At 46.7% G+C, this 72,089-nt stretch overlaps 2 protein-coding genes across 2 annotated transcripts; both read right to left on the bottom strand.

The window, feature by feature from the left end:
- Positions 1–21,632: 21,632 nt before the first annotated feature.
- Positions 21,633–26,724, bottom strand: snrpg (small nuclear ribonucleoprotein polypeptide G). Its single transcript, XM_078565405.1, has 4 exons — positions 26,582–26,724; positions 25,673–25,695; positions 22,817–22,941; positions 21,633–21,895 (listed from the first exon to the last, which is right to left on the bottom strand). The coding sequence occupies exons 1-4, from the start codon at positions 26,611–26,613 to the stop codon at positions 21,845–21,847; spliced, it is 231 nt and encodes a 76-aa protein (XP_078421531.1). The 5' UTR covers positions 26,614–26,724; the 3' UTR covers positions 21,633–21,844.
- A 6,243-nt stretch (positions 26,725–32,967) lies between these two features.
- LOC144694628 (prenylcysteine oxidase 1-like) lies at positions 32,968–46,264 on the bottom strand. Its single transcript, XM_078565223.1, has 6 exons — positions 46,159–46,264; positions 41,794–42,000; positions 40,428–40,602; positions 39,984–40,195; positions 36,078–36,230; positions 32,968–34,706 (listed from the first exon to the last, which is right to left on the bottom strand). The coding sequence occupies exons 1-6, from the start codon at positions 46,250–46,252 to the stop codon at positions 34,051–34,053; spliced, it is 1,497 nt and encodes a 498-aa protein (XP_078421349.1). The 5' UTR covers positions 46,253–46,264; the 3' UTR covers positions 32,968–34,050.
- Positions 46,265–72,089: the final 25,825 nt, after the last annotated feature.

Below are 72,089 nucleotides of genomic sequence, written 5' to 3'. Positions count from 1 at the left end.
GAAATAAAGGGTAATTAATAAAGGGGACCATGTGAGTGTGAGAGGGTGACAGCGTGTGTGTGTGTGTGTGGCTCACCCAGTCTCGGGGTGCTCACTCACTTACCCTTCCCCGCTGTGTCAGGAGGTGTGAGTATGTGTTGGTGTGTGGGCGTGAGGGTGAGTGATAACCCTGGGAGTGAGCACACAGTCTCTCTGCATGAAAACCTCTTTCCCCAGCAGCTAGCTCACCATTGCTGGCGTTTGCTGCTTCTCCAAACAGAGAGTGTTTCTCTCCCACTGTTGGCAGCTGATTGGCTCACTGTTGGGAGAGGAGCGGCCTGTGATTGGAGGAGCAGCTCCTTGTAGAACCCTCCACGCCACCTTGTCATTCTGAAGTGTGGCTCTGCGGGCCACAATAGAGGGACTTCGGAGGTCGTGGGTTGGATAAGCCTGCCCTACAGCACTGGAGCACAGGAGCCAGGGGAAGATCAGAAGAACAGGAGGAGGCCATTCAGCCCCTCAAGCCTATTCCATATCTGAACTCCATCTACCTGCCTTGGCTTCATAAACCTTAATGTTCGAACCTCGTAAAAATCTATCAATCTCGGTTTTGAAATTTTCAATTGCTCCGCCCTCCATATCCCCATAGCCTCCGCCTTTGTTGAGAGAGGAGGGTTTACCAGAGTTCCACTATGTGAAGAAATGCTTCCTAACATCATCTCGAACAGCCCAGCTCGACTATTAATTTCATGGCCCTCTCTTCTGAATTCCCCCAACCAGAGGAGAAAGTTTCTCTCCATCTTACCCCACAAACTCCTTCAATCGTCTCCATTAGATCACCCCCAGAATCCTCCAGACTCAAGAGAATACAAGCCCTCAGCCCCCAGCTCTCTCCCAGTCATGCGGTGTCTTGTAAATGCTCTGCTGCAGCTCATGTTTTGTGTGTTTACATATACCTGCAGTCTAAACCGAGGTGAAATCAGTGCTCGAGGGTCAATCCCACTAACAGTGTGAGCGATGGAGTCATAGCGATGGACTGACGAGGCTATCCTGCAACTTCACATGAAATGGAGGCCACAAGGGAGATGAGGGGCAGGGGGAAGAGACTGGAAATAGTTTGCACACTTATTTCATATAAGGTAGCACTGGGGTCCCTGGGTCACCATGGCAGTCTCCAAACTTTCTTCTTGCCTGTAGTCACCCTCCCACAATGGTCTGCTAAACCACTTCAACTAACTCACTTAACGACACAACCACAGAACACCCCAGGCCAGTCGACTGTACAAGCTGAGCTGACAAGTGCTGACCTTTCCATCTGGGAAACAAATCAAAGCATCTTCCTTCCAAGTGCTGCTGAAGCCCCTCACTTGCTCCAGCAGTGCAGGCAGATCCCACCCCACACCAGAAAGCTCGTGACAGGCCTGCTGAACCCCAGGAGCTGGTTAGAAACATATTTTATATGCGTGCCCATTGTGTTTGTAGCAGTGGCAGCATTCAGCCGATGAGATGGATGTAAAACCAGGCTGTGTGATCTGCGCTATAACAGGAAAATCCCCACCGCTATCTTTCCTGTCTGAGGCCAATTTGACATGAGGATTCCATTGATTGGTTCTATGGCAGCAGCCAGCACTGAGCCAGACTCCAAGAGTCAATGATCAATTTATCCAAGTCTCCAAGGTGCTAAGACAGAGGTGAATAAAAAAGATCAAATTGGCAAATGTGTTAAATGACTTCAATAAAATATGTAACAGGCTCGAGAGAATGTAAATAGGTTTTGACTCGAGCTAGCCCATGTCCATTGGATCTGCAGCCAGGGGGAAGACAGCGCATTAACAATACAAGAGAAAACCTGGCTCAACTTCGAGTTTTTGTTTGGAATCTGTTTCCGTTCTTTAATGTAGCACATCAAAGACCACAGAGTGAAGGCCGGCAACATGGGAGTTTGAGTTCATCAGTGCAGTGAATCTTAAATTTCCTTCAGTTCTGTCACAATCCTGGAACTCCCTCCCTAACAGCACTGTGGGTGTACCTACACCACACGGGACCACAGCGGTTCAAGAAGGCAGCTCACCCCCACCTTCTCAAGGGGCAATTAGGGATGGGCAATAAATGCTGGCCCGGCCAGCGAAGCCCACGTCCCGTGAATGAATAATAAAAAGAATATAATAATATTCAGGACTAGAAATGTATTGCAACTGGCCACGTACAGGACCCTGGGTTCAGCATCACGACTAAACTGTCCCCACTTGATTTCAAGACTAAAATGCCACAGACACTTCATCTTACAGTCATCAGCTTTTTCTAAGCAATAGAACTAAAGTTAATGAATCGAAGTGTCTTCTCATATTTATCACTGTGTCATCCTCTTGGACAGAGGCAGAAATGGAGGAATAAGCACAACTGCTTTTAAAGAGCTGGCACAGACATTGCGGGCAGAATGGCCTCTTTCTGTGCTATACATTTCTCTGATTCATGATCATAATCATCACTAAAAATGGCATGCTGTAAAACAAGACCTCAGAGGATTGTACAAAGAGGCAACATGAATTAATTTTTACATCTTGGGATATAAATTGTGTGAATGGTGCTGACAGCTGTAGTGTTCTCAGTAACATCTGTATTCTGAGTTGCCTGTGTTGAGTCTATGAGAGCCTACTCATACAGAAAATGACACAGCAGAAAGATTATCTTCTTCAAATCAAACAGAAATGGCTTTGTTTCCGTTTTGCTTAAATTATCCAGAAAGTGCCACATCGGAAGAAAGATTGACCCAAGGCTGTGAAATGTTGGAAACTATGGTGCTATTTACAATGCAGAAGAGTAACTTTAAAATAAATTGGTTGACAAACCTAAAGTCTTGTTTTTCCTTCTGTTACAGCGCCTTCACAATTTATTTTACCTCACTTTGTCCACAAGAAGATCACGATATATCCACAGACCTGAATCTAGCTGTGGTGTCCAACCCATCTGTGCAAACACAATTTGCATCTGCTGGAGACTTTGATCTCCCCTTCTTTCAGCTATTTGAACCACTACGAAATACACCGTCCACATCTCTGTCAGGGCTGGTCGCCTTAATACATAGTTATTCTGAGGCCTGGGGTGAAACCATGGACTTATTATTCAGCATTGCACCCATCCAGTTATTGCAATATCAATGTTTACAGCTTTTAAAATCATGTATTTTGTACAATTACACGATAAAATATACTGCACAGAAGTATTCAAACCAACTATGCAGATATTTATGCTCCCCCCACCCCCCCAAGCCTCCTCCCACCCCCTCTTCATCTCCCCCTGTCAAAATATCCGTCTTCCCTTTCTCCCTCATGTGTTTATCCAGCTTCCCCTTATATCCATCTATACTATTCACCTAAACCACTCCTTGTGGCAGTGAGTTCCACATCCTCCCCACTCTGTGCACAGTTTCTCTGGAATTCACTGTTTGCTCGCTTACTGGCTGTTTTATGCTGATGGTCTCCAGTTTTGCTGTTTCAAACAATCACTCTGTGTCTGCTCGATCAAAGCCTTTCACAATTTGCAAGATCTCGGTTTGGTCACCCCCTCAGCCTCCTTTTCAAGGGGACAGAGCCCCAGCCTGCTCGTCCTTTCCTGATAGGTACAACCTCACAGTTCTGGTATCGTTCATGTACAACTTTCACGCAACTCTCTCCCTATCTCAAACAAGAACAGAATTACCTGGAAAAACTCAGCAGGTCTGGCAGCATCGGCGGAGTTCTCCGCCGATGCTGCCAGACCTGCTGAGTTTTTCCAGGTAATTCTGTTTTTGTTTTGGATTTCCAGCATCCGCAGTAGCTTTTTGTTTTTACCTCTCCCTATCTTTTTTTTTCCACATATAGCGACCTGAACTGTACACTGTGATTGCGTTTATATAGGCATTTAATGTAGTAAAGGTCCCAAGATGTTTCATGACTGCATTAACAGTATACGGCTGCCCCCGATGTGTATACCTGAATGTAGTTACAATTTACCAGCTGAATCACTGGTTGACAGCAGGACAAAAGTCTTCATAACCCTGATAATGTGGCTGGGGGAATGGAGAGTGGTGCCCATTTAGCACCTTAGAGAAAACCTGCCTTCAAGCGAAGAGTATAAAATGTGGGCAGGAAATGCTGGGAAAACTCAGCAGCTCTGGCAGAACCCACAGAGAGAGAGAACCAGAGTTAGCGTTTCCAGTCTACATGACTTCCTCAGGTCAAATGGACTCGAAGCGTTAACTCGGTTTCTTCTCTCTCCACCGATGCTGCCAGACCTGCTGAGTTTTTCCAGCAATTTGCTGTTTTTTATTTCAGGTTTCCAGCATCTGCAGGATTTTGCTTTTCAGTCCAACATGTGGACATTGACATTCTAATCTGGGGGTCTAATCCAGGACTGTGGGCTACTGTGCCCAAAGGATCGAATAGTGGGAGTAAAGGTGAATGAAAAATAAAACAGACTAGATGCTACAATGGGTGGATGCTGGGCAGCGCTGGAAGAATTAAGATGGGTCCAAATGTCCTTTCTCATCCACAATGGCGGTGTGAACTGTTACCGGTGTGCTGACTGTCCATGAGCTCTCAGCTGCAGACAGCTACTGGGCACTCGAAGCAGCAGCAAGTTGGAGCATTGCCTGGTAACTCTCCTCCTTGTTTTCAAACCCTTCTGAGACCTCGCACCCTTCCCAACACCCTGTCCGCCCGCCTGTCCATCTCTGTAACCTCCCCCAGCTCCACAACCCTGATATCTTGCGCTCCTCCCAGTTTCAATCTCTTGCTGTTGGCGGCTGTGCCTTCGGCTGCCTGGGTCCTAAACTCTTCAATTCCTTCCCTCTCCCTCTCCCTCCTCCTCCATGACACTCCCCTTTGACCAAAATTTCAGTCTCTCTCCTCTTTTTACAGCTCAGTATCAGATTTTATTTGCTACAAGTCCTGTGAAGCACTTTGGGATATTTTAACCATGTTGGAGGTGCTAGATAAATGCACATTGAGTTGTTGCCCTTGTTCTGATGCAATGATATGATGTAGGTTTGATTGCCCTGCCCCTGTCGGCTCCTGAATGCAGCCAGACTGTTGAAGGGGAAAGACCAAAGCGATACATTAGCCCTGCAAAGATGACACAGGAACCATGAGAATGGACTTTCTCGTTCTCGTTTCTCCTCCTGCCCTGAAGGAATTAACCTCTGGCGAAGGGTCATACGGACTCGAAACGTTAACTGTGTTCCTCTCTGCAGATGCTGTCAGACCCGCTGAGTTTTTCCAGGTATTTTTGTTTTTGTTTCGAATTAACCCCTGGCTGTGGGACAGTTCAGACTTGCTGTGTCTTGCTGTGGTCCAGCCCCAGGGCTGAGAATTGTCCTCTCTCCCCTGTTCCTCACATGGTCATTCTCCTATTTGAGTCTCTAGTGCAGGAGACATCACACTGGGCCACACAATCACACACACACACCGCACCACCCCCCTCCTTCAGCAGGACAGGAATGAAGAATGACAAACCTGGTCCATTTCCCCCCTGCAGAGTGCAGGTGTACTGGAGAAAATTGCAACTGCTCCAAACAGTAATAAAGAGATAGTGCTTTGCCTTGTGTCTAGGTGGGAATCCTCGCTCACCAGCTGAATACAGCCACGCAGTTTGCACAGTGTGTTGCTTTGTGAACCATTACAGTGTTGTGCTTACAAATACCCTATTTATTTGCTATTTTCTGCACTTATTTATTTAGTTCGCAGTCTTGCTATTTTCTGAGACCAGATGACAAGCTCGTGTTGCCATGAATACGGCCCTGAAACGAGCCGGCGCTGGCAATCTCCAGCTATCTCTCAATGCTTCAATAAGGAGCTACTTACAGGTGCAAGCCACTCTCATTGTAACTCAGCGTGTTACTTTCAGCTCCAACACAAAAGCAAAACACTGCGGATGCTGGAAATCTGAAACTAAAACCAGAAAATGCTGGGGAAACTCAGCAGGTCCGGCAGTGACGGTGGACAGAGAAACAGAGCTGACCTTTCAGTTCGATCCCCTTCTCCCCCAGTTCTGATGGAAGGTCACAGACCTGAAACGTTAACTCTCGCTGCTCTCTCCAAAGATGCTGACAGGCCTGCTGAGTAAACCCAGCACGTTTTCTGTTTTCATTAGTTTAAGCTGTTCAATGTCAATTTTTACAGTGGAGGTTTATTTTAAAAAAAACATGCTGAATAGTTAGCTAACTAGGTAGCAGCCTATCCCTCCAGCCAGTCACAGTGCGGTTCAAGTCAAGAAGGCATCTCGCCCACCACCTTCTCAAGGGCAATGAGGGAATGGGCAATAAATGCTGGCCCAGCCAGTGATGCCCACATCCGAAGAATGAATGAAAGCAAAGCTGCTAAGAGCCCTCACAGAGCTGAGACCCAGTGAGAAGCGACAGGAGACTGCCTGCCAAGCAGGCAGGACACCCAAATGTTGGCCGGTCTGCATCCAGTCTGTCCAGCCCGTGACTCAGGCATGAGCAAACCACTGCTATCCGATTACCAGGGGGACACAGTAGGCTGGTAAAGGGGTTAAACACAGCCTTGGACCACAGAACAAGACAGACACTGCAAGCTTCAGTTCGCTCCTGCTGTGCAACCTATTTTTAAAATGCGAATGCCGTAATTGAATGGCACGGCCCATATCTGAGGTTAAGGCAGCGGCTTCCCGTGTGCTTTGTTTTGTCCTGGGAGGATGCTTATTAGGCCTATCAGCCATCTGTTAGTGCCAATCGGCAGCTCTGCAACACCCAAGGCTTAATCCAATCGATACTCAGTCCTTTTGAAGAGAATGTCAACTGGCATCTGGGTCCTTCCCCAACTAATGAGACATCAAATTCAATGTCCCTGTCAAGGGTGACCCCCCATTCCCTTTTGCTTCAGTTCGCTGCTGCGGTACCTCTTGTCCCTGAACGACACTAACTGCACACACGCGTGGAAACAGAAGAAATTTACTCAAATGTGAGCTAAAGAGAGATTGATTTTACAAAGAAAGAGAGAGAGAGAGAAAAACAAGTGCACATCACCAAAGAACATCTCTCAACACCACAGCAACGGAACAGTGAATTGCAGACATGTGCTCGTCGGTGGGCTGCAAGATCTTTTTCTGCGTTTGATATTTTGTTAAAAATCCCATTCACAATGTAAAATCTTCGGGCAGAATATCACCTTTCTGATTCTAACTTCAATTCGAAGAACAGAGGATAGAGTGGAACATCTTTTCAAGGGAGGTATTGCTGTCTAATCTTCCTTCTGCCAGTTTTACATCACAAGAATAATTTGTGAACATTATTTGGAAAGTGACAGCGAGACACATGATCAGGCTCCTGGTTACTGTAGATAAGTGACTGCAGCAATCATAATCTCTTAAGTACTGCCAATGTTTCATTATATTGGAGCCTGCTTTGAAACAAACAATTGCTTCAAAATGTTTCTGTAGTTCATCATTCTGCAATAGGTTCACTTAGGAAGGCATAAATGTTGCATTTTCTACTCAGTAAAACTTCCCAAGGCACTGGCAGGAGTTGGGTACTGGACTAACTTTGACACTGAGCCACGCACAGAGATATTAGTTTCAAATGCTTGGCCAGAGAGCTATCATTAAAGGAGCAGCTTAAACTAGGAGGAAGGGGTAGAGAAGTGGAGGGGTTTAGGGAGGGAATTCCAGAGCTTGGGCCCAGCAAGCTAAAGGCACAGCCAACAATGATTGGAGCAATGGAAACTGGTGCTGTGAAAGAGGGCAGAGCTGGAGGAGAGCAGAGATGGCGGAGGGGTGTTGGGCTGTAAGTCTTCACATGGAGAGGTGGCTCATCAGTCTGATGGTACTGCCACTGGATCTTGACAGAATGGGGGCGGTCTTTTGATCTGGTTTCCTTTTTGGAGGTGGAACCCGAGGATAAATGCAACTTGAGGCTGACTACCCTTCATTGGCTGTTCAGCGCTTTGGGACACCCTGAGGCCATCAAAAGGTGCTATGGAAATGCAAGTCTTTCAAAGTTGGATGCTGGCATCTGTCATCAGTGAGAGGGATATTCTGTGTGTGGCAGGCCATGTGACTTTCTAAGGGCTCAGTGTCAAACATGGATTCTTGAACAGGTACATCATTGTCTCATAGCTGCAGGAAAATGAACCCTTTTCATTTTAATAAAAGAAAGAGAGTCATTTGAACTTTACAAATTCAACTCCAAATGACTGAGGACAGACACTGTGTGCCAATTCTTCCTAACTGGAGAGTTCCTATTTGAATATGAGATGTGATAAACTGAGGCTATTTGACCAATAACTATAACCAATGGGTAATAATAAATAGATAGTGGTTCTAAACACAAAACTGCACTCAAATTACAATTGAAAGCCAGCTTGTTGCTATTAGCTTCACATATTTATTTAAGTTTATGGAATACACATCTGGAACAGGTATGCAGTCAGTAATTTGACCTCCCTCACCCACACTAAGAACTACTTAGCATGATCAGAATGATCAGCATGACTTCACAACTAATACATTGGGCACAATAAGTTGGAAATGTTCATTGCCAATTCAAGAGTTACGTGCTTTGACTCTTTTGCAAACATCTGGAATGTTAGGCACTGCCAGCTGTGGCTCAGTGGGTGACACTCCTGCCTCTATCTAAAGGGCGTGTGTCTGAGCCCCGCTCCAGAGGCCTGAACACAAAATCCATACTGACACACCTAGTGCACTACTGAGGAGTGCTGCACTGTCAGGGGTACCACCTTTCAGGTGGCAGTTAAACCGAGGCCCCGTCTACCCTGTCACGGGGCCGTACAAGGATCTGGTTACACCATTTTGAAGAGGAGAACGGACAGTGTTACAAGCGTTTCGGCTGCCGCCTTTCCTACATCACAACAATGACGTCATTTTGAAAGTACCCCATTGGTTGTAAAGCACTTTGGGAAGTCCTGTCATGGAAATTTGATATATAAAACACAGAGAGACAGAGAGAAACACAGCAGTAAGCAGAAACTCTCCTGGTGTGTCATTGATGATATACATATCACGACATTGTAACATGTACAGTTTTGAATCATATGATTCATCCCATGTCACGACATGGCTGTAATGTAGTGCATTACATTGAGGATCTTGTATATAGAATAATGGTTGGCTCGGTTCCTTGCAATTCATATTGGATCTTACCCATCGTACACCACATCACCTAAAATCCATTATTTCCTCCTGTAGACAGTAATACTAAAGCATTAATCATTCTGTGGCAGCTGGATTTGTAACCAGCACACATTTATGCTGTTAACATGAGCCACGGATGGTATAATCAAATACTCATCCTTCAACCATAAAGATAAAGAGGCTGTACATTATACTCCAGGAGGTACATAATCTTTCAGAAGCCAGGCACTGGGGGAAATGGGAGCTTTGAATTTGCTGCTGTCAGTAACTCAGCACCATGATCAGACTGAGAAGACGCAATCTGATTTCATCTATCCTCAAGGCCAGCTTTTCTTGTCTTCAGGTTAGAGTTTTGTCAGAACGCAAGTACAATAACCATCTTCTCAGTGCATTGGAAAACAGAAAATAAAAGGTACAATAGACTCCTGGTATACCATGGCAACTGGTGACTGTAGATAAGAATGGATTCCATCATTTATACAGTGCATAATGCTTCAAAAATAATCCAGGGGGCTGACACTAAGACAGGAACGTCAGTTGAAGATTCATGATACATGTTATCAACCATGCAGCAGGTGAGATATCATTTTAGATTGTTCAATGGTATGAGTATTCATTTACATGTAACCACATTCTGTTTACTATACACACCACCTCAATTGGGAAGGAATTCTGTTGTATCAGAGGTGCCAACATTTACATGAGATACGAACAGTGAGGTGATTTCCTTCTTCAGACGCCTGTTAAAGTCTCTCAGTATTCTCCTGGAGAAAATCCAAGAAGTGCATTGGTCAGCATTTTCCCATCAATCAGCCACCTCACTCTCACAGAGAAAGATTAGTCGCAGCTTCATTGTTCACCGCATGTGGGATCTTGCTGTGTGCAAAATGGCTACTGTCGTTGCCAATTTAACAACATTGCAACAATACTGACCAGAGTTTAAAATTAATTTGTTGGCTTTGAGGAACTACGTTAGCAGCAGAAAGAGAAATACTTTCCAGTCCCGGCAACCAACTCCCGGCATCAAACACTTCCAGGCCAAATACGGCTAAAACCACGTGCTCAAGTTATCAGCTTCAGAAGATCACAAACTCCGCCACAGAGACATTTTCCAATTTGAACGGAACCCATGCTGTGGTCTGTTTGATGGAGTTTATTCTCACTGGTCCCAACAGGGGCCAGTTTCATGCTGTGGGTGCACTGCACCCAATAATTGGGTTGACACTGCTTAAACTTCACTTCATTTAAGAGTCTCACAGCCAACAGTCAGACCCCAATGCCAGTCGAGTTCACTCAATGCACTAGGCATTCCCTTTAATCTTTAATCATGTTTCTTCTGCAGCTTTTAACTTGAACTATGCTCAGTACAATCACTCTCTGCTCAGATAAGCCACAAGTAGTAAGCTGTTAACTAAATGGAAATGATGAAGTCTAACAAACAGCTGGTAGTAAATTCAGGAGGGAAATTCTTAGGGCTTTCTCCGACAGTACAAAAACAAAATGTTTCTCAATAATAGGTTTCATTAAATACATCGCGGTACAGCAAGACCCAGTTATCTGAAATAAAAACAGAAAATGCTGGAAAAACTCAGCAGGTCAGCACCTGTGGAGAGAGAAACAGAGTTAATGTTTTGAGTCCGTGTGACTCTTCCTCAGAGCTAAAGAGAAGTCGAAATGTGATGGATTTTATACTGTTTAAGAGGGGGTGGAGCAAAATAGAAGGTCAGGGATAGGTGGGAGCTTGACAAAGATGTCATGGACACAAGGTAAAGGAAGTGTTAAAGATGGTATTAAAGGCTAAAGAAGGTGCTGATAGTGGCATAAAGTTAAGATAGCAGAAAGTGTTATCATCAGAACATGGGTTAGTGTTCTGTGAGTGCACAGCATAGGAACAAGTGACACATGGCCCTGTGGGTGCAGGGGGGTTGGGGAAAAAGGATTTAAAAAATATATAAATGAATAAGAAAAAAAATTAAAAACATATTTAAAAAAGGGGTAAAGATGGAGGAGAGAGTTCAGGGTCTGAACTTGTTGAACTCAATATTGAGTCCGGAAGGCTGTAAGTTGCCTAGTCGGAAGATGAGGTGCTGTTCCTCCAGTCTGCGTTGAGCTTCACTGGAACATTGCAGCAGGCCAAGGATGGACATGTGGGCATGAGAGCAGGGTGGAGTGTTGAAATGGCAAGCGACAGGGAGGTCTGGGTCATGCTTGCGGACAAACTGAAGGTGTTCCGCAAAGCGTTCAGTCAACTGTATTCAGTCTCCCCAGTGTAGAGGAGACCGCATTGGGAGCAGCAAGTGCTGTAGACCAAATTGAAGGAGGTGCGAGTGAAGTGCTGCTTCACCAGAAATGTGCATTTGGGGCCTTGGACGGTAAGGAGGGAGGAGGTAAAGGGGCAGGTGTTGCACCTTCTGCGATTGCATGGGAAGGGGATGAGGAGTTGAGGGTGACGGAGGAGTGGACCAGGGTGTCATGGAATGCTGACAGGAGGGGTGAAGGGAAGATGTTTTTGGTGGTGGCATCATGCTGGAGTTGGCGGAAAGGGCGGAGGATGATCCTTTGAATGCGGTTGGTCGGGTGAAAAGTGAGGACAAGGGGGACCCTACCATGGTTCTGGGAGGGGTGAGGGCCGATGGGTCGGACACGGTTCGGGGCCCTGTCAACCACAGTGATGGTGGGGGGGAGGGAGCCTTGGTTAAGGAACTCGGTTATCTGTTCAGTTATATTCTATCAGTCAGTGTTTCATTCCAGGGATTGCTCACTAATCTCTTGTCCAGATACTCAAAGTGAAAATACTCTTGCAAATTCGATGGGCTGAATGGCCTCCTTCTGCACTGTAAAGATTCTGTGATTCTGTGTCAATTTCAAGAATTTGACGTCTCCTCAATAAAAATACAGGACTGTTTAAAAACGGGGCAAAGAAATTTCATTCAGAAACGACGAGTTAAGCTGTGCTGCAGACTGAGATCGACAGGGACATCAAGCAAAACTCACACTTGTGATGACAGATGACCAAAAGTTTGGTCAGAGGTACATTTTAAGGAGCATCTTCAACAAGGAAAGAGAGTTCCAGATGCGGAGAGGGTGAGGGAGGGAATTCTAGAGAAAGGCACCAGGCCTAGTATATCAGCACTACAATCGGTGCAGGCCAAAGGCAAGTTCATAACATGGACACAGAGCCAAGTTGGCGCAAAACAGAAATTCTCTGCAACAAAGCAATCTAGTCAAGCCAGAAAAGCAGCCCATCAATAACACCAAGACAACGTTGACAGCATCGCTGGAGCAAATTACACCCCTGTGCACCCCCCCAGCGACAAACCTCCTCCCCCATCCCCCCACCCTCTCCTTAGCCTGAGGCAAGGCTTGTTTTGTACATAAGATATGGACCATATAGAGCCCAGTGGACACCAACAATTAAGGGATGATTAAAGACAGCTTGATCTGCTTATTCATCTCTCTCCAGAGAGTGATCGAAAAACACATCAGCCTCATTATATCCTCACTGGCATGGCTGGGGGGGGGCTGTGCTTATTCTCACAAGGAGCCTAGAATCAATGGTGTGCCTATTCACAAGATTTTTTTTTAGTTCCCTGAGTGCGTGCTTGAATATCGGTTTTAAATAGGACCAGCTCCAGCGACAGCCTTATGCTCGTGTTTCTGTTAATATAAACATTAAAATCAGAAGGCCCTGAGTGTGTTTAAAATCTCAGTATCAACTTGTTATCTCCTTTCAGTATAAGGTAATGATGCTAACAGCACAAGCCAATTTTGCAACAGCACAGAGCCTTTAATCTAGCTTTGAAGCCAGCAGGTCTCATCTTATTCACAGAAGGTACCACCCATATAATAACGTTAATGGCAAGCATCAGGTCACACTGACTGTGGCCTGGAGTATATTAAACTCTTTGCTTGCTTCCATTCTGTTGTAACTTCACAGTGACAGATGAATCACGGACAATAAAGATTTGCACGCTGGAATTATATCGTGTGTTTGTTGTGCATGGACACAAAGTCCTTCACAAAGCACCGGTCTGAATATCATGCATCCAAAATGAGGGGTTGTCAACCTGTCAGCGCAATCTGCTGACACCAGCCTACGGGCCGAAGACAAGAGCTCGCCCCCCACCCCACCCCCCAACTCCCTCTGCCAATTAGGAACTGGCACAGCTTTACCAACATGCTTCATTTTCTTGCTCAGGTCACAGTTCAAGCAGGCCGATGAAATGCCACCAAGGGGTCAGGGTCACGGGCCATTTCTCTGTCCCTATTTGAGACATAACGCAGTGGACAGCAGTCGCTTCTCATTTGTGGATATTCCCCTCAACGTTTTAACCAAAGACGAAGCCACAAAACGATCACACTCTTGGCTGCACTGCCAAAATGGAAGCAAGCTATACTGGTTCAGAGAGGGATTGTGCTTGGGAGTCCTTCGGGATTTTGGAAATCTAAATTTCTATTTTAATTTGTGGAAAAGGAAAACAGGAATCGATCGAAATGTCGAGCAAACTTTACATCAAAAACAAGATCGGAAAACAGGAGCCAACCTTCAACCCCAAAAACCCCCAGAGACTTTGTCTCTGCTCCATGAGAGATCACAGGGATCATGGTTGCAGCAATCGGTGGTCTTCTCAGACGTTAATACAACAACTCATGGATTGACGTTGTTGAAGTTCCATTCCTTTTTTTGGTTATGGTTGCACAGGTCATGACTTTCCACTTAAAACTCGAGGAATAGGAGAAAGCTGGTGTTGTGAACAGTGATAATACACATCGTCGCAATCCAAAACAGTCTAGAGATGTGCAAACAACATTGAGGTGGGTTGTCAATAGAAAATGTAGATGCACTCTCACGAGGAAGGGGAATCCTCATTGGCAGCGGTTATTGCTGGTCAGAACAATCATTATTTGTTATTTGTGCTGCAGTTAACGCACATCGCAGAAAATTGTTTCGTAATTGATTTAATGCCACCCCACAGAATCCAGTCACTCATCGCAATGTTTCAACATGATAAACATACAATATTTTCTGTTGTTCAGTTTGCAGGGGCTCCGCTTTCCCCTCAGAGACCCTCCCCACACTCAAATTCGTGACACCAGGTTCACAAGTGTGGGGCTTGAACAGAATGACCAAGCGAGAATCACCAATACTCAACCCCACAGTACAAAACCCAAAATTTAAAACAACCTATTCCCAGTACCTGACACAAAGTCACCACGACTTGATTAAAACTTACAAAAACACAGGCCAAACACCACATCCTGTCCTGAAACCTTAAAAGAAAAAACCCTCAGAGCAATATCACTATGATTTGGCTGAAGTTTACAATCCTCCACACGGTTGGTCCTTCCAGTGAGAACTGTAGGTCCGCGAGCCAGGTTGACCCTTTCTGACCCTCCTTCTCAACTGCAGCCCAAAACCCTCAGACCAGTATCACCACGATATGGCTGAAAACACTTACAATCCCCAACACGGCTGGTCTGTCCAGTATTGACTGTAGGCCTGAGTCAAGGTGACCAAACTTGACTCTTCTTCCAACTGCAGCCCAGATGCTCAGGTCTGCTCTTCCTTAATAATAATTTAACTCAAGCATATCAAAACATATTTCCTGTTGTTCCAATGTCCATTAGATGATTCCACGCAAAGTCCAGACAAATGTCATCAGCTCCTGCTGGTTGAAACAATACAGGGTTTTCCATGGAAGATGTATCCAGATGAATATTATCAGTTCTCATTGCACGAGCAATTCTCCTGCTGTTTGGGGTTGTACAGTAACAGCACCTGGCTCCAAAGTTAATGAGGGTTTGAGTGACCCTATTCCGGTACTATTGTCTGTGGGGGTTAAATAATTCCTTGAGTGCATTGTATTGGTGTCCTTTGTGCTATTGTATTGGGTGATCAGACTTCTTTATTGCGTTAGTCAATGTCCAATCCCCCTTTTGATGAGTCACTGTGTTTTCACTAAATGTCCGAATTAACCCCTTGCTGCCCAGCCCTGTATTGCTGACTGCAGCTTATCTTTTTGAAATTTATAGCTCCAATCATGACATCAAAACACATCTGTGAGTTTGAAATTATATTTCACAAATTTCCCAGTTGGAGGGGATTGCGATCCTACAAGTTTCTATTTGGAAAGTTTTTTTTTTACATTGTTCCTGTGCCTCAAGATGCCCCAAGGCACTCTTCTGTCATGGAAGTAGTTTTGAAGTGTGGTCACATAGGAAAGTTGGGAAACACAGCTGACAATTTAGGCATAATGCCACAAGCCCCAGGTCATCTGTTTTCATGATTTTGATTGGGGGGGTATCTGACAGCCCAACACACCTCGGTCTTAACTGAAAGACAGCACACTCCAACAGTGCAGCACACCCTCAGTATTGCCCTGGTAGTGTCGGCCTAGTTTTTTCTGCTTAAGTCTTTAGAGTCAGACTACAGTCCACAATCTCCAAACAAAGAGGTGATTGTGTTACTGAGTCACAGCTGATAACCTGGCCCAAAGTCCATCTTAAAGTCTCTTACAGAAGCAAGGGAACTCTGGCAGCAGCTTCTTAGCCCGCTCACTGCAGACAATGGCACTGGGAACGTGGTTATGATGATCTGGGAGCTTTGCAGCCCAGTTTAAAGCGACCTGAAGCTCACTGAGATAAAAGCAAAATACTGCGGATGCTGGAAATCTGAAACAAAAACAAAAATAGCTGGAAAAACTCAGCAGGTCGGACAGCATCTGCGGAGAGGAGCACAGTTAATGTTTCGAGTCCGTATGACTCTTCATCAGAACTAAGGAAATAGAGAAATGAGGTGAAATATAAGCTGGTAGAGGGGGGTGGGACAGGTAGAGCTGGATAGAGGGCCAGTGATTGGTGGAGGCAAAGAAGAGATTGCCAAAGATGTCACAGACAAAAGAACAAAGGGGTGTTGACGGTGGTGTTATCATCTAAGGAAGGTGCTAATGGGGACATTAAGGGTAGAAAGCAGGACAAGCTAGTGGCAGATGGCCTGAGTGGGGGTGGGGTGGGGGGAAGGGATCGAAATGGGCTAAAAGGTGGAAATAAAACAATAGATCGAAATAAATTTAAAACTAGGTGGGAAAAGAAAAATATATTTTTTTAAAATTATAAATTATTGGAAAAAGGGGGATCGGAAAGGGGATGGGGCTGGAGGAGAGAGTTCATGGTCTGAAGTTACTGAACTCAATATTCAGTCCGGAAGGCTGTAAAGTGCCTAGTCGGAAGATGAGGTGCTGTTCCTCCAGTTTGCGTTGAGCTTCACTGGAACATTGCAGCAGGCCAAGGACGGACATGTGGGCATGAGAGCAGGGTGGAGTGTTGAAATGGCAAGCGACAGGGAGGTCTGGGTCATGTTTGTGGACAGACTGAAGGTGTTCTGCAAAGCGGTCACCCAGTCTGCGTTTGGTCTCTCCAATGTAGAGGAAACCGCATTGGGAGCAGCAATGCAGTAGACTAAATTGAGGGAAGTGCAAGTGAAATGCTGCTTCACTTGAAAGGAGTGTTTGGGCCCTTGGACGGTGAGGAGAGAGGAAGTGAAGGGGCAGGTGTTGCATCTTCTGCGTGGGCATGGGGAGGTGCCATAGGTGGGGGTTGAGGAGTAGGGGGTGATGGAGGAGTGGACCAGGGTGTCCCGGAGGGAACGATCCCTACGGAATGCCGCCAGGGGGGGTGAAGGGAAGATGTGTTTGGTGGTGGCATCATGCTGGAGTTGGCGGAAATGGCGGAGGATGATCCTTTGAATGTGGAGGCTGGTGGGGTGATAAGTGAGGACAAGGGGGACTCTATCATGTTTCTGGGAGGGAGAGGAAGGTGTGAGGGTGGGTGCGCGGGAGATGGGCCGTACACGGTCGAGGGCCCTGTCAACGACCGTGGGTGGAAAACCTCGGTTAAGGAAGAAGGAGGACATGTCAGAGGAACTGTTTTGGAAAGTGGCATCATCAGAACAGATGCGACGGAGGCAAAGGAACTGAGAGAATGGGATGGAGTCCTTACAGGAAGCGGGGTGTGAGGAGCTGTAGTCGAGGTAGCTGTGGGAGTCGGTAGGCTTGTAATGAATATCGGTGGACAGTCTATCACCAGAAATTGAGACAGAGAGGTCAAGGAAGGGACGTGTCAGCTCACTGAGTTGAGTTGCAGTGCAGCAATCAGTAAGCTTCTACAATCACAAATCTCAGTCTGTTCAACTGAGCAATGTGATGACTCAGTTATTATCAAGCTCAGCCCAAGCATTGAACTGAGATGCCCCAGAAAGACAAAAGCTTCTTTTTAAAATATCGAGTTTTACATCAGTTCCCTGGAATATGAATGTGATGGTGCTACACTGACATCTAGTGGTGTATTTCTTAAAGCTACGTTGCCTTCAAATTCTCTCTGGTCAAGTCACACCCACCATCATCTTCCTCTATTTGAGAGTGCAGTTTCCTGAGCTATAGCTACTTGCCAGTGCTGAAGCCTCATTGCTGATGTGGGAACTCAACCAGACTGTAATATCAGCGTATGACCTGGCACCTGTTTTCACTCTCCATTGCAGTGCTATTTTGCCAAATTTACTCTTCTTCTTGTAACATTGTTACCTGATTTAAGTTTTCACTGAGAGTTCAAGGCCACCAGACTGTGGTAGCCGTTCACAAACACAGACCGAATCTGGGATCATTTCGAATTCTGTTGCTCAGTACAGTTTTCAGATAGCCCATCACTCCAAAATCTCTGACATGGCTTACAATTAAAGTGATCCAAATTTACCATGCTGCATTGCACATGCATCCCTGCAAATTCCTTTCACATGCACCAACTTGTGAATCCCAAGAGTCTGATATTTTCTGTCCTCTCACTTGACGGGACCTCGCAGACCAATTGGAGATTGAAAGCAGATGGCAAAGGGACAGCTCAAGTTATTGAAGTTCAGGATAAGCCATGAGGACCCTCCAGTGCACTGTCTCCACAGCTTAGAGACTCCACTCTCTGCTCTGCTCATTCAAATTGATTCACTTCTCCAACTGCAGCATGTGGACACAACACTACGACTTCAGTCGAGTGTTTCCAGACTTAAACTCGACTGGTTTTGCAAAGCAGCCTTGCTGCTTGCTGCCCTGCAGCGATGAAACTTCCAATGCAGCAAGTCTGTCTTTTACCTAGTTCAGCACCATTTGTTGAATAGCCGCGTCTCCCACCCTTTCCTCACCGCGCTTCTTGATGTTTAATCGAACGTATCGTATAAATCCAAGTTACTGACTTTGTCATATCAGCCTTCAATTTGATCTGTAAATTTTGTTGGAACCGTCAGTTGCATCATCAATCTGCATCTCTCTCAAGTTTACAATCTGCAAATTGCACCACCTCATTCCACAGTCCAGCTCATTTACACAGGTTAGATACTGAAGTTCCAGCAATGATCTCCAGGACAGGACACTCAGTGTGCATCTGGCTGCAGCCACAACCATCAAGAAGAAACCAAGATCTGGTGACTGTCATTCAGAATCCAGACTACCATGGATGACCAGGACCAATGTTCCATACGCAGGAGTGTGTTTGAAATTAGACTATGGCCTTATTGAATTGAGCATGATTGTACAATAAAGGATTAACGGTTGTGTTAATCAGGCAATGATGTTAATAATGATGTAAGTGATCAGGGTCAGATGACCAAGAGAGCAAGAGGCAGAAGTGTCCACAGAACAATGTGTTTACCATGAAGTCTTGTAAATATTGCCAATAAAGAGTTCCCAGAAAAGCCATATTCCAAGTCATTTATATAAGCCAAACTTCTTCAAGACACAGATGACCTGACTTAAGTGGCTTGTCTGGACTTGTTCTGCAGACCTGCAGCAAGCTGACTCTGCTGCAAGTATGTCAGGTCAAATTTGCTCTTGTATCAGAAGGCGAGAACTATTTTATTATTTTATACACAGACACATATACAGCATTCCACCACGTGACCTTGCTTTTCCGCTTGTGCGAAGATCAGCAACATATGTTTACAGTCACTCTTCATTCGATCACTGTACATCAATCATTCTCTCCCTCTCACCCCTTAAAACCTAGCTATTTGACCAGGCTTTTGGTCACCTGCTCAAAGCGTCCCTTAGGGACCTACCATCAAATTTTGTTTGACACACCCGTGACTTGCCTTGGAATGTTTTACTGTTTAAGACGCTATTAAAAAAAACGCAAGCTGTTGCTATAATGTTGCAGCATGGATAAATCATTTTTGCCGTTAACATTGGCAATTGCAACGAATTTCAGCTGTGCTACTGTTTAAAAAATGTGTCATACGAGAGCAGGTTTGATAGTGTACAGCACAGAAACAGGACCAGGCCAGTGTTAATTCTCCACATTGTCTGTGCGCGCATAAAGGGTTAAATGGGGGAATCCTTCACACAACAGCTGAGTCTGTCCAAGCTTGCAAATGACATGCAGAAAAATAACTGCATCATAGCGAATGGCAACATGCAATGTCCTGTTCCCCAATCCCTGTCACACACGCTGAAAGGTCTGTGTTCAAAGTGGCACCCATTGGCATTTGGTCTTTCCCAATTTCCACTCCACAATGGCAAGCAACAGTCTATCTGACCGCATGCATGGCTGGTTGGACCGCCAAAAGTAGTCAGCGCAGGATCTCAATTTGCAAAGTGCCCCGGATTAGAGTGCAGATTCCCGACTGCAAAAATCAGCATTGCCCACAAGCACAAGGATAAAATATCTTGAGCATGTACCAGCGGAGCTATGACATTGAGCTCGCGCACCTTCTCCTGGCCAACGTATGGGTTTTGGTGCAAGGTCATTGACCAGATCTATTTCTTCTCTCTCCACAGATGCTGTCTGACCTGTTGAGTATTTCCAATATCGTTTATTTCAGATCTCCAGTATTTTACTTTTATTCTGAAGATATTTACAAACAGACGAACTAGGAGGAGACCACCACTCAGTCCTTCAAGCCTGCTCTGCCATTCAATAAAATCACGGCTGCTCCCGTCTACCCCCCCGAGAACCTTTCACTCCCTCCTCGTTTATCAAGCATCTAACTACCTCTACCTTAAAAATATTCCGAGGCTCCACTTCCACCACCTTTCGAGTAAATGTTCCAAAGACTCTCAAACCTGAGAGAAGAAATTTCTCATCTGTCTTAAATGGACGGCCCCTTATTTTTAAACAGTGACCCCTAGTTCTCGATTCTCCCACAAGGGCAAACATCCTCTCCACATCCACCCTGTCAAGACCCCTCAGGGTGTCATATTTCGATCAAGTCGCCTCTATTACTCTTCTAAACTCCAGTGGATACAAGTCCAGCCTGTCCAACTTTTCCTCATAAGACACCCCACCCATTTCTGGTATTAGTTTAGTAAACCTTCTCTGAACTGCTTCTAATGCATTTACATCCTTCCTAAAATGAGGCCAATCCTGTGCACAGTGCTCCAGATGTGGACTCACTAGTGCCCTGTATAACTGAAGCATAACCTCCCTACTTCTGTACTCAATTCACCCCCACAATAAACAATGCCATTCTATTAGCTTCCCTCATTACTCACTGTACCTGTTGATAGACAAGCAGGAGTGCCATGGAGATGCTCCTGGTGGATTGGAGCTTGCACCGTTCAATGGGAGCACTGGGTTGTACTTTTCTCCTGAGAGGTGGTCACTGGCAAACTACGTTCTTTTGTCCACTGCAGTACAGGGGAACGGTGGGGGGGTTACATTCATTCGGTTGCCGAGAGAAGGCAGATGTCCCAGGCATGCAGAAAGCAAAACCAGATCAGCAGAGAGGTGGTGAGGAAGGGGCTGAAGGGGAAAATCAGTAAGCAGATAGCAGTACTGACGACACTGCAAAGGATACCACACACACGAGAAAAATCTCACAAAGTGCAACTGCCTCTCATTACAGAAGCAAGAGTCATATTTACCTTCCAAGTTCCAAAATCAATTCCCTATTTCATTTGCTCAAACGGTAGCAAAGCCCATGAACAACGGCACCTCCAAATTAACAGCCAGTCTTGCAGTTCATTATAGACATCTAGCAGTTGACAGCATTAATCTGTACTTGGAGCTTTTGTGGGTCACCTTATTGAATCCCCTTCAGCAGACAAAGATAGCCCTGGAAAGCCTCCCAATCTCAAGGCCCAGGCTTTCCAGAGGGATGCGAGCAGAAAACTACCAAACACAGCCTCGAGACCCTGATTTTCTTCTGGCAGCCATGTTGAAGATGTTACAAACTGTATTTCAAGCAGTAAGCCACTTATCCAAGAATGTCCAACAGCATCTTCAGAAACATGAAGGATATGGCTGGTCTTGTACAGCCTGCATTTTCTGTTACAGCTTTAGAAGTAGGAAATAAGACAGACAGGTGCATCAATGCACTTATACCGAATAGATTTATCTCAAATTCATGGAAAGGACAATGATTATTTCCTGTTTCCGAAGCTAAAGCAGATTGTATTACTGGTAACTTACAGGCCAGTTGGTGTTCACCTACAATGAATTGATACAAAAGGAGGGATACAAAGGCATTTCATACAAAAACATATTTAATGTCCTTTAGGTCCCACAATTACAAATAATAAAGTATTCACAAAAATGACCAGCTTACGTCTCAAATGATTCAATCAAATGCAATATTCTACCAGAAAAACTAAGGACAAAAAATTCGAGGGCTCAAAATGATGGCTGTGGTGCCTCTGCAACATTCGTTCCCATGTTTTCAGGAATACAGCAGTCTTCACTATACTCGCTCTAAGGCTTCCAGCATGATAATGCTATTCCCTCTGATAACCTGACGGATTGAGAAAAAAAAAAAGTACATTTTAGTTTTGGAATGTGCAATGAGACCATAAGACCAGACTTCTGCTCATCGGTGTCAGCAAGGTAAATCACAAGATTACGTTCACAGCACCACAGGAGGACCTTCCTGCTTGGATTAGGATGGTATCTCACCGAGACAAGGACAAGTCAAATTGGAGAGGTGTGGGTTACATTCCTATCGCCACTCAGGAAGACATATTGATCTCCTGGGTCTGCCATCTTCCTTCCTGGAACTGAGTGACAGGAGTTCTGAAGGAGTTGGCTATTACCAATGAACAGGCTTGTCATTTGACCACAGGAGATGGATAAACAGTGACAATGATCCATGGAAGCAGAGGGAGGTAGAAAAGAAACAGCCGATGGTGATTTAGAACCCATTAAAAGTCTTGTGGTGCATATACTGCCAGAGATTGTTTTCTGGAGTTGAAGGGACTTGGATCAGCTCCCAAAGCAGATGCCATATTGGAATTAATAAAGCGACAATGAACATGGCTCTCTATTCCAGCAGCATCACCAGAGTTCCGAAGTGCAGAAAGATACAAAGCTCTTGCTGAGGTAAAATTGTACATCAAGAAATACTGAAATATATAATGGACATGGAGTTTAAAAAAGGAGGATATTGTAAAGATGGTTCCAAATTTTCCTTCATAAACTTCATATTGCAAGTTCAAGATAACGAGTGGTACACTCTGTTACTGGGCATTCAGATGGTTTCCACTGAGGGATAGCCTGACACTCAGATTGCCCATGGGGTCTCCTCCTTGGTGGCTCAATTGCAGCAGTGCCCCTTCCCAAGGAAATGTGTGTGGAAGTATTCCATGCATTGTAACTGGCTGAGAACTCTTGAATGGGAGCAATGGAGTTATTTGAGTCAGACCTTCCGGTTACTTACCACCATGCCAATGTTATTTTGCTGGCCCCCAGGTGCCATCTCGACAGATTCGTCCACGACAAGATTCATGAAGGGGTCAAATCCACGCAGAATTCCTTGCACATGTCTGCCGCCATTCAGTTTGACTGAATGAGAAAACAAAGCCTCATGAGATCGACACCAAGATGTTTCTTATCAACAGAATCCCCTATTCTCTCTCCAAGCTGTGCTGCCCTGACATCTCTCTACAGAATTCATGTCCAGGCAGGGTCCCACTAACAACTCACCCAGTTCCACATGCTGCAGTTCACGAACAGAGCTGTCCTTCCAACTCAGTGTTCACCCAACTCTGCTTCAGGAACTGAATGAACAATTTGTTAACATTTATGACGTTAGCACACTTCTCCACAACCTTCAATTTGTGGTCAAGGGCAGACATAACATTGAACAGAAGCACTTCCCAAACAAAGATTTTTGCAGCTTTTGTTGCAGCCTGAATTGTAGAAAATAAAAACGAGGCAATTTCAGTTTCTAACTGGTCAGAAACCATACTCTCATTGCCAACCTTACGGAAGGCCAGCAACAAACACACAGCTGCTGAATGCAGCCTCTGGAATGTGTTTTAAATCCAGTCTCAAAACATGCAACACTACAGTCAACTGCTGTGAATAACAGGTTTATCATGAACCATGTAACTTCATACAGGGATGGTACAAGTTCCAAGACAAGGCATAAGAGGATAATGTTGATATTTACTCTGGTTAATTGAATAAAACGAGGGTCCATTCAAGCTGACATATTCTTCATGTAGTTCAAAAACAATAATACCTGGAAAAATTCAGCAGGTCTGACAGCATGTGGAGAGGGATACAGTTAACGTTTCGAGTCCATATGACTCTTCATCAGGACTAAGACATATAGAAATGAGATGAAATATAAGCTGGTAGAGGGGGGTGGGACAGGAGAGCTCGATAGGGGGCCAGTGATATGTGGAGGCCAAGAAGAGACTGCCGAAGATGTTAAAGACAAAAGGACAAAGGGGTGTTAATGGTGGTGATATTATCTAAAGGAGGTGCTAATGGGGACATTAAGAGAAGCAAGCTAGTGGCAGATAGCCCTAGTGGGGGGGGGGGGTTGGGGGGAAGGGATCGAAATAGGCTAAAAGGCGGAGATTAAACAATAGATCGAAATAAATTTAAAAATAGGAGGGAAAAGAAAAAAATATATAGTTGTAAAAAAATGATAAATTATTGGGAAAAGGGGGATCGGAAAGGGGGTGGGGATGGAGGAGAGAGTTCATGATCTGAAATTGTTGAAATCAATGTTAAGTCCGGAAGGTTGTAAAGTGCCTAGATGGAAGATGCGGTGCTGTTCCTCCAGTTTGCGTTGAGCTTCACTGGAACAATGCAACAGGCCAAAGACGGACATGTGGGCATGAGAGCAGGGTGGATTGTTAAAACGGCAAGCGACAGGGAGGTCTGGGTCATGCTTGCAGCACCTTCCCATGTAACCGTAGAAGGTGCAACACCTGCCCCTTTACTTCCCTCCTCCTCACCATCCAAGGGCCCAAACACTCCTTTCAAGTGAAGCAGCAATTCACTTGCACTTCCCTCAATTTAGTCTACTGCATTCGCTGCTCCCAATGCGGTTTCCTCTACATTGGAGACACCAAACGCAGACTGGGTGACCGCTTTGTGGAACACCTTCGGTCTGTCCGCAAGCATGACCCAGACCTCCCTGTCGCTTGTCATTTCAACACTCCACCTGCTCTCATGCCCACATGTCCGTCCTTGGCCTGCTGCATTGTTCCAGTGAAGCTCAACGCAAACTGGAGGAACAGCACCTCATCTTCCGACTAGATACTTTACAGCCTTCTGGACTGAATATTGAGTTCAACAATTTCAGATCATGAACTCTCTCCTCCATCCCCACCCCCTTTTTCCAATAATTTATCATTTTTTTTTTTACAGCTATATATTTTTTCTTTTCCCTCTTATTTTTAAATTTATTTCGATCTATTGTTTCATTTCCACCTTTTAGCCCATTTCGATCCCTTCCCCCCACCCCACCCGCACTAGGGCCATTTGCCACTAGCTTGCTTCTCTTAATGTCCCCATTTGCTCATCCTTTAGATAATATCACCACCGTCAACACCCCTTTGTCCTTTTGCCTATGACATCTTTAGCAGTCTCTTCTTGGCCTCCACCTATCACTGGCCCCCTATCGAGCTCTCCCCCTTCTACCAGCTTATATTTCATTTTATTTCTATGTCTTAGTTCTGATGAAGTGTCATACGGACTCGAAACGTCAACTGTATCCCTCTCCGCAGATGCTGTCAGACCTGCTGAGTTTTTCCAGGTATTTTTGTTTTTGTTCTAGATTTCCAGCATCCGCAGTATTTTGCTTTTTTCTTCATGTAGTTGTTGACCAACCCCATCAGATGAAATTTATTGAAGACCAATGAATCTCGTCGACAGCAGGTCAGAACTTGATCAAGTTTGTTTTCATGGTTACTGGGATATTGGCACATTTCACTGGATGACTCGTTGCTTAAAATGCTTTGCAAGATTTGAACTGGCTGCTTCTGTGAAATGCACCACCCCACCACATGCATTCCTTACAAAAACTGCACTAACAGGTTTAACACTTTGAAATTCCCTTTTGCTAGACCTGGGAAGTTTCACTCTTTGTGAAGCTGTAGTGTGCACGATCACACATCTTAAGTTAGGGCTTGCCCAGCCTTGACAGTCTCCACACTGAGAGTGAAACCCATTCAGGTGGAGTTACTTGGTACAGTTCCAGTTTTGAATATTCTAACCCTTATTCCCAAACCAGGTCATTATTACTCCTTGTGTGAAATGGAAATGTGGAACTCACGTGACAGTTTCTTGTCCATGAACCTAAGTAAGTAAAGAAAAAGCTATTAAAGAGATGTTCAAAAACAGTGAATGAGTACAACATACGAATACTGATAACCGTTTGGAAGCACAGAACTTGAGTCTTGCTGAAAAAAGACATGCATTGTCCAAGCTTTTCGTCTTGCATCCATCAGGACAATTCACAGGAATACCAAATTGGAAAGGGAACAATGGGTGACGGCTCAGATAGAGAGTCTTTTTTCAGCAATATGAATACATCGGAACTTAAAAAAGACACCCTGGCATCACAAAAAAGCCACAACGTCTCTGATAAAAACTTCAGGGGGGGGATCTAAAGAGATCATTACATCTAAGGTCGTTAACAGAGGGTTGGATTAAAAGTGTGTGGCTGGATCTGGATCTGCTGCTGGTCATCACCACCACCACCATTCTAACCGAGAGAAATGCTCATTCGAAGGGTCCCCACGACCCCCCCCGGGTTTCAGTTCAGCAGAATTGAGTCACGGCGGCTTCGAGCCGGGTCTGGAGCCGGGATGATGCAGGAATTGGGGGGGGGGGGGGGAGCGGGGGGCAGGTGCAGCCTGAGGGTTGCGCCCGCAGCTCATCGCCATGTGGGGAGGGTGAGCAGGGGAGGCGATGGGCTGAATGGCCGTGACCTCCTTTCAGCAGCCCGGGCTCGGGTGTTACTGAAGGGAATGGGGGGCGGGGGGGGGGGGGGGGGGTTCCCGCGCCCGGCCTCCCCCACACCTCGAGGCCCCGGGGGGCGGGGGAGGCCCAGGGCCAGCGGCCACGCTCTCGCCCTCCAAACTCGAGGCCCAGGCTGAGGCCTAGTCCCGCCAGGGAAGCCTGGGGCTAAAGTTTCGGCCTCTTCCCTCCCCCTCTCCTCCTCCGGGTTCCTCACACTCACTTCTTGAGCTCGGGCGGGTGGGCTTTGCTCATACTTGTCGGCGGGGTTGCTTTTTATTTCTCTCTGGAGTTTTCTTTCTCTCTCAGCTCCCGCCGCTACCCCGCGTCGCGCTCCCTATGATCTCACTGCCGAGCCGCGGCGCAGACTGCGCGCGTCATCAACGCCCAGACCCCGCCCCCCTCGCCCGCGGCCGCGCGTGCGCACCAGCAGCTGGGCTCAGCCGCCTCTGTCCGGAGCGCTGGAGGGACAGTCTGCAGTGGAGCAGTTTGCAAACAGTTTGCGATATCTTTGCAATGCTGCGGTTTGCAATAAGTTTGCAATATCTTTGCAATGCTGTGGTTTGCAATAAGCTTGCAATATCTTTGCAATGCTGTGGTTTGCAATAAGTTTGCAATTTCTTTGCAATGCTGTGGTTTGCAATGCTGCGGTTTGCAATATATTTGCAATGCTGCTGCAACCCCAACATGCTCCCCCACCTCCCCATCACCAGCTCTTAACATTACCCCAACCCTTTCCACATGCAAATAATCCTTTGATGGCACTTCAGGAGGTGAGAAAGACTTGTATTTAGGTATCACCCTGTCACATCTCCCATGCAGCCATTGCAGCACACAATGAGGCCATTCGGTCCATCGAGTCCATGCTGGCCCTCCCCCCCACCCCCAGAGCAATCCAGTCATTCCCACTCCCCCACTCAGTCCCCTGCAAGTTGATTTCTGTCAATTGCCCATCCAATTCCCTTTTGAAATCATTCCTAATCTCTGCTTGCACCACCATTATAGGCTGCGAGTTCCAGGTCATTACCACCCACTGTGTGAAAAGGTTCTCCTCGCACCCCCCCTTGCATTTCTCACCCAAAACCTGAAATTTGTGTCCCTTCTTCCTTGTGCCATCAGCTAATGGGAACAGTTTTCCCTTGTAAACCACACCTGGCATAATCTTGTACACCTTTATCAAATCTCCCCTCAATTTGATTAAAAAAAATACTTGCAGGTGATTCCTATTCACATGAGCTCCAAGACAAAATGGTTCGTTGAAATATCAGTGAGGTGGGGCGGGGGGCTGTGAAGTTATTTCCCCCAAAGCCAAAAAGCAACCTGAGAGCCAGTTTCAGTCATGAGTAAACGCCTCACACCCATTATGTTGGGTAGTCTCTGATCTCAGATGCGTGGTAGGTTTATAGAGAGCGGCTCATCTCTGCTCTGAGATGTAAACAAAGGAAGGTTAAATATTGGGACAGAAATGGTGCAAAGTCAGAGACCATCAGCAAGCACCCACACGGATATAAATCAATCATCACTGATCATTCTCCCCTGAACCTTACGACATATTTCTGCAATGTGTTTGGAAACCAGCTGCATTCCTTGCATTTGAAAGGTGAAAAAACAATGCAAATGCAGAAATTCACACTTGTGTGAATGATATTCAAAAAGAGTTTATGAGCTGTCAGTTCCTTTGCTCTGGGCTGTGACTGGGTGGTGCGGAGAGCTGGCAGCCGATAGACAGGTCATCCAGGAATCCCTCTGCTCACCTTCTCCTTTAGGCTCTTTCCAGTTCCCCCTTCATCATCAACTCCAAACATGAGAAGCCAATTCTCATGTCCACCAACCCTCCCTCGCCTCCTTCAACCCCACGACTATTTCAGCCTTGTCCCATATTACGCTTCCTGCTCATCACACCCTCATGACCTATATGATGACTCAATCAATATGTTGCTCATCTCCTCAACCACCAGCATGGCTTGTCCATCAATTTCAAACCATATCTGCTGTAGCCCCAAGCCTACAGACTTTCCCCTCCATAACACCACCTGCACTCTGTCCTTACGTCACCTCTCCCAAAAACCCTGACCTATACCTTCAGCATTCCCAGGGTTTGACCTCTCCCTGGCCTCACAAAGTCCACCTCATCCAAACATAGGCCACGAAGGCCCTGTGAGATAGCAATGGCTACCCACCAGTGATATCATCCTCCACTGGCTCCCCGGTTTCCCAGCGCATTGAATTGGACGTGTCACGGTTCTATTCAATGATTGAATTTCCCATGGCAGCTCAGGAGTGGTGACAGGACAGGGTTATCTTCCCAGCTGACAGATCCAGAAGCTTTGGTGAATATGTAGGGGATGACCTTCCAATTCTCATTATGGCATTTCGAGAATTTGAATTTGGAAAGAAAGATGGTCTCATTAAAAAAGCTCATGAAATGGTGTGATTGTTGTAAAAACCAAACAAGTTCAATAACATAGAGGAGGGAGGCAGTGGCATAATGATGTTGTCACTGGACTCGTATTCCAGTGACCCAGCATAGTGCTCTGGGGAGTGGGTTCAAATCCCCATCATGAAGCAATAGTAATGTGTATCATAAAAGCAAAAAAACTACAGATGCTGGAAATCCAAAATAAAAATACCTGGAAAAACTCAGCAGGTCTGGCAGCACCTGTAGAGAGGAACACAGTTAATGTGTAGCATGTTACTGGCAATTATTTTTAAAATTGGACTTGTAGTAGGGTCTGTGTCTGTGTGCAGCTTAGTTGGATTGGAGCCAGCCAGTCTGGGTGCTTTGATGTATAGTAGTTTGAGATGTTAATTAGATAAACGGAAGGCTAGAAGGTAAAGAGTATATTTGCATTTGTTGAATAAACCATTCAAAAGAATGGGTAAAATCTTGCACCTAGCTGGGAGTTGCCAAGCAAAGTGTTTCTATTACTAATAAAATTGGTGCTATGAAAGGGCTTTTATTGTTAGAGGAGGTGGAGTTCAAAGACCGAGTGATACAATGAGAACTTACATTCAAAGGGAAGGCTGGGTATAACCCGAGAGGGGTTTGTGTGTGCAGGTCAGAGGCATGCAAGATCTCACCAGCCAGTAAGCCCTACAACTGTGTCTGCAAAGGAAACAAATTGCAAAGCACCTCATTTTGAATTCGTAAGGTCAAATGTGCTTTGCCTGGTGTCTGTTTAAAGTCTATGGGTTACTGTTGCCATGGTGGAACTTTACCTGGGAGTGATTAATTTAGGGATTTGTTTAAAAGTTATTATGGTAGTAATTTGTAGACATGTGTATGTGTATAATTTGTTGTTAAATTAATAAGTGTTTAGTTTAGTTTTTTTTTTATAAAACCCTCTTGAGGCTCTGTGGTCTTCTTTCTAAATTCAGGGCTGAATCTCAAACATACCAATTGAAAATATAGGTTATGACAGTTGTTCAAGTTTCCCTCTGGGATTTAAACAACTCAGCGTTTACCAACTGCTGCATCATAACAATTGCACCATAGCAGATGGTGAAATTTGAATTCAATAAAAATCTGATGACGACCATGAAACCATTGACGATTGTCGTAAAAACCCATCTGGTTCACTAATGTCCTTTAGGGAAGGAAATCTGCCGTCCTTACCTGGCCTGGCCTACATTTGACTCCAGACCCACAGCAATGTGGTTGACTCTTAAGTGCCCTCTGAATAAGGGCAATTAGGGATGGACAATAAATGCTGGCTTAGCCAGCGATGCCCATGAACGAATAAAAAAAAGCTTTGCCTGCTGTCCTCACCTGGCCTGGCCTACATGTGAGTCGAGTGCCAGATCAACAGGATTGCCCCCCTGAACCACCTTGTGAAGTAGTCCACCAAGCCGCTCAGTTTTCAGCTGAGGGCCAATAAATGCCTTCCTTGCCAGGAAATAAATCAAAATCATTTTGCAGTCTCATGGCCTCACTCCCACCCTCCCTGCACCATGAACACACTGCTGAGATGAAATATCTGCTCGCGTGACCAACCTACTGGATAGAGATCTATCAATCACCCTCCATCTGCCTGTTCGTCGGCCTCTTCCAAAAACCTCGTGCCGCTTCTCCCTCAATCTCTTCCACCCTCAGTGACGGGCTCTCATCCCCTGAAAGCTGAAAGGTCAGTGCCCAATTGCTGATTGAGCTGGTGTAGTTAGGATAGAAAGGTTGAGTGAAGGAAATGGGAGAACCACACTGTGTACTGTGACGTAGTGCAGACATGCTTACGAGATGGTGTTCCATCGGTCTGAATGATCTTTATTTCCTTCACCGGTGAATATTACAAACACTCTTCCCAAACTTGACCATTGCTTCAAATAATGAACACATATTTTCCTTTGAAGAGTTGGGTAGGGGTGGTGGTCAGTGGAGCGTTTAAATCACTGGTTCGTCCACAGCTGGAGTGTTGGGTACAGTTCTGGGCACCGCACTTGAGCAAGGATGTGAAGGTATTGGAGAGAGTGGAAAGGATTCATGAGAATGATTCCAGGATCAAGGAACTACAGCTACGGAGATAGGTGGGAGAAGCTGGGGCTGTTCTCTTGAGAGCAGAGAAGGTTGAGATGAGATTTGATCACAGATTCACAGGATTGGAATCAGAGAATTGTTACGGTGCAGAAGGAGGCCATTCAGCCCATCGTGTCTGCACTGGCTAAAGGATAGAGGTATTCAAAATCATGAGGGGTCTGGACAGAGTAGATAGGGAGAAACTGTTCCTATTGGTGGAAGGATGGAGAACAGGAGGGACACAGATTCAAGATGATTGGCAAAAGAAGTAGAGGTGACTTGAGGAAAATCTTTTTTATCCAGCAAGTGGTTAGGACGTGGAATGCACTGTCTGAGAGGGTGGTGGAGACAGGGTCAATCAGGATCTGGAATGTACTGTCTGAGAATGTGTTGGAGACAGGGTCAATCAGGATCTGGAATGTACTGTCTGAGAATGTGTTGGAGACAGGGTCAATCAGGATCTGGAATGCACTGTCTGAGAGTGTGTTGGAGACAGGGTCAGTCAGGATCTGGAATGCACTGTCTGAGAGTGTGTTGGAGACAGGGTCAATCAGGATCTGGAATGTACTGTCTGAGAGTGTGTTGGAGACAGGGTCAATCAGGATCTGGAATGCACTGTCTGAGTGTGTGTTGGAGACAGGGTCAATCAGGATCTGGAATGTACTGTCTGAGAATGTGTTGGAGACAGGGTCAATCAGGATCTGGAATGCACTGTCTGAGAGTGTGTTGGAGACAGGGTCAATCAGGATCTGGAATGCACTGTCTGAGAATGTGTTGGAGACAGGGTCAATCAGGATCTGGAATGTACTGTCTGAGAGTGTGTTGGAGACAGGGTCAATCAGGATCTGGAATGTACTGTCTGAGAGTGTGTTGGAGACAGGGTCAATCAGGATCTGGAATGTACTGTCTGAGAGTGTGTTGGAGACAGGGTCAATCAGGATCTGGAATGCACTGTCTGAGAGTGTGTTGGAGACAGGGTCAATCAGGATCTGGAATGCACTGTCTGAGAGTGTGTTGGAGACAGGGTCAATCAGGATCTGGAATGTACTGTCTGAGAGGGTGGTGAAGGCAGGGTCAATCAGGATCTGGAATGCACTGTCTGAGAGTGTGTTGGAGACAGGGTCAATCAGGATCTGGAATGCACTGTCTGAGAGTGTGTTGGAGACAGGGTCAATCAGGATCTGGAATGCACTGTCTGAGAGTGTGTTGGAGACAGGGTCAATCAGGATCTGTAATGCACTGTCTGAGAGTGTGTTGGAGACAGGGTCAATCAGGATCTGTAATGCACTGTCTGAGAGTGTGTTGGAGACAGGGTCAATCAGGATCTGGAATGTACTGTCTGAGAGTGTGTTGGAGACAGGGTCAATCAGGATCTGGAATGCACTGTCTGAGAGTGTGTTGGAGACAGGGTCAATCAGGATCTGGAATGCACTGTCTGAGAGTGTGTTGGAGACAGGGTCAATCAGGATCTGGAATGCACTGTCTGAGAGTGTGTTGGAGACAGGGTCAATCAGGATCTGGAATGCACTGTCTGAGAGTGTGTTGGAGACAGGGTCAATCAGGATCTGGAATGCACTGTCTGAGAGTGTGTTGGAGACAGGGTCAATCAGGATCTGGAATGTACTGTCTGAGAGTGTGTTGGAGACAGGGTCAATCAGGATCTGGAATGCACTGTCTGAGAGTGTGTTGGAGACAGGGTCAATCAGGATCTGGAATGCACTGTCTGAGAGGGTGGTGAAGGCAGGGTCAATCAGGATCTGGAATGCACTGTCTGAGAGTGTGTTGGAGACAGGGTCAATCAGGATCTGGAATGCACTGTCTGAGAGGGTGGTGAAGGCAGGGTCAATCAGGATCTGGAATGCACTGTCTGAGAGTGTGTTGGAGACAGGGTCAATCAGGATCTGGAATGCACTGTCTGAGAGTGTGTTGGAGACAGGGTCAATCAGGATCTGGAATGCACTGTCTGAGAGTGTGTTGGAGACAGGGTCAATCAGGATCTGGAATGTACTGTCTGAGAGTGTGTTGGAGACAGGGTCAATCAGGATCTGGAATGCACTGTCTGAGAGGGTGGTGAAGGCAGGGTCAATCAGGATCTGGAATGCACTGTCTGAGAGGGTGGTGAAGGCAGGGTCAATCAGGATCTGGAATGCACTGTCTGAGAGTGTGTTGGAGACAGGGTCAATCAGGATCTGGAATGCACTGTCTGAGAGGGTGGTGAAGGCAGGGTCAATCAGAGTTTTCAAAAGGAAATTGGATAATTATCTCAACAGGGAGAATTTTCAGGGCTGCAGGAGAGTCAGACTAGGTGAGTTGCTCTTGCAGGGAGCCAGTATACACATGACGGGCTGAACGGCCTCTTACTGTGCTGTAACCATTCTACGATTCTATGAAATGATAAACCCACAGTGAGAGAGCATGAACTTTCATAGTGACTCAATGGAGCAGCCATTCCATTCACCAATTCAAAATAGCACAGGAAAGGAAGGGGGCAGAGTGTGGAACGACAAGGTGGACCAACCCAGAATGGATTTGTTCAGACTTTTTCACTTGGAGACCTGAGTGAGGTTCTGGTCTCGTTGTATGAAGGAGATATAAAGGCTCCGGAGAAAGTGCAGAGCAGTTTACAAGGATAATAGCAGAAGGGAGAGGTTCTGACTTTCAGGAAAGACTGCACAGACCGAGGATCGGGAAGGTGGGGAGGCCGGGACTGACAGGGAACCTCAGAAAGGTCCTTAAAATAAGCAGCGTAGATGTGGAGAAGACATTTCCTATTGTTGGCAAGTGCCAAAATAGGGACAATATAAGGCAGTAAATAATAAATCCAGTGGGGAATTCAGGAGCAACTCCTTTACCCAGAGAGTGGGGAGAACGTGGAACTCACTCCCACAGGAAATGGTTGAGGTAAATAGTTGAGATGTATTTAAGGGGAAGCTGGATAAACACGTGAGGGAGAAAGGAATAGAAGGATGTGTTGATAGGGTGAGATGAAAAGGGCTTGGAGGAGGAGGCTTGTGTGGAGCATATACACCAGTACGGGGTAGTTGGGCTGAATGGCCTGTTTCTGTGCTGCAGACCCAGTGGAATTTTGCCGAATTTTGCAGCATTTCAGTTAACTGGTCGGCAATGAGCAGTGAATAGAAAAAGACTCAGCAGAGCACAGGGCTTTGTCTTGGAGATGCCTCTCAGAGTTCCACCTTCTGGCCCTGAGGCAGGATGTCCTGATCAATCTTCTCCAGCTGCTGGTACCAGCGGTGACGGGCAAGGAGGGCAGCATTCTTGGCGGAGATGGCCATCATCTCCATGGTGCTGGCTGCCCACTCCATGGCGTTGAGGTGGTAAAGGTGGTCGTGGAGGACGAAGGGCGGAATCTCGTCGCTTGAGCTGTAGGAGGGGTGGGCGAACCAGCGAGACTCGTGCACGGCCTCGGGGGAGGGGAAGAGGCGGCTCAGCTCTCCCTCGGCCAGAGGCTCGGACGACAGCACTTTCCAGACGCGGGCGCAGGTCGGGGGCTGGTCACTCGGCACTGGCTTGACGGGCGCCGAAACGCTGGCGCCCAAGATGGAACCATCGGAGTGTGCAGTGGTGGTAATGGTGGTGGGACGGAAAGGCCCAGAGTCATGTTGGCCAAAGTAGGAAGCGTTCAGACATCCGGCCACTAGTGTGACAACCTTCTGCTGGTAACGGCCAGAGTGGAAGCTGATTGGCTGGGGGATATCGTGGAAGTGGACTTGTGATTTGCCTGGGTACAAGGGGGCAGCCAGGATGACAATGTCATACAGGCTGTAACCAGGAACTGAGCCCTCGATGTAATTCACTTCATAGAGATGCACCAGCTCACCTGCAAATAAAGGGCAGCATTTCATCATCGAAAACACACAAGACAAACGCATTTCTTATTCAGTGTCACCACAGGGACAACAGCCTGTTCCTTTAACACAGTAACACAATCCCAAGTGGCTTCACAGGAACATTATCAAACAAAGGATTGCACCAAACCACAAAAGGACACATTCAGGCTAAACACTTGGTCAAAGAGCTAAGGTTTAAGAGCTGTATTTAAGGAGAAGAGAGAGCAGATGGGTTTAGGGATGGGATATAGAAGCTTCCAGCCCAGGTAGCTGAAAACACAGCATCCAGTGCCTCATGTGAGGACCAGCAGATTTTGGAATGTAAGAAACACAATAGCTGACTTGTGCATAGCAAGCAGCCACAAACAGCAATGTGACACTGACCCAGAGCAGCCATTCGTGGGGTATGGGCTGAGCGATTTATATTGGGCAGGACATCATTCATCTCGGCTCTGCCTCAAATAGGGCAGTGGGATCTGATACATCAATTTCATGAGGCAGACTCTGAGGGTTGGCACCTCCAACAGTGCAGCACTCCCTCAGTACTGACCCTCCGACAGTGCAGCACTCCCTCAGTACTGACCCTCTGACAGTGCAGCACTCCCTCAGTACTGACCCTCCGACAGTGCAGCACTCCCTCAGTACTGACCCTCTGACAGTGCAGCACTCCCTCAGTACTGACCCCCCGACAGTGCAGCACTCCCTCAGTTCTGACCCTCCGACAGTGCAGCACTCCTTCAGCACTGATCCTCTGACAGTGCAGCACTCCCTCAGTACTGACCCTCTGACAGTGCAGCACTCCCTCAGTTCTGACCCTCCGACAGTGCAGCACTCCCTCATTACTGACCCTCTGACAGTGCAGCGCTCCCTCAGTACTGACCCTCTGACAGTGCAGCACTCCCTCAGTACTGACCCTCCGACAGTGCAGCACTCCCTCATTACTGACCCCCCGACAGTGCAGCACTCCCTCAGTACTGACCCCCCGACAGTGCAGCACTCCCTCAGTACTGACCTTTGACAGTGCAGCACTTCCTCAGTACTAACCCCCGACAGTGCAGCGCTCCCTCAGTACTGACCGTCCGACCGTGCAGCACTCCCTCAGTACTGACCGTCCGACAGTGCAGCACTCCCTCAGTACTGACTCCCCGCCAGTGCAGCACTCCCCCAGTACTGACTCCCCGACAGTGCAGCACTCTCTCAGTACTGACCCTCCAACAGTGCAGCACTCCCTCAGTACTGACCCTCCAACAGTGCAGCACTCCCTCAGTACTGACCCTCTGACAGTGCAGCGCTCCCTCAGTACTGACCTTTGGACAGTGCAGTGCTCCCTCAGTACTGACCCTCAGATTTTGCAGACTCACCATTGTGTTGAGGCCTCCTCTTGGTGCGTATTGAAGTGACCTCGCCTTTGATGAGGTTAACTTTAGCTGAGTATAGTAAACCAGAGCAAACCAGTTTGTTGCCCCCTTCTACTCTCCAGAGGTCGGAGTCAGCCTGAAGGAGTGATAGCGTACCTATTGCAGAGAAACGGACATTAATACAATCTGGTCTTTCTGTTTGAATGTCCCACCAGCTGCTGTTCTGCAGCCTCGCTCGTTGCCAGGGAGTTGCTCATTCTGCCATGTTGGTTGACTCTGAGTCGCTCAGTCCGATGTTCGTCTGTTGAACAGGTGATTTATTGCCTGACCTTTCTCAGTCTCAGGATGTGTCAAAGCTCTTCACTTACCAGTCAAATGCTCCTGAAGCACAGCCACTGTTGTGATGTAGGGAACGCGGCAGCCAGTTTGTGCACAGCAAGATCCCAGAAACAGCCATGTGCTCATGAGCAGATAATCTGTTTTTTATTGTTTGTTTGTGATGTTGTTTGAGGGATAAATATTGACCAGGACAGCGGGTAGAGCTCACCTGCTCTTCGCCAAATTGGGTGACAGAATTTTTACATCCACCCAAGAGGGTGCAGACAGGCTCTCACTTTCAAGTCTCATTGAAGTGATGTCACTTGCCGCAGCGTGGGTTGTATTTTGTGCTCTAGTCTCTGACGTGGGATATGAGCTAATAACTGGAAAGGGGGTGGCGTAGTGGTAAGGTTACTACATGAGTAATCCAGCGGCCAAGCCTAATGCTCTGAGGCCATGGGTTCAAATCTCACCACAACAGCTGGTCAATAAATCTGGAATATGAAGCTAGTCTCAGTAGTGGTGACCATGGCAACTACCATCAATTGTTGTCAAAACCCCATCAGGCTCAGAGGAGTGGAGGCCCTGAAGAAGGGTTATATGGACTTGGAACATCAACCCTGTTTTTCTCTCTCCACAGACCTACTGAGATTTTCCAGCATTTTCTGTGTTTGCGTCTGGGTTCAGCGATTTCGGGAAGGGAATCTGATATGACTCCAGACCCACAGCCATGTGGTTGACTCTTAAATGCCCTCTGAAATGGCCAAACGAGACACTCAGTTGGGGATGGGTGGCAAATGCTGGCCTTGCCAGTGATGCCACATCCCATGTAAGAGTGCAGGCCCAGCTGAAACACCTCACCGTGACAAAATCCTCAGGCACAGCTTGTGGACCTGGAGGGTCCTCCTGCTCAGCCCAGTGGGCCCGAACAAGGAGACTTGGCCTCAATGTCCTTCAGAAGAACACCAGGTTAGGAATGACACCTCAGAGCAACACTCGCTCCACTCACCCTGGAGGGTGGCAGGTGGAGTATAATGTGGGGAAATGTGAGTTCAGCCATCAGGTGAGAAAAGCAAATCTTTTTTAAAAGGTGTGAAACTTGTAAACGCTGATGCTCAGAGGGACCTGGGTGGACTTATACAAGATAGTTCGCATGCAGGTACAACAGACTATGAGTATTGCAAATGACATGTGGGTCTTTACCCAAAGGGGTTTGGAGTACAAGAATAAAGAAGCCATACCGCAATTGTACGGGGCTTTACTGAGACCTCGCCTGGAATCCTGTGTGCAGTTTTGGTCTCCATATTTAAGGAAAGATATACTTGCATTGAACATAAGAAGATAAGAAATAGGAACAGGAGTAGACCATTCAGCCCCTCGAGCCTGCTCTGCCATTCAATAAGATCATGGCTGATCTTCTTGTGTTTCAATTTCTACATTCCCATCTAACCCCGATAACCTTTGATTCCTTTGCCTAACAAGAATCTATCTACCTCTGCCTTAAAAATATTCACTGACCCCGCCTCCACCAACTTCTGAGGCAGACAGTTCCAAAGTCACACAACCCTTAGAGAAAAAATTTCTCCTCATCTCTACTAAAAGGGCAACCCCTAATTTTAAAACAGTGCCCCTGGAGGGGGTACAATGAACATTCATTCGCTTGGTCCCTGGGATGAGAGGGTTGTTCTGTGATGAGAAGCTGAGCAAACTGGGTCGATATTCTCTGGAGTTTAGAAGGATGAAAGGTGAAACCTACAAGATTCAGAAGGGGTTTGACAGGGTGGACACTGAGAGATTGTTCCTGCTGGTCGGGGAATGTAAAACACGGGGGCCCAGTCTCAGGATAAGGCAACAATCGTTTGGGACTGAGATGAGGAGAAATTTCTACACTCAAAGGGCTGTGAACCTTTGGAATTCTCTCCCCCGGAGGCTTGTGGATGCTCCATTGCTGAGTATGTTCAAGGCTCAGATGGGCAGTTTTTTGCTTTTTCAGGGAGTGGATTATTATTGGGGTGGGGAGGGTGGGGTGATGATGCAGGGAGGGGTTCAGGCAGCAAAGTGGAGTGAAAGCCACAATCAGATCAGCCCTGTTCATACTGAATGACAGAGCAGGCTTGAGCGATTCTATGGTCCTGCTCCTGCTCCTATTTCTCGTGTCCTGGGTATCCCCTAGGATGAAAGGAAGTGAATTCCTCCCTGTGAGGCCAGAACATAAGAACATAAGAACTAGGAGCAGGAGTAGGCAATTCAGCCCCTCGAGCCTGCCCCGCCATTCATTACGATCATGGCTGATCACATTTCAGCCTCAACTCCAATTTCCCGCCCTCTCCCCATAACCTTTCAACCCATTACTAATTAAAAATCTGTCTATCTCCTCCTTAAATTTATTCAGCGTCCCGGCATCCACTGCACTCTGAGGTAGTGAATTCCACAGATTCACGACCCTTTGAGAAAAGTAATTCCTCCTCATCTCTGATTTAAACCTACCACCCCTTAGCCTAAAACTATGGCCTCTTGTTATAGAATGCCCCACAAGGGGAAACATCCGCTCCATGTCTACTTTGTCTATCCCCTTTAGCATCTTATATATCTCAATTAGATCTCCTCTCATCCTTCTAAACTCTAGCGAGTATAGGCCTAAACTGCTCAACCTTTCCTCATAAGACAAGCCCCGCATCTCTGGAATCTCAATCTAGTGAACCTCCTCTGAACCGCCTCCAATGCAACTACATCCTTCCTCAAGTAAGGGGACCAAAACTGTGCACAGTACTCCAGGTGCAGTCTCACCAATGCCTTGTACAGTTGCAACAACACTTCCTATTTTTATACTCTATTCCTATAGCAATAAATGCCAAAATTCCATTTGCCTTCTTTATACCTGCTGTACCTGCATACTAGCTTTCAGCGATTCATGTACGAGGACACCCAGATCCCTCTGCACTGAAGCATTCTGAAGTTTCTCTCCATTTAAATAATAAGTTGCCTTTTTATTCTTCAGACCAAAATGAATAACCTCACACTTATCCACGTTAAACTCCATCTGCCAAATTTTGGCCCATTCACCTAACCTGTCCATATCCATTTGTAAATTTCTTATTTCTTCATTACAGCTTACTTTCCCACCTATTTTCCCAACTTATTTTCCCCCAAGGCTACAGCTTGGGGCTGGAGGCCTTTGCGGGAACAGAAGGCCCCACAGCCGGATTTCTGCTGAATCTGGACCTGGCCCTTACCCGTGACTGGAAAACAAGACCACAAAATCCAAGTGGCACCAGGCTAGGTCAGGTGAGGCCGGACGGGAAGGACGGGCCCCTTAACTTGAAAGGAAAGCCTGGCCAGTTGCCTAGACATGCCGTGAGGGACAGAGAGCCAAGGGGTCAGTGCACCAGACTGGCAACTGGGAGATCACCAGTTGAACAGGGCAGGTAGCAAAGCTCAGCTTAACAAACCTGGCCATTTGCGGGTCACTCCAATGACTGTGAGAAGCTGAGCTCTGTAGAGGACCACACCACCTTTCAGGGCAATGATTGGGGTCTTGCCAGTGATATCAATATCCCAAAAATGATGTAAATGAAGCTGAAATGCACATACCCACCAACGCATTGATGTTCACACTTTGGCCAGAACTGAGTCGCAGGATGGGGGTGACAATCTCATTCAGGAACCGTTGGCCGATGCCAACATTCTGTAAGGCTTCATCGATGGAATATTTGATCATTCGCACAAACTCATCCCCTCCAACGCCATACAAGAGTTTCTCCATGGTTGTGAAACTGTAGCCACCAGATTGGAACTGATAAATCCTGCACATAAGAAGCAGAGATCATTCATCCTCTCTCCAAATCTAAAGGGAACAAGCAGCGTATCAGGATGGAGAGGGTTCAAACTTATCTCTGACACAAGTCGTTCCTACAATCCGGAAAATGAGAGGGAGATTGAGCCAAACTTTGCACCAGTGATGGGGAAGAAGGGAGAGAGAGAAATGTGGCATTGGTAGAAAGGGAGCTCCTCTCTCCTGTTGCCAAGGTGACTTACTTCATGAACCTGTGCATGTAACTTTCCACCCACATCTTCATGCGTAGATAGTCAAAGCCGTATCGCCAGACCAGCTTGATGATGTTGATAATAAACCAGTCACTGTCCTCAAAGACAAATTCCTTCCCATCGTACACTGCCTGCACATCATCGGGCAGCTTCAGTTCCTGCAGACCTTACGCAAAAAAAGATAGGGACCTGAAACCAAGGAATTACGCAGACTTTACAGCACAGAAAGAGGCCACTCAGCCAGACAGTCTCTGCTGGCGTTTACGATCCTCCTCCCACCCTCCTCTTCATCAGCCCCTGATCAACAAATCTTTCTATTCCCTTTCCCTCATGTGTTTATCCAGTTTCCACCTTCAATCCTATTCACCTCCACCACTCCCTGTGGGAGCAAGTTCCACATCCTCCAACTCTCTGGGTGAAGAAGTTTCTCCTTGTTCATTTCATCTGGTCTCCCGGAAAAGCGGAAGCACCTTCTGCAGACTCAAACTCTCGCGCCACCTTGAAGGCCTCTATTGTTAAACCAGTTCCAGCGAGTGAATAAGTGATATTCCCGTTTCATTTCAATTGAAAAGGGGAAACTTTGCAGGCTGATGGGCTGAATGGCTTCCTTTTACCCTGCATGGCTCTATGACCCTTTCATTTGCAGCCCCCCAGCCTCCGCTTTTTTCGGAATGAGTGGCGGCTGAGAAAGATCGGAAACCTTCCCGTTTCCCTTTCTCGTTCTCCTCAGTCAAGGGATTTTTTGGGAGCAGCTGGAACAGGAGCTTGAGGGCGGTGATGGTGGGGCAGGGGCTGGGGGCAGAGTGGAGGTGTGGGCAGCAGGCTGATGTACCCCCATGGCACCTTGGAACGAATGGTCAGCTGGGTGAAGGTCCCAGGAGAAATGTATACATCTGGAGGGGGGCCCAGCCAGTCATCAGCCTCATACAATGAATTCACGGAATGTGGGATCGACCATCCAGAGATGGCCTGGTACTGGGCGGACTGCGACCCAGCAAGGGCTGAATGGCACTCAGGAGGGCAGACATCCGATGCAGAAAGAGAAGCCAGGGCAAAATAAAATCCTTTGGGAGTGATTAATAATGTTAGGAGCATTTATGGAGTGCTATTAACGCAGTGAAACGAAGCAAAGGACCTCACAGTGAGGAGATGAGCTCTGAAGGAGAACACACCACCTTCCAGGGCAATCATCGTGGTATTGCCAGTGATACCCAGATCATAAAGCAGCATTGTTGAACAAAATTTAACAGTGAGATAATGTAAAGAGATATTAGGATAACAAAAAAAAAACACAATGTAAAGGTGAAAAAAGACAAATGTTTGAGTTCAGTTTTGATGGAGCTCAGTGCAATCTCACCTAGCATCTGTGCAAATTTTTTCATGTGTAGATTGAAAGGGTGAATTGTTGACCCTCCCGTCTCATAGTCTTGACCATTGATACTGGCTGTAGCCAAACGGCCTCCCACTGTCTCACTCTCGAATACATCGATCCTGACACCTCTTCCAAAGTGCTGTCTCAGAAAGTACGCAGATGAGCTTCCGCCAATTCCTGCCCCAATCACGGTTGCAGCGACGAGGGAGGGAAACAGAAATATTGATGCTTTAGTCACTGAAGATGCTGTGGTTGTCAGGGAGCTATCGCAATACAATATTGACATTGCTGCTTGAAGTGTAACTCACCTCACAGAGAAGGACCAGCTAATAGAGCTATCAGTAGCCTCCACATTCTTCACGACAGACAGCACAAAGAGTGAGAGGCGAGCTTTCCTAGCAAGTCTGACATTGTAAAAAAGTTTGCATAGTCTCTCTAGGGGCATAAATGATGGCCTCATGACTCTACACCTACCTGTTGGGAACAAGTGTTGGAGAGACATCAGTGCACACACTCCAACAGTGGCTAGTGCTGAGGATATCAAGGACAAATCCCATGAGGATCTGGACAAAGCTATTGCAAATCCTCCACAGAGGACAAGCCGATTGTGAGTGAGGGGGTTTCAATGCAAGGTGAGGGGCTGACTAGCAGGTCTGGGATGGTGTCCCTGGGGATCAAGCTGTGACCTGCTTTGTTTCCATGTCTTTCCATGTTGTTGCCAAGCTTTAGTGAGGTTTCACCAATGTCATGCTTTCTCGTCTTACTGTACCTCAATGAAGCTTTGCTTCTCTTTGACAGACCTGAGATAGTCGGGATAGTTTAACTTCAAACAATTTATTGAGAACTATTTACAAAGACCTCCGGGTTAGCACATGGTCTTCAGGACACAGGCTATTCTGCTTCTTGCTCGAGCCTCTCGGTCACCTGATGGCTGATGTCACGGTCACCATGAGTATCATCATGGTCTCTTTAACAAACATTAACCTATCCCTTTGCAAGCTTCACCTGATCCTTGGCAGCTGCTGAAATATCCAATCACCAACGCCATCTTTAGAGAGAAGGTCAAGTACAAAACCACCCAGAAACACTGGCATCAAATTGACTCTATCATCACCCAGCAGAGTCACCGAAATTATGTCCTGAGAGGAGCAGAGTGCTGGACAGGCCAGAGAACGCTATGCTGCAAGGAAAGACCAAGCTGATGCACTAGACCCTGAAGAAAGCTCGATGTGTTGAAGCTGGAAGCTGCAGAACACTGTGAACAATTCAGGCTCAGACTGGAGGAACAGAACCCAACTTCCAAATAACAGTCCTGGAAGCTGCCAATGATGCCCTGGGAACACAGGAAAGAAAGCCCCACGATTGGTTTGAGGAAAATCTTGCACAACTGAAGGGTGCGTTGCAGGAGCATCTGCAGCAGGCCTGGGAAACAAAGATACGCCTACTACGAAGAAATGAGTCCAGGAGAGTAAAAGGAACCTGCAACGGAAGCTGCAGAGGATGCATGGCGGGTCAAGCAATCCAGAGAGCTTCTGCTGACCAGTGTGGTAGCAGTAGGCTCTGGTACATACAGGGGTCATGTGGGCCTGAGTACAGTACCGTCTACACAGTGATGTAAGGCAGCACATGACCCAGAGTCAGGGTCAGTCTACAGATGGGTAAAGACCTAGGATGGAGTCAGCTCCAGACCTGTACCCTCTGCTGTAAATATCTATATAGTTATGAGTTGTTTATAGAGACTTGCTTTTAATATACTCAAGACTACGAAGCCTACTCCAATGGTGTCTGAAGCAGAATTCTTCATTCAGCACAGCACAAGAAATTTCTATCAAGCCCTGAAGACTGTCTATGACCCTCCCTCATGCAGTTACTCAGCTGTTCTCAGTGCTGATGGGGAGTCTCTCCTGACGCACAGCATGGTTCTCAAGAAGTGCTGGGCTGAGCAGGTTAGGGGTGTGCTTAACTGCCCGGACACTGTAAATGGAGTAGCTCCAGACAAGACTGGCCCAGAAGTGAAGACCTGGACAGCAAACCCTCTGTGGCGGAGTTGGAAGATCACGGGGCAGAAAGTGGGAGAACAAAGTAGCCAACACTGAATTACTTCAAAGAGCAGCAACATCAGGAACTGAACATTCACCGTCAGAGCCCAGCTCAGCTGGAGTGGACAGGGGGCACGTACAACTGATGGGAAAATCCCAAAGGAGGTCAGGAATTCAGAAGTTAAAATTGGATCTTTCACGTGAGGGAGGCTGAGATTAAGGTTCAAGGACTTATGTGACATGCCCACCACAGACTGGGGGGAAAAAAACTTCCTGATGAGCAATCTCCAGGAGTGACAATGTTTCCCTCAAACAGCGAGGAATCCAGTCCGCAAACAACAAAGGGAAAGCTGGAGAGACGGGGCAGTGCCAACAAAATCCAACAAATCATCCTTGCCTGCCCTCTGGAAAGCCATGTGGGAGTACTACTGGGCTCCCAGTCAGGTTCGAACGCATAGCAGAGCAGCTCAGGGAAGCAAAGGAGGAGCATTTTTCACAACCAAGGGAAAGCAGCAATGATTCACTGAAGCTAAGAAAAATACCAGAGGCAAAAAGGTGTGACTGATACAACAAGGTCAGTGCAGACCACAAGCTGCAAAATCAGGCTCATCGAGAGGCCATTCAGCCTGTCATGCCTCTGCATGATATACAGCAGAAGCAGCAAGCAGCAGACAGAGCTAAGCGATTCCACAACCAATGGATCAGACCTAAGCTGTGCAGTCCTGCCACATCCAGTCGTGAATGGGGGTGGACAATTAAACAACCCACTGGAGGAGGAGGCTCCACAAATATCCCCATCCTCAATAATGGGGGAGCCCAGCACATCAGTGCAAAAGGCAAAAGCAAAACAATGCGGATGCTGGAAATCTGAAACAAAAACAGAAAATGCTGGAAAAACTCAGCAGGTCTGACAGCGTCTGTGGAGAGAAACAGAGTTAACGTCTCGAGTCCGTATGACACTCCTTCAGAGGTGAATAGGGGTCATATGGACTTGAAACATTAACTCTGTTTCTCTCCACAGACGCTGTCAGACCTGCTGAGTTTTTCCAGCATTTTCTGTTTTAGCGCAAAAGACAAGGCTGAAGCATTCGCAACAATCTTCAGCCAGAAGTGCTGAGTGGATGATCCATCTTGGCCTCCTCCGGAGGTCCCCAGCATCACAGATGCCAGTCTTCAGCCAATTCGATTCATCCACCTGATATCAGGAAATGGCTAAAACTGGATACTGCAAAGGCTATGGGGCTTGACAATATTCCAGCAATAGTACTGAAGACTTGTGCTCCAGACCTTGCCGCGCCCCTAGCCAAGCTGTTCCAGTATAGCTACAACACTGGCATCTACCCAGCTATGTGGAAAATTGCCCAGGTATGTCCTGTAGACACAAAGCAGGACAAATCCAACCCGGCCAATTACCTCAAGCTTGACGTGATCCAGCGCAAAGCAGCCCACTTGATTGACAACCCAACTACCACCTTCAACATTCACCCCCTCCACCACCGACGCACAGTAGCAGCAGTGTGTGTACCATCTACAAGATGCACTGCAGCAACTCACCAAGACTCCTTCGACAGCACCTTCCAAACCCACAAACTCTACCATTTAGAAGGACCAGGGCAGCAGATAGATGGGAGCACCACCACCTGGAAGTTCCCCTCCAAGTCACTCACCATCCTGACTTGGAAATACATCACCGTTCCTTCACTGTCGCTGGGTGAAAATCCTGGAACTCCCTTCCTAACAGCACTGTGGGTGTACCTACACCACAGGGACTGCAGGAGTGACAGAGGGAGCAAGTTGATGCTTGCAATGGAGATTGCCCCATTGCTGCGAGGGTGATCTGTACTCAGCGTTTATCTGCCTTGTAGCTCTGGCAGACTCACACATTCCTGGATGTCAGCCTTTCTCTCTTACAGCGTTTCCAGTTTCTCCATGCACTCTCTGACTCTAGCTTTCTTTCATTAAGCACACCCACCGTCCAACATTTCATGAACCTGTCCGTCACCTCTGCAGCTCATTCACCCTCATGTTTCTGCATGCTTTCCCCTCCCCTATACCTCCTCCTTAACTTCCAGACTGTGGTCTGACCTGCCGCATGAAACCATTCTCCATCCCTCCCCAGAGGATGCGTCGCCTCCTGACAGCTCCCAGCACACTTCATCTTTACAGAGAGAGAGAGAGAGAGAGAGAGAATTTGAGCCTTGCTGGACCCTCCTGTCTTTGCACTTTGACCAGTGAAGGCAGGTGTTGGCTTACAGGGTGAGGCTGTACTGTCAGTGGAAAGGTGAATGATAAACCCAGTCTTACCCATTACCTATGCTCTGTGGAGGTGCTCTGTCTGTTCTGACTGCGCCTGTAATGGCTGTGCTCAGACACACAGTTTGGAAGAATAAGTTCACCTTCAGCATTTTCACTTCCCGGTGTCTTCACGAAAACCAAACCCCACCTCCTCCTGGGTGTCACCACCAACCCTCTTAAAGGGACAGGCCATCTGGGAGGAGGGTGGGGAGGCAATGAGAGACAGAATGAGTCAGGGTTGACTGTTGATCTCTCCTATCCATCCTGCCATTTAATAAGTAGATTTGACTTCAGCGGCATTTTGTTGTTGCTGTTCTGTGATTTCCAGAAGTTGGGGAGAAAGGGGATATTTCACAAACAATGAAGCTGTTGGGAATTTGAATCTCGCTAGGCACTAGGACCCTGCAGCACCCTCTGTGCTGCACCATTTCTCAGTGAGTGTCATTGCAGAGTATCTACAAGAATTTCTATTCTAATGCTCTCACACACTCAAACACACAACTACACTCTCAAACTCACACCCACACACACACACACCCACACACACACACACACAACCACACTCTCAAACTCACACCCCAACATACAAACTCACACCCACACACACACAACCACTCTCAAACTCACGCCCCAACATACAAACTCACACCCACACACACAACCACTCTCAAACTCACACCCCAACACATAAACCCACATCCACACACACCCACACACAACCACACTCTCAAACTCACACCCCAACATACAAACTCACACCCACACACACACACACTTTCAAACTCACACCCACACATACAAACTCACACCGACACACACACCCACACACACACACACTCTCAAACTCACACCCCAACACACAAACCCACACCCACACACACCCACACACACACCCACTCTCAAACTCACGCCCCAACATACAAACTCACACCCACACACACACCCACTCTCAAACTCACACCCCAACACATAAACCCACATCCACACACACCCTTACACAACCACACTCTCAAACTCACACCCCAACATACAAACTCACACCCACACACACGCACACTCTCAAACTCACACCCACACATACAAACTCACACCGACACACACACCCACACACACACACACACACTCTCAAACTTACACCCCAACACACAAACCCACACCCACACACAACCACACTCTCAAATTCACACCCCAACATACAAACTCACACCCACACACACGCACACTCTCAAACTCACACCCACACATACAAACTCACACCGACACACACACCCACACACACACACACACTCTCAAACTTACACCCCAACACACAAACCCACACCCACACACACACCCACACACAACCACACTCTCAAACTCACACCCCAACATACAAACTCACACCCACACACACCCACACACACGCACACTCTCAAACTCACACCCACACATACAAACTCACACCGACACACACCCACACACACACACACACACACTCTCAAACTTACACCCCAACACACAAACCCACACCCACACACACACACACTCTCAAACTTACACCCCAACACACAAACCCACACCCACACACACACCCACACACAACCACACTCTCAAACTCACACCGCAACATACAAACTCACACCCACACACACACACCCACACACACACACTCTCACGCTCACACCCACACATACAAACTCACACCCACACACACGCACACTCTCAAGCTCACACCCACACATACAAACTCACACCGACACACACACCCACACACACACACACTCTCAAACTTACACCCCAACACACAAACCCACACCCACACACACACCCACACACAACCACACTCTCAAACTCACACCCCAACATACAAACTCACACCCACACACACCCACACACACGCACACTCTCAAACTCACACCCACACATACAAACTCAGACCGACACACACACCCACACACACACACACACACTCTCAAACTTACACCCCAACACACAAACCCACACCCACACACACACCCACACACAACCACACTCTCAAACTCACACCCATACATACAGACTCACACCCACACACACACACACACACTCTCAAACTTACACCCACACATACAAACTCACACCCACACACACACCCACACACAACCACACTCTCAAACTCACACCCACACATACAAACTCACACACACAGACACACACTCTCAAACTCACACCCAACATACAAACTCACACCCGCACATACAAACTCACACCCACACACACACACTCTCCAACTCACACCCAACGTACAAACTCACGCCCACACATACAAACTCACACCCACACACACACGCACTCTCAAACTCACACCCCAACACACAAACCCGCACCCACACACAACCAGACTCTCAAACTCACACCCCAACATACAAACTCACACCCACACATACAAACTCACACCCACACACACACCCACACACACACACACACACTCTCAAACTTACACCCCAACACACAAACCCACACCCACACACACACCCACACACAACCACACTCTCAAACTCACACCCCAACACACAAACCCACACCCACACACACCCACACACACACCCACTCTCAAACTCACGCCCCAACATACAAACTCACACCCACACACACACTCTCAGACTCACACCCGAAGATATAAACTCATGCCCACACATACAAACTCACACCACACACACCCACTCTCAAACTCACACCCACACACACACCCTCAAACTCACACCCCAACATACAAACTCACACCCACACACACACCCTCAAACTCACACCCCAACATACAAACTCACACCCACATACACAAACTCACACCCCTCACATACACACACTCTCACACAAATTCACACACCCACACATACACACATACAAACTCACACCCACCCACCCACACACTCTCAAACTCACACCCAAACATACAAACTCACACCCAGACACACAAACTCACACCCCCCACACACACCCACACACACACTCTCACACAAATTCACACCCCCCACACACACACACAAACTCACCCCATCCCACACACACACTCACTCTCACACAAACTCACACTCCCCACAGACACACCCACATACAAACTCACACCCACACTGACAGGCACACACATACAACCTCACCAAAGCTCATGTTCTCTCTCTCTCTCTGTGTGAAGATGAAGTGTGCTGGGAGCTCTCAGGAGGCTACCCATTCACATGTGCATCCACACTCACACAGGCACCCACACACACACACACACACACCTGCAATCTCGCTCACAACACTCACACCAATACACCCACACCCATACATGAACTCACACCCACCCAAAAACACACACACCCAGACCCACCCCTACACCCACTCACACCCACCCCCACACACAGCCACTATCCCAATCTCCTTTTACATCTCACCAGTCTAATCCCACAACTTGCTCACTGCCCACACCCAGCAGCCTTTCACTTTCCAGACAGCTCAGACAAATGATGGACTGAGCGCCAAGAAGGGGTTTCGGACAAAATCGATCTTTTCGAAGCTCCCCGTTCATTTTTATGATGATCTGAAATGCCTAATCTGACGATCTTGTCTGACTCATCAGTGCAAACAGCCTCTGGCTGTTCTCCATTCATTACGGGGAAGGGTGTGATCAGGTCATATCTTCTCGACCTGTCTGTTGTTTCCCATTCTGGCGGAGAGGCAGCTGTACACATGCTCAGACTTTACTAACTTGCCTGACTGCTGGAGACAACACAATTGTCAGCAGGTGGAGCTCCCACTGTCTCAGGCTGAGAAACTCAACCGTGTCAGTTCTTTGCTTTTATCAACTGTGTCAAAACTCCGTCGAGTTGTATATTGTACTCTGGGTGACCTCTGCACTCATTGACAGATAAAACACAGATTGCAGAGGCAATGACCTTATCTGTGGGGAAGGGAGAATAATTAGCATTCCCCGGAATATTTAGTGCAATTTTGCACTTGCAATTCCATTTGCAGAGCGCGGCGCTTTACAGTTCTGTCTTAACTCTTGCTGTGCCATTGGCTTAAAGTTACAAGGAGTTGTGGAAAGAGTTAAGAGAGGCCGAGGCAGCAGATTGGTGCAGCCTGTCAACTTCGAAAGAATTGTGTCACTGGCATTTTTTGGGAAAGTTTGGGTTAAACGTGTACTGCCCCAATCTAAAATGGATGAAGACAGACAGCTTCGCTTTAGAGTTGAGGCTTTTACAACCCCCTTTCCTTCATATTCTCAGTAGTTACAGTTTGAAAGAAAGAAATGTAATAATTCCCACCCATATTTCCACATTTTTATTTGAGGTTGTGGTCAGGACACAGGGGAGAAGTCTCTGGTTTTTGTTTCTCAAAATGGTGCCATGGATTCTTTCACATCCACCAGAGAAAGCAGCCTAACATCTCACCCCACAAACGGCAAGGCCAACAGTGTGGCACTCCCTCAGTACTGCACTGGCAGTGTCACTCTGCCTTCCGTGCTCAAGGGCAAACCCTCATGGATCTCCACCAGCTCCTCCCGGCCATCTGGAGGACATCCAGCATCTGCCGCCTAATGGACGACTCCAGAGGCTCATCATCAGCCTTAGACTGGGCATCGCCCTGGTCCCCGGCAGCCCTCCGACTGCTGGCACCCTGGGCACTCTCTGCCTCCGCCTGCGCCTCAAGCAAGTGTGAAGTGCCCTCACCAATGTGCACCGACATTCTACCCGGTGATCTAATGCCCACTGAGGCGTTGGTATCTACGCTGGTGCCTGGTTCAGAGAGCGGGTGTGACGCAGGTGCAACTGAAGCCCAGTGGTCCTCTAGCATTGGGGGGTAGCCCTTTGGGGTCCAGAGAGTAAACACCTGCTGGCGAATCTAAAAGGGAGAAGAAGGACATGTCATTTGTTAAAGTCACCACACTGCCACTGTGCATGCCAGGCACCCGGGTGAGACAATGGAGATCTGCATCATGGTGCCATCGTCTTCCAATGGTCAATGGGGACTCAGGTTCGAGGCTCACATCAGTGAAGACACTGGAATGTTTGTACAATTTGAAACTCTCACCTCCGCACTGCCTTCCTACCTTTGTCCGGCACCCCCGCCTCTCCACACCTGGTTGTACGGGGAGCATGCCAGTTCTCGAGCTCCAGGGCATCTTGCTTGGACCTGCTGAGCAGCAGGAGGTTGGGTGGGGCCTCTGCCTGTATGTGCCCTCTTTGATTGGTTATGGCTTGTCTTCTCCTGAGTGGATAGAGGAGCATGGATTAGTCCGCTCTGTACCTGCAGCGCCATTGCAGCCTGGCCAACCCCAGCTGAGGAACACCTCACAGGGCACATCCAAGTCCTGGCCCTCGAGCTGCAAGGCACTCAGTCCAAGCAGCCAGGGCTCACCCCATTGGCCAGCCCCGGCATCATTGACAGTTGGCGCTCAGACTCTAGCACCCCTGAGGTCCGGTGGAGGACAGCCACACCTTAACACTTCTGCACACTGACCCATTGCCGACACGGTACTCACCCTTCCTGAGCACAGCAGGTCATTGAGGTGCTTCTGGCACTGGACCCATGAGTGCCGCGCCACATCACGGCTGCTCACCATTGCTGCCACCTTGTCCTCTTGGTGAGGTGTGGTGGCCTCCTCCTCCCATCCCAGGTGTCCCTCCTGGCAGCCACCTCCTCCAGGAGGACGGTGAGGCACTCATTGGAAAAGTGCGGAGTGCCCACCCGACCTGCCCTCCCTCCTGCCCTGTCCAGCCGCCCTCGACTCCACAATTTCGGTTTGGGGATGCAGAGGCAGCCTTCCTGGGGCTGCCAGGGCCGTTGTTAAACCGGCCGCCGGGTCCGACAGTGCCCCGCCCCCGCTCAGCCCGTGCGGAGCTGCGTTTCATGCTGGGTGGGCCTTAGTTGGCCTGGCAGAGCCTGAAATTGCGGTCAGGGGCTGATCACGGGCAGCAGGACCGATTCCCGGCTTCTCCCGAGCCCACCCACCGACCACCTCAAAATCCCGCCCCAAGTTCCTGAAATGGGACTGGGACCCACAACCTTCTGACTCAGCGGCGAGAGTGTCACCCACAAAGCCGTGGCTGGCTTCACACGGTGTACAATCGAAATGTCTGCCACGCCCTGCTGAACACACAGGCTCACAGAGCCTCACGGAGGGACAGTCACTGTCTTTACATGCCCCAAGTTTCAGGTACACACGGATCCAGAGTCTGACACCCATTCACTGTCTGGTGCACACACCCGTGCAATAAGGTTACACTCGGAAGTTGCAGGCAAAGTCAAGCTCCGACTGTGGATTGACTTGCCTGGGAGGCGGGTGTGCAAACAGGAGAATAGTTTTTATTATTCATTCTCGAGATGTGAGCGTCAGTGCCATTTATTGCCCATGCATCATTGTCCAGAGAAGGCAGCGATGGTGGTGGTGGTGGTGAGCTGCCTGCTTCACCAATAGTGGTAAATCTTACACAACTGACAGACGTGCGGTGCACATGTCAGAGGGCAGTTAGGAGTCACCCTCATTGGTCTGGTACGAGAGTCAAATATAGACTGAGACTGTTCAGGACAGCAGGTTTTCTTCCAGAATGGACGTTAGTCAGCGGGATGGATACGATAACAATCTGACAGCTTCATGGTCACTTAGATTGAGATCACCTGATTTGAAGATTCAAACAGCCTTGTTGCGATTTGACCTCACCTCCACTCAATTATTAGTCAAGTAGAGTAAAGACCACGGGAGAGATTGAAATGTTGAGTAGGAACTATAGCATTGTGCCTCAGTATAAATATCACCAGGGTGTCACGACATCTCCAGGCGAGGTGGATCATGAACAGGGGAACAATAGCATTGGAAAGGACAGGTTGTTAATGGAGCATTCAGTATTTATTTGTCTATGCCTGTGAAGCTCCTATTAAATGACACAGGGCACCTGCGCAAACACTGCACACTCTGTCGATCGTGTACCCATGAAATGTGCCCCAAGGAGACTTTTACACAGTACGTACTGCATTTGGAAGACAGTTTCCCAACTCCTGGGAAATGACTTGAGGCCAGAACCATTTTTATTTGGTGATCAGCTTCTTGGAATGCAAACATTGGGGAGCTGAGCTTTTCCACAGAGCACCAAGCTTTTATCACAGACTGGTAATTATTTTGAAAAAATGCATGGTGATTTAGCGGACTTCCGTTCCATTGACATGATTGTTCTCAGTGATAAGAGCTCATTTTCACTTCCCAAAAGCAATGAATGTCGATGTGTTTAGTTTCAAGACAACGCTCCCACACTTGCAGGCTTTCTTTCCAGCACACGTTAACTGGGTGACTGCTACACTTGCTTGTTACAAACACACAGTTACCAGGCTGATCGCTTCACTCGGGTCAGTTTCTGGAGAGCTGGATGCTAAATACTCAAATAGAGCTCTGCATCTGTACCTCAACCACTTTTCAAAATGGACCAATAATACTTCAATCCCTTGGAATAGAAATGCTTCACTGGATTATAAATAGATCCACTTACTTGGTGATAACTAGCCCTTACACTGGGGGCTATCTCGATCTATTAACTAGGGGATAACTAGCTTTAACACTGTGGATAACGAGCTCTAACTATGGAAACTTAGCTCAAACACTGAGGATAACTAACTCTATTCACAAGGGAATAACTAAATCTAACAACTAGGGCATAACGAGCTCTAAACCTAGACAGGGAGATAGACTTGCATTTCTATAACGTCTTCCATGTCCTCAAAATTCTCCAGCCAATGTGGTACTTTTGAAGCCAATATGGTTTTGTTTTTATTCATTCATGGGATGTGGGCTTCACTGGCTGGGCCAGCATTTATTGCCCATCGCTAATTGCCCCTTGAGAAGGTGGTGGTGAGCTGCCTTCTTGAACTGCTGCAGTCCATGTGGTGTAGGTACACCCACAGTGCTGTTAGGAAGGGAGTTCCAGGATTTTGACCCAGCGACAGTGAAGGAACGGTGATATATTTCCAAGTCAGGATGGTAAGTGACTTGGAGGGGAACTTCCAGGTGGTGGTGTTCCCATCTATCTGCTGCCCTTGTCCTTCTAGATGATAGTGGTCGTGGGTTTGGAAGGTGCTCTCTAAGGAGTCTTGGTGAGTTGCTGCAGTGCATCTTGTAGATGGTACACACTGCTGCTACTGTGCGTCGGTGGTGGAGGGAGTGAATGTTTGTGGATGGGGTGCCAATCAAGCGGGTTGCTTTGTCCTGGATGGTGTCGAGCTCTTTGAGTGTTGTGGGAGCTGCACTCATCCAGGCAAGTGGGGAGTGTTCCATCACACTCCTGACTTGTGCCTTGTAGATTGTGGACAGGCTTTGGGGAGTCAGGAGGTGAGCTACTCATCACACGATTCCTAGCCTCTGACCTGCTCTTGCAGCCACAGTATTTGGCTGGTCCAGTTCAGTTTCTGGTCAATGGTAACCCCCAGGATGTTGATAGTGGGGGATTCAGCGATGGTAATGCCATTGAATGTCAAGGGGCAATGGTTAGATTCTCTCTTGTTGTAGATGGTCATTGCCTGGCACTTGTGTGGCGCGAATGTTATTTGCTACTTGCACACAGCTAGCTCCCACAAACAACAACATGGTAACGACCAGATCATTTGTATGAAATATTGATTGTGGGAAAATATTGGCCCCAGGACACTGGGGAAAACTTCCCTGCACTTCCTCAAAGTAGGGCCATGGAATCTTGTATGTCCATCTGAGAGGACAGACAGGACCTTGGTTTAAAGTCTTATCTAAAAGATGGCACCTCCAGGAGTGCAGCACTCCTTCAGCGTGTCAGCCTGAGTTTATGCCCTCGAGTCTCTGGACCCGGACTTGAAGTCATGACCTTCTGACTCCGAGGTGAGAGTGATAGCCACTGAGTCACTGCGAGACACGGATAGCTGTAATGCTGTCACATGACCCCAAACCGGTCTCATTTACTGAAGAACGTCTTTCTAGTTTCACATTACTTTTCATTGCAAACCAAACGATTTGGCTCAACATGTGCAGTGCAGCACGCAGGTAAGTAATTCCTCAGAGACACTAACAGATGTTGGCTCTGTTCTGTTTCCAACTGCAGCATTGACACAATGAAAGGAAAACAATGAATGCCTGAAAAACGATACTAATTTACCAGAGATTGGCAAAAACAGCCTCGGAATGTATCAGAGAATAATTATTTCTTAAAGGGATGATGTCAGCTTGCCCCGTTGAAAACCCCCATATGTGCCCATCAGAATCCACCTTTGAAGTTGGCAAGTGTTCAGGGCGTAACAGCAGCTTTTGTCGAGATAGCGTCTCTCTGTGAAATGCAAGTACCAGTCGCTGTGTGTCGCCTTGTTAGCTCTGGTGTTGCCCACGCTAACCTGGGCTTCAGAAAGGTGAGTGATTGGAGTCGTGGTCCTCACTCCATCATCTAATTGAATGGCTCAACAGGCTCGAGGGGCCAAATGGCCTCCTCCTGTCTTGTGGATGAGATGCTAAACCGAGGCTGTATGTGCCCCTTCGGGTGCAGGAGAAACAAGAGCAGGGGGTAGAGTTCACTGGCGCCCTGGCCAATATCTACCGCTCAATATACATCGCTAAAAAAAAATTAAATCATCATTTATCTCAATGAATCTGCTCATTATCACTTTGCTATTTGTGGGATCTTGCTTTGCACAAATTGGCTACAGGGTTTCTTACATTACAACAGTGACTGCACTTCAAATGGACTCGGTTGCCTGTAAAGCGCTTTGGGATGTCCTTAGGTTGGGTAAGAAATGTCTTTCTTTCTCTAATTAAATGGCGGAACAGGTCCTTGAGGGGCTGAATGGCCTCGTTCTGATTTGATTCCCTCTGCATTGAAAAAAGATGAAGTGGGAACAGAATTACCCTTAGTGTCGAGCAGGGGTAGCCAAACCATGGATCACAAGCCACATGTGGGCTCTTTGGCACAGAGAGTGAGGCTCAGTCCTTGTGCTGTGACACTCGTTCAGTTATACGATGGAAGGAGGTAAACATGCAGCCTCGGCCATGAACAACTTTACAGAGGGACAGAACTGGACAGCAGGCAACATGGAGGGAGGAGGGTTACAAAGAAGATCAAGGATTGGTTTTGTTGTAATCTGAGGTAGTTCAACAGTAAGTATTTATTAACTTCTAGAAACTAGAATACCTAGGTCCAGCAAATGGCCAAGCCAGGAGCTGGTTCCATGCTTGCTGGTACACAAGGCTCTGTCCAACGTTACACTGAGGGTGGGTCATGTGTTCCCTGACATCACTGTGTGGGCGGTACTGTACTCAGTCTCACGTTAACCCTTTGTGTGTCAGACCCTTATCCGACGCGTTTCAGCTTATCTCAAAATTGCTGTGCTGCTTTGCAAATCTGGGATTGATTCAGTCTCCACGTACCCCAGCGCTGTCGCAAGACTCCTTTCCGTTTCCCCTTGGCCTGACACAGGGCCACGTGACCCGACCAGTGCCGTTCTGGTCAAGCCTCATCGGCTCTCGAACATACCCTCTCGCTGCTGACCCTCCAACTTGCGACCTGTGCCTGATCAAAGATTCAGACAGAACTGAGGAATATAAGCAGTGATTAGCACTGATAACTGTAAGTACCATCTTACTTTAGGGATATCTCTGTTATTCTAGTTTTATAAGATGGAATTTAATTGAAACAAACATATTAATTGAACACGGTTGAAATATAACAATTAATTCGGATTTTGAAACTGTGGTATATGTACTTCATCAAAGTTAAGAGAAAACTGAAAGGTAAATGAGTACCTAGATGAGTAACTGTTCTTGTCTATACTTTTTGCACTATTTGCACTAATACTTTTGTGAAATATATTTCCTCACAGAAGTGTGTGGAGTCGTGATAAAAATGTATCTGTAAAGGTTGCCTGTGTCTTGCAGCTCTCGAATGTCTGGAAGTTATCGAATGCAACACTAAGGTTCAGAAAGTTTGACTACCCCTTGTTATTGAGGCTGAGCAATGCCTCGGGTGATTGGTTTTAAGTCGGAGGTTGGCGCCCAGGTCTACTGACAGCTCCTGCAATCACCGAGCCTGGCCCTCAGCCCCAGGAAATTCCAAACAAACTCTTTCATCCATCTTCTTTAACCATTTGCAGGCTTCATGTTGGCACCAGCTCAAGAATCAGGCAGACCTTTCTCCTTCACTCCTCGATTGCTCTTCAGCTGCCGAGGCTTTCTGCCTCTAAACCGCTCCAGCTCCCTTTCCAACTTTCAGATTCTCCTTCAAACCTAGCTCCTTGACAAAGCTTTTGGTCAGCTGTCCTTTGGTCCTTTTCTTTGACTTGGTGTTAGGTTTTTTTGTCTGATAATGCCCCTGTGAGACGTCTTGGGAGGCTGTAACTATGTTAAAGGCATGAGATAAAAGCAAGTTATAAGCTGTTGTCTGTTTTGGGTGGTCTCCCTGGTCTGTGGATTCCAGGCGTGATTCTTGGTGACTGGACAGACTGCGGTCATAGTCTGGTATCTGCTTAATACTTGCCGCTGAATAGCTTCCAGAGTAGGCACCTTGCTCCTAGGCACGGTGGGCTCCAACTCCGCTCTCAGGATTCTAATACGTGACTGACTGGTGTCAGTGACACAGCATCATCTGCACCATGCATGGAGCATATCCATCCTTCATATTGCATTATCTGATCAAGTCAACAACACAAAACCTGCCCACCCAAACCTTAAAGGTCCAAGCAATTCAAACAACGATCGAGGGGTTGATGAAAAATAGCCGCCAATCCGAGCTGCTTTGGTTTTGAGGATTGAGTGTCTGAGGGATGTGACCCTCAGGATGAAAGTCGAGTCACTTTTTCCCTCTTAACTGACACTACCTGCTGTTCACACAGATTTGGGCTACATGCAGCAATTTTCCTGGTCTACATGTCTGTGTCCCACAGTGGATAATGAATGGACCCTTTTTTTTTCAGTCTCACACTATCAGAATTAACCCTCTCTACTGCTCCCACCATGAGTCAATATCACATCTGATAACTTTATCGGCTTTGGCATATTGGGACAAAACACATATTTTTTCCCCCCTTGAATGGGAGATAAATTTGCCCTATTTCCCAGATAAGTAAGTGAACATATTTCTTCACGAATACTCTCACAGCGTTGTTATGATATGACAGGTGGTATTTGCCAGGCTGACCAAATCCACGAGGGAAATTTGGCCACACTATCACAGAGATTTTGCAATTTTTATTTATTACAAGAAGGTTTGTGCACTGAAATCAGACATAATGAGTCCACAACCACCGTTAGAGATTTTAAAGATTAAACTAAAACATTTATTCACAAAAGAAAAACAAACTTAAACACACACAAGATTAGAGTTACGCAGTTATAACAGTTCCCAAAATTTCTGCTTAACCAGACTCCCAACTATTCACTCCCTTTAAGGCAACGGTCCAAGTAGATTCCAAATTTATAAAGTCATCCAGCAATTTTACCACAAGCACCCACTGGACAATGAACTCCCAAAGGCTTTAACACAACGTTAGTTACTGGAACAGCAAACTCCCACAGGGTGGCAAGAGGCTTTTTCCCAAGTCTGTTTCACACAGTCACCCTTCCAGGTCTCACACGGCTACACCTCACACAACCTTCCATCCTTCTATAAATATATTCCTCCCTTTGTGACCTGTACATTCCATTGTTTCCACTTGTCTTTAGAAGGTATTTATCTTAGAATATAACAATCTTTCTTATCATTTTGGCCAGCACTTTTGGGAAAAATCAATGTAACAACCTTGCCTTATTTATCTTGCCAATTGTAAACATTTTCCCCGTCCCTTTGAAAATCAAACACTTCTGCACTTAACGCACACACACTTTAAAATATCCTGCAGCAATATAGGGGAAAATAGAATAGTTTCTTGACAACGTGTACACACCAAATTGGTTTTGAAGTTGATCTTAAGCTGAAATATTTCCCTGTACATTTGCGAGACATGAATCATCAGTCTCGAAATTTAAGAGAAAATCCCACAGTAAGGACCAACTAGAGTCAAACCTTTCAAAAGAATAGTGACTGAGACTTAATACCCTTAGTTTCCCTTATGTGTTTATTAATTTTGACAAGTATTGTCCATCGTTTTTAATGTCTACCTATTTAATGTGATGTAGTATATTTTTTGTTACTGTATGTATTTAAAAGACCACAATATTTATTCATACTATATATTAACACTCTACATACTTGCTTAATAATCTACATATTTTAATTCCATATATTTGATTATTGCTATATTAATATCTATGTACTGAATATGATGTTTGTTGAGGTAGTTTCTGTTTGTTTAAACTGATGGTTTCACTAGAATAGCTGGCGCTGCAGAATTGCAGAGCCTGAACATATGAAGAAGACGGGTAAGAACTGTTTGACCTTCAGTAAATTGAATGGAAATGATGGGTTTTACAATTGCATTGCCCACTCTGTTGCTAATGCATATTTCAAGCACTTTTTCATATTAATTTGACAATTGCTCATGTGGAACATTGGCTGTAATTAAATCAATTATCTAAGTTAACAGCATGAAATGAATGATTTGAGCTTTACCTCTACTCCCAGTAATAGAGGAAAAATTTCATGGGTGTTATGAGAAAATGTGAGCTGGTTGGTCAAAACTGAACTTGTTATGAAGGAGTACTCACCCATAATTTGCCCTTTGATCCAAACCATGACCTTCCTTTTTCTATATTGTGCTGACTCAGAGTCTTAGCTTCTGTGTACACATTGACATATAAATAAACCCAACTGATAGTTTTAACCTGTAAATGTCTGCCTGCTTAATCATTTCCACCTCTTGGAGGAGACAGAACATGATGGGCACCATTAAGTTAAAATTCTCTGTTCTTGTAAGGTTTGAAGGCAAACAAGATTATTTTATTGAGACATGTGATAAAATGCCACAACAATGCAAGACCTTACTGTCTTATGGTGAGAAAACAAAGAGGCCCCATGTCACTTCAAACCACGAGCATTGCATCAAAGGAACAAGTGCCAAACTTCACCTGTCTATGGAAAGTTATTTTATTGTTGAAAGAGATGTGGTGGTCCCTTCTTTAAATTAACCCTCCATCATTTCTATGGTTAGCTCATGCAGAGAACTGGTGAACACAGCCACTTGTAGACTGTGACTAGAGGAGAGTATATCTGAGAAATTAAACTTTTTAGAAATGTTTGAAAAACCCATCACCATTTTCACGCGACATTAGTCACCGATCCGACTGTCTCATCTTGGCTCAGCATTGCCTTCAATCAGAAGGTCGTGGGTTTGGGCCCTATTCATGACCTGAGTTAACTTCACTCCATTTTAGTTCAGGTGCTGTCCTTGAGACAAGGTGTTAAACTTAGTCTGTCTGTTCTGGTGGACTTGAAAGATCTTTTGGCGTTCTCCAACTGTGTGCTTGCCAACATTCTTCGCACCCCCAAAACCAGTGGAAATAAATGAAGTGATCATTCTCCTCAACAAGGTGATAAAATGCATAAAATGGCTGCCTGTTCACGTGCTGTGAGTGCACCTTCGAGACTAAGTCACTGTTTGTGAAGTGCTGAGGGACACCTGGAGACATGGGATAAAATGCCACAACAATGCAAGACGTTCCCGTCTTATGGTGAGAAAGCAAAGAGGTCCCATGTCACTTCAAACCACGAGCATTGCATCAAAGGAACAAGTGCCAAACTTCACCTGTCCATGGAAGGCTGTGGATACCTGTATGCACTTGCTTTGTTCGTGTCGAAAAGAGTCTCTGTTCTCCTGTCTTAGCACAACGTTCATCCACACACAAGATGTCCCAAAGGATAACAGGAAACTCACACTGATACCCTGTATGTTTGAATTCATTTGATGAGAACCAATCTTCATTCGTTTTTGCTAGGACTCTGATATCCAAGCATGACTGCTTTCTTTTTCATTTTCTTTGTCTCCCATGTGATGTCGAACTGAGGTCCTGTCTGTCCCCTCAGGTGGATGGAAAAGATCCCGTGGCCTTGTTTGAAGAAGAGTAGGGGTGTTCTCCCCATATCCTGGCCAATATTTACCCCTCAATCAACATCTCGAAAACAGATTCGCCAGTCATTATCACACCACTGTTTGTGGGGTCTTGCTATGCACACTTTGGCTGCACCTTTCCCTATATTACAACAGTGTCCAGTACTTGATTGGCTGTCAAGCACTTTGAGACATTCCAAGGTCATGTAAGGCACTATTTAATTGCACATCTCTCTTTAAATCATTCACTGGATGTAAAACAGCACTCTGATCTGCTTATCTATGAGAATCGGACTGCATCCCCAGTATTAATGTGTACGATGCTCCTTTTTCAGTGAGTGTCAGAAATGAACGGCAGAATCTAAACCCAATAGATAACCCTGGATTTAGGACGTTGGAGATTTCGACTTCAGAGTATCAATTCATCAAAAGTGATGAGGTGCGTAATCTGCTCTGTGAGGCAAGGAACTGACCGAAAGGAACTGAACATCTTTGTGGAAAGGGAGACTCAATGTGCAACAATCAACTCCAAAACTGAAGGGCAATGGTGACCCTTTGGAAGAATCCAAGTGAATGAAATCGGTCTTGGACAGTTATCCAATATGGAAAATGATACATTTACATCCCACTCAATGACATTAACTTCAATAAAATTGAACATTAGGGAGATTGTAGAGTGAGCTGTCCATTCACTGGAACCTGTTTTGTCTTAGCTCCCAGTCCGACGCTACCCTCGAAGACTGGGCAAGGCGGCTGGAGTGAAGCAGGAACAATTCCTGACCTCCATTCTCCATCCTGCAATTGAGCACTGTCCAGACACTGAGTCTTGGAATTCTGGAAAATTCTTTCCAACATTGGCAATCTTGGTAGCACACTGGCTGCAGATTCAGAAGGTCGTGGGTTAAAGCCCCACTCTAGACACTCAAGTACAAAGGATGGAATGGCAGCTGGGTGCAGCACTGTCAGGGGTGCTGTCTTCTGCTTGAGACATTCACCCAAAGCTCTGCCTATTGGTGTTCTGCTGACTCCACATCAAAACTCCACATCAATCTACAAAGAACAGAAGGGCAATTCTTCCACTTTTCTGACAAACATTCCTCTCTCAACCAACACCACACAGATCATAGAAATCAGAATGGTGCAGTATGAAGGAGGCCATTCAGCCCATCATGCCTGTGCCAGCTGTTTGAAAGAGTTATCCAATTAGTCCCAGTTTCCTACTCTTGCCCTATGACATGGCAAATTATCCAGTCATTGATCTCATTGCTCTTTTTGCTATCCTTTCCAAAGCTTGGATCCACAATCCCCTAAGGTGGTGTATTTTTGCAGAGGCGGAAGAGACGATGGAGAGTATATATGAACTCCCCCATTATTTCGTCCAGGACTCGATCTGCCTAGATGTCCAACTGAGAGGATTCAGGCCGCCTGCTCCAAGGTCTTCTCAAATTTGGGGTTTTAAAGAGTTGACCATGACAACCATCCCACCAATTTGAAGGGTCACCTGTCCTACCCTCAACAACATGATCTGTTTCCTCACCGAGAGACAGCTCCTAAATCCACAGACGAACCTGGGTTCATGCCACTAACATGAGATGCCCCCCTACATTCATGTGCAAATTGACTTAAACTCTCAAAGTGACCCTGACTCACAAAGGGCGCCCACACTCAAAGCAGGGAACGAGGAGGGGAAAAAAAACTTACATTTATGTAGCACCTCTCACCATCTCCAGGATGTTCACAGCAATTTCAGCGTTTTGAATTGATTGAGTGGTGGAGCAGGCTCGAGGGGCTGAATGGCCCCCTCCTGCTCTGGTGTTCCCTGTAAGCTCAGCTCCCACTGGGAGCTCAGGATCAGGGAATTACCTGTCAGCAGATGTGAGCTCTGTGAAAGTGCATCGAGTTGGCTTGTGAACGACGGAGCGTTTAATCAGTTCCCAATGTGACTGAGTGACAAGGGCTCATTTCCATTCCTGAAAAGGTACAAATTAGGAGCCATTGTGTACGCCGAAGAGAACAGTGTGGGCAAAGATAGCTCTTCAGTTGACAAGTATTAGATACAGAACAGGATTTCAGCACAATGAATAGGGCAATTTGGTTTTTCCCAAAATAAAATACACTTTCAGCAATAAGTGTATCCCTCTTACACTGAGAAGCCTGTACTCATCAATTTTACACTCTTTGAGCTCAAATATAAACACAACACAAGTAGAGGCAAAATAATAGCCGCATTGATAAAAAGGTCAAAACAGACTGTGTGGAGGAGATCAGGACTTGAAAGTTTCCAGAGGTCAAGTGCTTGTTGTTGGAGCTGACAGCTGGTGAGAGTGGAAAGTGATGGGTCCCAAGTGCCTGCTTGGGTTTTAGTGCTCTGTATTGAAACTCACTGCATCTGCATACAGCTTCTCTGTGTGATTGGTTCTGCCCACCATACTTCAAGGCCTTACCGTTACAACTCAGTAACTCAGGAGTTACACCTCAGGAATTATACACCTTCAGAATGATACATCGGCCTTGCAGGGAGTGCAGCGTGAATTTTGTATTTCTTTCATCTTTCACGGGATATGGAGGTCGCTGGCTGGGCCAGCATTTATTGCTCATCCCTAATTGCCCTTGGGAAGGTGGTGGTGAGCTGTCTTCTTGAACCGCTGCAGTCCATGTGGTGTAGGTACACCCACAGTGCTGTTAGGGAGGGAGTTCCAGGATTTTGACCCAGCAACAGTGAAGGAACGGCGATATATTTCCAAGTCAGGATGGTGAGTGACTTGGAGGGGAACTTCCAGCTGGTGGTGTTCTCGTCTATCTGCTGCCCTTGTCCTTCTAGATGGTAGTGGCCGTGGGTTTGGAAGGTGCTGTCTAAGGAGCCTTGGTGAATTCCTGCAGTGCACTTTGTAGATGGTACACACTGCTGCTACTGTGCGTCAGTGGTGGAGGGAGTGAATGTTTGTGGATGTGGTGGCAATCAAGCGGGCTGCTTTGTCCTGGATGGTGTCCAGCTTTTTGAATGTTGTTGGAGCTGCACTCATCCAGTAAATGGGGAGCATTCCATCACACTCCTGACTTGTGCCTTGTAGATGGTGGACAGGCTTTGGGGAGTCAGGAAGTGAGTTACTCATCGCATGATTCCCAGCCTCTGACCTGCTCTTGTAGCCACAGTGTTTATATGGTGAGTCCAGTTCCTGGTCAATGGCAACCCCCAGGATGTTGATAGTGGGGGCTTCAGTGATGGTAATGCCATTGAATGTCAAGGGGCAATGGTTGGATTCTCTCTTGTTGGAGATGGTCATTGCCTGGCACTTGTGTGGCGTAAATGTTACGTGTCACTTATCAACCCAAACCTGGATTTTGTCCAGGCCTTGCTGCATTTGGACACTAATTGCTTCAGTATCTGGGGAGTTGCGAATGGTGCTGAACATTGTGCAATCATCAGCAAACATCCCCACTTCTGACCTTATGATAGAGGGAAGGTCACTGGTGAAGCAGCTGAAGATGGTTGGGCCGAGGACACTACCCTGAGGAACCCCTGCAGTGATGTCCTGGAGCTGAGATGATTGACCTCCAACAACCACAACCATCTTCCTTTGTGCTAGGTATGACTCCAACCAGTGGAGAGTTTTCCCCCCTGATTCCCATTGATTCCAGTTTTGCTAGGACTCCTTGGTGCCACACTCGGTCAAATGCTGCCTTGATGTCAAGGGCAGTCACTCTCACCTCACCACAGGAGTTCAGCTTTTTGCTCCATATCTGGACCAAGAATTCCATGGCATTACCATTGCTGAATCCCCCACTATCAACTGGCATTAACATTCGTTTCATATCCCGGTGGGGTGTTTGCTGGTTTCAGTGTGATCTATGCATGACGTATGTGTGATGTATGTGTGACCTGTCTAATCTAGAGGGACTGTAGTCTTACCCCAGTACTTAGTTCAAACTATCTTATTAACATTATATATAAGATAGATTACAGAGTAGGTATATCTGTCATGAGTGCAGTGTGTTCCATTCTCTCTCCCACGTGTCTAGCACATGACTGCTGATGTCACTGTTACATCATAGTCTACATCACTCATTACCATGATTATTTTGTTAACCCATTACACTATTCGATTGACCAGTACCTGAACTGGACTAGCCATATAAATACTGCGGCTACAAGAGCAGGTCAGAGGCTAGGAATCCTGCGATGAGTAACTCATCTCCTGACTCCCCAAAGCCTGTCCACCATCTACAAGGCACAATCAGGAGTGTGATGGAATACTTCCCACTTACTGGATGAGTGCAGCTCCAACGACACTCAAGAAGTTTGACACCATCCAGGACAAAGCAGCCCGCTTGATTGGCACCCCATCCACAAATATTCACTCCCTCCACCACCGACGCACAGTAGCAGCAGTGTGTACCATCTTCAAGATGCACTGCAGGAACTCACCAAGGCTCCTTAGACAGCACCTTCCAAAACCACGGCCACTACCATCTTTAAGGACAAGGGCAGCAGACACATGGGAACACCATCACCTGGAAGTTCCCCTCCAAGTCACTCACCATCCTGACTTGGAAATATATCGCCGTTCCTTCACTGTCGCTGGGTCAAAATCCTGGAACTCCCTACACCACATGGACTGCAGCGGCTCAAGAAGGCAGCTCACCACCACCTTCTCAAGGGCAACTAGGAATGGGCAATAAATAGTGGCCCAGCCAGCGAAGCCCACATCCTATGAATGAATAAAACGAGCCCCCAGGACTGATATAGAATATAAAAACAAGAAAAAAATCACCAGAATGATACTTGGACTTCAAGGGTTACAATAAAGGAACGATTGCATAAATTCGGGGTTTATTCTCTGGAATTTAGAAGGTTGGGCAGGTTTGCTCAATGGTTTCAAGGTATAAATGAAAACCGATAGGGAAGCGAGTGAGAGGAACTGATCTTCTGTTGGGGAATCGAGGACAAGGGTTTATCCCTTTAAAATGGCAGCCAGCCCTCTCACTTTGAGTGAAGTGAGGGAACAGTGCCACATGCCAAGAGTGGAGAAGTTTTATTCTTTCACAGGATGTGGGCTTCGCTGGCTGGGCCGGCATTTATTGCCCATCCTTAGTTGTCCTTGAGAAGGTGGTGGTGGTGAGCTGCCTTCTTGAGCCACTGCTGTCGGTACACCCACAGTGCTGTTAGGGAGGAAGAAGTCTGTAACTCTCTGCCACAAACAGCAATTAATGCTGAGTCAACTGCTCATTTTAAAGTTGAGGTTGCTAGATTTTTGACTGCCCAAGAAGTGAAGGTATATGGAGTTAAGCCACAGGTCAGCCTTGACCTTATTGAACGGTAGAACAGGCTCGAGGGGCTGAGTGGCCTCTTCCTGTCCCAACGCTCCTATCTGAACCCTTTGTGAAGCTGGAGCTGTTGGACTACACAGCATGGTTTCCTAGGAACTGGGAGCTGTTTTTCTTAATCACTCTTTCCACAACTCGATGTAAAAATAGAAATGCCACTTGTGTCATGTGGCAGTGGAGGCAAGGCGTGAAATAAGCCATGAAATGTTGTGATGTTTATTTCAGCAGGGCTGGAGGAGACAGACTGATTCGGCTGAGGGCAGTTGTAACTGCACCGGCCTGTCTTTCCAAAGGCAGGAAGGCAGGCTTGCGTTTCGGTAGCACCTTTCATGAGCACAGGATGTCCTCCAAGTGCCTCACAGCCAATGGAAGCACTTCCGAAATGTGGTCACTGTGGTAGTGCAAGGTGCACAAGCAAAGATTTGACAGAGAGTGGAGGGGGGAGAATTTATCTGATTGATTCCGCCGTGTGACAAGTCTATTTCAGTGAAGTGTACGATGTGTGTTGCCCAGTTTATATGTTAATATGGTTGTGCAGACTGTGCTGTTTTAACAGAGACTGCAACTCCAAAAGAGAGAACACCTGCACACAGAGATATCCAGGGGGGGGGGGGCATTCCCCTCGGTGTCTAATTAAAAAAAAAGACCTCATCTGGGACCCAGCTGCACTGTTCACTGTCTCAGTGGATAGATTGTGGAACCTGTCCACAGATTCCATCTCAGCGCAGCTTGATGCTGAACAGACATCTCCAGGCAGTCAGTACTTGGGAGTGTATTGCACCTTGAGCTGGTGTGTAATGCTGAGCAGGACTCAGAGCCTGACTGACCCAGTATGTCTGAACACACAGTCTGACCTCAGCTTACCGCAGGGCACTGAGCAGAGGGCAGGAAAGCAAATGGTAGTTTGAGTTTATCCATTTTCCCTTCTCTGCAAACAAAGGGAACATGTTCAAGCCTTGGCACCTTTTTTGAATTACTCGGGAGCCTATAGTTTCCTGATGTTTTCTCCATGACAATGCCTCGGCCAATCAGAGCCAACTTGCCAACCAATCAGCACCCTTTTCTCCTGCAATATAAATTGTTGTGATTGTTTCAAAATTTGGCATTCTTGCATTTGTTCTGATGAGTGCAAGAGGAAAAGCTTCAGCAACATGTCTCTCTTTTCAGCAATATTCAATTTCCACCTCATCCCCTCCCGCCTCAGTAAAACAAACACATAATGCCATCCACTGGGACGTTGAAAATACAGAACATTTATCTGTTTAAGATCTACAGTGCGATGAAGGGGCTCCTTAGGGTAAAAAGAGAGAGAGAGAGAGAGAAGCATTTTTCAGGAGTGACGAAATGTGCTAGAGCACTTTGCTTTTGAAAAGAGAAGACTGTGGGGTGACCTGATAAAGATCTTAAAATTTATGAAAGCTTTTATAGGGCAGACATAGAGTAAATGTTTCCCAGTTGCTGAGTAGATCAGAACCAATGCTTATTAATATAAGAAAGTCACCAATAAATCTAATTCAGGATTCAGGAGAAACTTCTTTACCCAGATAGTGGCGAGGAACTCACTACCTCAGGGAACGGTTGAGGTGAGCAATACAGATATGTTTAAGGTGAAGCTGGATAAACACCTGAGGGAGAAAGAAATAGAAGAATATACTGACAGGGTGAGATGAAGACGGCGGGGGTGTTGAAGGAGGTTAGTGTGGGGGAGGAACGGCAGCACAGAGTAGATGGGCTGAATGGACTGCTTCTGTGCTGCAGACTTGATATTCTCTCCCCTCTCCTCCAGTCATCGCCAAGAGGCGGCAGCAGGCTCTTTATTAAATGTGAACAGTTTTCAGTGCCACTCTGTGATCTGAAAATCTGAATCCTGGCAGCTTCCTTTCAGAAGAGCAATGTAAATTCTCAGTGGAATTTAGTCCAGATCAACTCTGGAGATTTTGGCTTGATAAGCAGGTCTGAGGCCAGCAGAAAATCTGTCCATCCTGTCGCGGGTCATGAAGGAACGACTGCAGTAAACAACCAAGCTGCCACAGTCCAATCGGCTGCTGTTGTTGCTCAGGCCTCTGTGTTAAGTGAGCAAACCCCGGAGGTGTTTGTCTGGACTGGTGCCTGGGATGGATGGATGGGAGGGAGGTGCCCAGTTGCTAATTGTACCGTCTTCACAAACAATTTTAATTGCTGCTGGAAATGATTGTGGGCAGGGAGCCTTCATCCTGACGAATCAACAAACAGGCTGATTGGAGGGTCATTTAGGAAAAAGTGTGTGAGTTCTAGTAGGGACATCTCTCTACCTGATTCCTGATCACAGACTCGAGGGTCTCTGATGGTGACTGAAAGACTTTTTCCACTAAGCCCCATTGCTGAACGTGAATGACAAAGATCTTGTCCACACAGAAGACTGCCATTCTACATCCAGTTTCCTCATTAAATCCATCTATACTATTCACCTCAACCACTCCCTGTGGTGGCGAGATCCACATTCTCACCACTTCCTGGATAAAGATCTTTTTCCGGAATTCCTGATTGGGCTTATTGGCGGCTACCTTATATTTCTGACCCCTACCAGTGGCAACATCTTCTCTCCGTCTGCTCTGCCGCTTTGTACTGTGGAAGACCGTGATCAGTTCACCCCTTCAAACACCCCCTTCATGGAGCAAAGGGCCCCAGCCTATTCAGCCTTCCCTTGCGTGTGGGAAGGGGTCAGTTTGCGTGAGAAGGGGCTGGAATGGATGCCTAGTGCTTGACGTGAGAAGGCCTTTGTGCTGTGTGTCCGTTTTGAGGGTTGAGTTCTGTTTCATCTCTTCTTCTTATCAGCACTGGCACTAATCAGGCTGCTAATTACTCAGTCCTTGGATAGAAAACAGGAAAGTGACAACTTGGAGAGAGCTTTACTTCCTGTCAGTAATTAATCGTCAGGAGACTCTTGAATGGGAAAAACTGTCAGGAATGTAGGATGGGAATTTGATGGGCATGTGCTCGGTGTTACATTTCCTTTTAACTCTTCAGTGTTCTGTGAACTGCCACTTCAGACCTATGATCTTCAATGTGTCTTCCTTTCCTGGGCAATGTGACTTTTCCCATCATCTGTCCAAACTCTCCATCTCGAAATAAGGAACAGCAACATCTGAATTGTGAATGCTCAAAGCACACACACGAATTTCCACTGTCTGCCCTTTCAACAGGGGCTTTACCCAATTAAAACCAGTTGCCTCCAGAGGACAGAGAAACTTTAGACAAAAACCTTGTCATGGAATGGGCCAATTCGCAATGAGTGTTATTAGTTCCATTTTATTCCTTATCCTTCAGCTCAAACATTCTTCATGTCGCTAATTGCTGATAACAACGCAGTGATATCAACTGGGCATTGGCGACTTTGCTTAATGATGGGACCAACAATCTCTGACCAATCAAATTTAGGGAATGAGAATCATTATATATTTTTGTATTATTTGTTTAGCATCTGTAAAGAGCTAGGAAGTAATGAGTTAGCAACTAATTGTTGTGAATAAGTGTTCCGGGGACAACATTTCACAGATGCACTACAGACTCATGTGAAGTATGACAGAACCAGTTGAATTCAGTCCTTCTTTGTACCAGATAGCATGATAAGATTAAACGTTAAGAGATTCTGATCTTTGCAAGCTTAAGGTGTGATTATTAACAACATCTGGGAATCAAAAGACAACAAGAACACAGAGCGAGAATGAAACAGATCATGAAATTGAAAGAATTTGAGTCAGAGCAGGTGCAGGAAGAGATAGAAGGAGAGGGGACAAAAGATTGGAGTAAAATAATTGGAAAGATTTTCCTAAAATTGAAAAATGATATTTTACAAAGCTCTTGGAACAAGAATGGGGCTGCACCACTGAAATTGTTCCCTATCTGGGTTAGAGAGGTTGTGTGATATTGCAGGACTATAGTTCTTGGAAATGAAAAGGCTTCTTATGCCATGCAGTACCAGCCCTAACTCTCTTCAATGACAATGAATTCCCAAATGGAGGAATTGTTTTGACACTCACAGAAAGGTTGAGAATGAGCCCCTGTTTTTGTGAAATGGTATCAATCACCCAGTATTTCTCTTTCCGATCACAAATTGATATTGTTTTCACACAAAAAGAAAAGCTGAAATGATAAACTCTCTGATACGTTGCCAGCAAATTCTGGGCTGTTTTTTGGTCTGGTAATTTCTAGACAATTGCGACATTTTCACACATCTTTCCCTCGCTCACACATAACTCACCATTGTCTTGCCTCCCCTTCAAGATAAAACATAGGAACAGGAGCAGGCCATTCAGCCCTTCTCTCCTTCTAGATTTCCCTCACCACAGGAAATGGTTTCTCTCTATCTCCTCGATCTCATCCTTGTGTCCTTTTAAACACCTCAGTCAGGTTGCCCCTGCACCTTCTACATTCAGGGGAATCTAAGCCAGCTCGATGCAACCTGTCCCCATCACTGAACCTTGCACAGGCAGTGTCATTCTGGTGTACCTGCACTCCACAGCATCCCCTCCAAAGTTTGATGCCCACAACTGAATGCAGTTACTCCAGATGTGATCGAATTCTCTCAAAGCTCCCAAAAGCACTCGAGTGTCAGTTGGCTTAGTACCAGTCACTGTGAAGAGTTACGCTTCCTTTAATCAGATTTTATTGAGTGCTTCTTAGAGGAGACTGTCCCATTGAAATGAGGCCCCTGGAACAAAAGAATTAACTCCTGACTCCTCAAAGCCTGTCCACCATCTACAAGGCACAAGTCAGGAGTGTGATGGAACACTCCCCACTTGCCTGGGTGAGTGCAGCTCCCACAACACTCAAGGAGCTTGACACTGTCCAGGACAAAGCAGCCTGCTTGATTGGTACCCCATTCACAAACATTCACTCCCTCCACCACTGATGCACAGTGGCAGCAGTGTGTACCATCTGCAAGATGCACTGCAGGAATTCACCAAGGCTCCTTAGACAGCACCTTCCAAACCCACGACCGCTATCATCCAGAAGGACAAGGGCAGCAGATAGAGAGGAACACCACCACCTGGAAGTTTCCCTCCAAGTCACACACCATCCTGACTTGGAAATATATCACCGTTCCTTCACTGTCGCTGGGTCAAAATCCTGGAACTCCCTCCCTAACAGCACTGTGGGTGTACCTACACAACATGGATTGCAGCGGTTCAAGAAGGCAGCTCACCCCCACCTTCTCAAGGGCAACTAGGGATGGGCAACAAATGCTGGCCCAGCCAGTGACGGCACATCCTGTGAATGAATAAAACAAAACTTTGTTTCTATATGTTTAACAATTTCATCTTCTTCGTTGTGGGTGCCAGTTCATTCACAGAGTTATTTAATAACTGACAATGCAACCAGATCAGAAAAAGAAAAGACAGAAAGCATCTTTCTCAGAATGTCTCAAAGGACTTCACGGTGAGTTAAGTACTTTTGAAGGGCAGTCAGTGTTGAAGGGTATACAGAAGCCAACGTGTGCACAGCAAGCTCACATAAACAACAATGGGATCATGAGCAGATAATCTGTTTCATTGGTGGAGGTTGAGGGATAATATTGGTCAGGAGACCTAGGGAGAACTCCCCTGCTCTTTCTCAGCTTCTGCCATGGGAGATTTTACATCCATGTGAGGGGGCAGACAGGGC

The sequence above is a fragment of the Cetorhinus maximus genome, chromosome 20 (assembly GCF_964194155.1).
Source record: "Cetorhinus maximus chromosome 20, sCetMax3.hap1.1, whole genome shotgun sequence".
In the NCBI taxonomy this organism is placed as follows: Eukaryota; Metazoa; Chordata; class Chondrichthyes; order Lamniformes; family Cetorhinidae; genus Cetorhinus; species Cetorhinus maximus.
The sequence above is the reverse complement of the archived record's forward strand: the minus strand, read 5'-3'. Positions and strand labels throughout refer to the sequence as shown.

Coding starts and splice junctions, on each gene's coding strand:
- snrpg (XM_078565405.1), bottom strand. CDS start 26,613: ATGAGCAAAGCCCACCCGCCCGAGCTCAAGAA. Junction 25,696..26,581: donor CACCCGCCCGAGCTCAAGAA/GTGAGTGTGAGG, acceptor TTACTTACTTAG/GTTCATGGACAAGAAACTGT. Junction 21,896..22,816: donor AAAATAACATTGGCATGGTG/GTAAGTAACCGG, acceptor TCAATCCGTCAG/GTTATCAGAGGGAATAGCAT.
- LOC144694628 (XM_078565223.1), bottom strand. CDS start 46,252: ATGCTGAAGGTGAACTTATTCTTCCAAACTGTGTGTCTGAGCACAGCC. Junction 42,001..46,158: donor AGCACCTCCACAGAGCATAG/GTAATGGGTAAG, acceptor TCGTCGCTGCAA/CCGTGATTGGGGCAGGAATT. Junction 40,603..41,793: donor AAAATTTGCACAGATGCTAG/GTGAGATTGCAC, acceptor TTTTTGCGTAAG/GTCTGCAGGAACTGAAGCTG.